Source organism: Seriola aureovittata, chromosome 7 (assembly GCF_021018895.1).
Source record: "Seriola aureovittata isolate HTS-2021-v1 ecotype China chromosome 7, ASM2101889v1, whole genome shotgun sequence".
Classification (NCBI taxonomy): domain Eukaryota; kingdom Metazoa; phylum Chordata; class Actinopteri; order Carangiformes; family Carangidae; genus Seriola; species Seriola aureovittata.
Genome location: NC_079370.1, coordinates 24,936,518 through 24,997,465, shown reverse-complemented (window position 1 = coordinate 24,997,465; position 60,948 = coordinate 24,936,518). Strand labels below are relative to the sequence as shown.

The window sequence follows — 60,948 nt, the reverse complement described above, 5'->3', positions numbered from 1 at the left end:
TTTGTTGGGTCCTTGTTCATAAGGGTGTTAAAAGTATGAAAATGTGCAAGCCGATAAAAGTATATGATAACAAAGTGATAAAAGTAGCGTAGGGGAGAGGCAAAACCATTCATTAGTACAGCCATAATTAACACCTGGCAGGAGGAACGTGTTACAGACAATAAAGGAAGACTTTATTAAAAAATACAGAAGGCAGTTCATGTTAAACACTTTAAAGGAAAATATCATAACCACAGACAGCAGGTGATCATAACATGATTAAGGCTCTGGCATGCAGGTTTTAAATCCACTTGGGGTAAATATGTAATGTAAATATAATTCGGAGGAGGAGACATTAATAAGACATATAGTACATGGGACAGAGGAGGAATTGGGTTTAAAATCACTACTGAGTGAGCACAGGATTTCAGGGAAACCATAGGGGGTGATATGTTATATAATACATGGGGTGTGATTTTTGAATAGACCAATCAGTATTCAGATGACCTAATGCCGTCTACACAGTCCGGCACACTGGGGGGCGGTGTTCGAAGTTGGTTTGTGATCCGCCAATAAACAAAAAGAGGAAGAAGAAGAAGGACGAGCCACTGGAGGCGACGGAAGGTTCAGAGGACTTAACGGCGTGTTTCTTGAGTTTTATATTGGTGGCTATCTCCAGTAATACATTTATTTTTCACTGGTAAGGCATTAACAATTAACAATATTATGACTCACAATAAACAATATCTGTCAAAATTATTTTCTGTATGTATTCCTCCATACTGTTCTACCTAGCTAACCTGGCGTCAGTGATAGCAACCGGCTAACAGAATGCTTGTCTCATAATTAGCAGACATTTAAATGCATGTTATATTTGTGATATAACGATAACTCTCCTAAAGGGTGCAACTTTTATGTCTCTAAGGTGATCCTGTCTTCCATAGTAACCACTTTCAATCGCTTTTAAACGAAACCCTCGTTGTTGTAACTAAAGTTGGCTGACGTTACTGGCTTACCAGCAGTCTCATATTGTTAGGGTATCCGTATGACAGCAATGCATGGCGAAGACTGACCTCACACCACCCACAGTGCTCATGGGTGTATGACTTTCTCAGTGTTAAAGGATGCCGAGTAAGTTAACAAAGTTACAAGAGGGTTGTGACCAAAGGGTTAATTTTGTGATTGCTGGTTGATCCCAGCGTCAGATGGTGTAACTGCTTTTGCATTTCCAAACAGTTCAGTCCCTTGGTGCTTTCCATTTTCTTGGAAGTCATTCTTTGCAAGCCAGGTTTATATTCTCTCTCAGTTCATGGCTCATCGCCTTCTTCATGGTGTTGTGCTTATCAAATTCCTGTATAATTTCTTCAGGTCTAGCATCAGATATGGCCCGTGGGCACCAGAAGTTCCAGTCCCAGCAGAAGAATGCCAAAAAGCAGGCAGACATCAAGAAGAGCAAAGGCCATGACCAGAAGGCAGCAGCAAAGGCTGCTTTAGTATACACGTGCACTGTGTGTCGGGTATGTGCCTAGGCATAAAACAGAACATAAAATAATTATTCTCTTAAGACTTTGGTATCATTTAACCATGACTTAAGGATGGAAATCAGTAAGGCAACCGACCCACATGCCTCCCTGTACAGAGCAGTATTAATTTGTTTGTAGATTAATTCAAATTTCAAAAATTGTTAAATTAAACTCAATGTGCATGATGGATAGATGAACCATAGCTGACCCACAGGTCCTGTCTGTGCATCTTTGGGGATCTGTAACCAAATCTTAAAGCATGTACATGCTCTTGTAGACACTAATGTGAAAAGCTGGTTGAGGGGCCTTTGCCCAAATCTTTGTCTTTCCAAGACTATCTGAAGGCCATGCCCTGTTCAGTGATTGTCCAGATGCGCATTGCAAGTATAAAAATTGGCAAAACTACAAGTGCTTAATGAATGATCTTCTATACATTCATATGTGTCATATAACATTCCTACTTACACCACTGTCTGTGTTTGCAGCTTAATTGCACTGATTGTCTCTGTTTTGGGAATGGTGAAGTTCTAAACAATGGCTGGAATGATATAAGCAAATTCTGGCATTACTGTCTTGCTACATTTTTTTCAACCACAAAAAATGGCTCCCTGTATGTTACCTCTAAATGCAATGTTTTTTTTCCCTTATCCTGTTAAGTAATATTTTGTCCCAGTGATTACTGACCACCAAAGTAGGTAGCTGCTCTCACAGATTATGAACAAGCTGCTGTTTTTAATCTCATGGACAGTGCATCTTTTGACCTGTCGAGTTATCTTGTTGTGAAAGATATCTACCATTATGGTGCTGTTGATGTACCAGGGCAAACTGATTTTGTGAGAGTATTACTGTAAATAGTCAATACCTTTTTTGGTTTGTTTGTTTGTTTTTTCAAGTAATGTGGTTTTCCTTTTCATGGACTGTGTGCTTAAATGTGTATTTTCTAAATTTTCACTTTTTTTTCTTTCCACATTTCCTCAGACACAAATGCCTGACCCGAAGACCTTTAAGCAGCACTTTGAAAGCAAACATCCAAAGTCCCCAATGCCCCCGGAGTTGGCCGATGTGGAGGTGTAACAGATTGACTCCTATTTCAGTAAGACAGTTGGGGGGCTGATTCAGGACAGGCTTTTACAGTTTGCAGTGTTTTAGATAGAATATCTCCAATACAACTTTAATTATTCCTCATGCTGCTTAATTCACTAATTAATGCAGGGACGGTACTTAGCTGCATGTCCACGGTCACTTTCAGGATTCAATGTTTTTTTGCCAGAATTTGATCCAGGATGACTACTGACGGGAGACACACCATAGCCAGTACCCTCTTTTGGCTTGTGCCAAACAATGTATATATTCGTCCTATATTGTATGCAATATTTGTATTTCATTTCAAAATGTTATGTTTACAATACCAACTTGTCCATGGGCTCTACCACCATTACAACATCTCAGGGCACTGTTCCAGGATGAGCTTTGAGTTCAGAAGGAAATATTGTTTGGAAAGAAACTCAATCAAAACCACTAATAATGTGAGTAGATTCAGATTTACTTCCAATGTGAACTGATTTTATTTTTTCCTTGCGTAGATCATTTCAAAAATTTCAAGACAAGTCTGTAGTTTTTGATGATAAAAAGAATATTTTAAACACATTGTGCGACACGGGTACTGAAATTGTTCGTTGCATTTCCCCTTAGAGTTTCATGTAATGTATGTAGTTCATGTCCATAGTGTAATTTTTTCATACGAGGAAGAGTTGTAAAAGTTGACCACAGAGGGCACTGCAAGTCTTCTAGCAAACCCTTCCATGACAGTTTCTTCCTCTTTTCACAGAGCAGTGTGTTGACTGCTTAAAACATTTGATGATCTTTGTTCCTGTTAGAAGTGGTCTCTTGAGTGAATTACAGTCAAAATAAAAGTTTGCGCTGGGTGTTGTAAATGATAACAATAATGAGCTACTCCTATACCCTCAGTTTGTCATTGTAATAAGTATGTGGCATATTTATGTGCAGCACTGAAGTGTTTGATAATGATTTTGTTCGTCACTGTTGTATTTTGCAGTATAACCTGTCTCACAGTTGGTAGCATATGTGAAAACAATCCCAAGTCCAGTCTCACACTCTTTAGTGTTATCCTGTCATTATGGTGCAAAAGTATTTAGACTCTGAACCTGCATTAAAAGTCTGAACTACACTACACTGTAAGTTAGCTTTGGTTCATATTTTTATATTGGTTTCTTTTCATAGCATGCTAACAGAGATTTAATTTATAGAAAGGAACTATTTTCAATACATTTGGACCTACTGGTCATTAACCACTGACATTGTATCACTGTGCTAAAGTCTGGAAAGAAAACCAGCCATGTTTTTACTTTTGTAATAATATCTTTGTCCACGCGATGCAATGTATAGCCTTTTAATAAAGGTGTTACTTTTATATTAACTGTCACTACAGTGTGTGTGTGTGTGTGTGTGTTTGTTTGTTTGTTTTTTAATATGTATATAATATGTTTTTGAACAGTGCTAAAATATGTGGAAATTTCCCTCCCTATTGTGTTTCCACCTACAGTACTAGCCCATTCAGTTGATGGGAGCTCAGTAAGACAGGAAATTAATAGCCCATCATTAGTTAGTCATTTTATACCTTGGTGATTGTCTGTTGCTCATCCACTCAGCTGATATTAAAACTAATTATGTAAGAGCTAGATATGTAGCATGAAGGTAATAATGAATCACTGTAACAAGAACAGACAAACACTAATAATGTTGGTTCTTCCTTAGTCACATCCTTGATCTATTAATGCCCACATCCCATTGGTTGTGTTAGAAAGTCTATGTTGCAAGAGGCATGTAATTCCATGCAACATAATTAGGGTAGATAATATGTATGAAATATTACATCTATTGAATCCAGAATGGTGGTTATTTATGTTTGCCAGTCTTTTCCCAGAGCTGGAGTAAGAGGTGAATAGACGAACATGTATCACCAGTAGAGTATAATGCACACTGATGTAGAAAACCTTGTTAAAGTGGTGTTTCAGGTCTTTCTTTCAGTCTAATACACTGAAATTAAAGTTATTTTTAGTAATAATACTCATTATATGTAGCTAAACTAAAACTGGCACTAGATCTCACAGCCTATGTGGAACAGGTACACATACTTGAATACAGTGCCCCTTCTACAGATATAAACATGGCTCCACTTCCAAATACAGGACATGTTCTTCCATCTACATACAGACTGTAGACAACTTCATTCTGTATGTTTTATACTGACTCCAATTGGGGTTGACTTCGCTTACCTATATGATAAATTGATTTCCTTTTTTTAATGACCAGCATCATTTTTTGTGGTTTGCGTGCTCTGGTGGTGAAGTTAAACAAGGACACCTTGAAAAAAAATGTAATCTGTGTACAGACACAAAGCAGCAATTAGGTGTAAAACTCAGCACGCAAACTATATTCACAAGTAAAAGTACGACTTTTGACCTTTATAGCTGAATCTGATGAGTCCAATCAGAGGGCAGGTGATAACGTTACCTTCACAACCAGCTGCATCCGTCAGACGAACGTGAGGGAAGTTGAACTTCCAAATATGGTTAGGGTTTGGGGTTTGGACTCTCCTTCGCCGCGAGCAATGACTGCAAATCAAAGTGGGTGTGGTCTGAGTGGGCGTGGTTTGTAGGCTCTGCAAGGCAGAAATTGGAGCATTCTCCTCATCTCAGCCGCAGGTGTAGTTCATTTTCAAAATGGACGACGACTTCTGTTACCCAAGTGGGTTTGCATACATACACACGTAAATGTTTACCATTATTTTCTACAGCATCATCAAATATAATTAAACTATAAACTGAAACTATAATTAAATCTGTAGCTATACAGGTGTCCACAAAAGCACCTCTTTCTATTCAGTGTCTTTACCTCACCACTGATGTCATCTCCCCCACAGCAATTATGTCCTTGGACAGGTGGCAGTGTGGTGACCCTACAAATTGTGCATGATAAGAGATAAAATACATAAAAAGCCTTAATCAACCTGGATCCAAAATGATTTAACATATAGTGCTTGCAATGCCACAAATGCACCCAGAAATCCCAGATACACAAAGCTGTACTACTATGAAACTACAAAAACATGGATTAAAACACCAATCTGGTATGTAACAGTAATAAGGTTTTAGTACTTCCTGTAGCACATTCCTATCAAGTTCGCGGGTAAGTTACTCAAGATTGAGACAAGTGATAAACTACAAAACAGAGCAGTGGGAAAAGGACAAACATGTTTTCAGTGTTATTTTATACTGATTGCTTTTTTGGCTTTTTTTTTTGTTGAAAAAAGTAGAAAAAAATATGTGTTTTGTGCCTAAGGGCCCTTCAAAAAGAAGATGGTGCATCTCTTATCCTTACTCCAATTTAGCACTTTAGTGTTGTAGTTATGTATTTTGCACAAAATAATAGTTGAAATTTAAGCAGCTGTGGCCAAAATATCCTGACTTTCAGTCCCTAATATGAGTCAAGCGCCAGAAGCACTAGGTCCTACATTTCCCATAATGCTCTAGCCATAATCCTTATATGTGACAAAATACAGAAGCTGAGTGACTCTTGCAGACCTATGTATGACAACTGTGAATATTGCTGATAACTTTGAAGAAAGCTTCTGTGAAAAACTTGAAATTTGGTTGTTATTTGGATGAGTGTGCGTGTGTGTTCAAGTTTTAAAAATGTGGACAAACCGGTCGCACATGTTTCTTTTTACTTTACTTGAAATCTTTTTGGTTTCATACTACAACCCTTGTGAACCACACCTTAACAAGGGAAAGGAGACTTTCATTCTTTTTTTAATGGCACCTCTGCATTTCTACAGCCAATACTCTCTCATTTGCCCTTAAATAGGTTACAAGCTTGAAATCTTGGCCCTGGGGAAAACATGACAAGGCAAAAATAGCCTCACTCTCTCCCCTTGGAAACCAACCAGAATGCAGAAATAGTCATTTCTATTAGGCAAGATATACTGTAGTTCTGTGTCCTGTGTTCTAGATTGTGATGCCCTCAGCATCCATAGCAAGTAGGGGAGACTGGGGACTGTTGCAACACTTTTTGCATTTCTCTCAGTTATTCAGAGAATATTTGGACTTGACCAACCAAACTTTTATAAAGGCCTATTAAACTGACTTTTGTCTACTAATTACCCATGCCATTTAAAGATGATTACATATGACATATCATTCAAAATATGTATTTGAATGGAAGAATTCAGATGTTGCAACTGACCCGACTTTTATGTAAGGTAATTGAGGGTATAGAAACACTTTTAAGTGGAGCGTAACGATCATCAATATTGAATATCATTGAGTTGGTTCTCATCGTTATCATTATGGTTATCTTTCTTGATGAGGAATGCCTATATAATGGTATGTGGGGTAACACTACAACTCCCATAATGTCTCTTGTTCGGTTGCCTGGGTAACGTTTGACGTCACCCCCAACCCCTGTTCCCTCCGGGCCGTGCCTTGGATTGGTGTGATTGGAGGGAAACCCCGTGGACTGCATTCACTCAGACGCGCTGAGAGAATCAGCTGTAGCTTAGTACGCCGACATCACTGCTATCTGCCAGTACTCAGGTATGATAGGACTTACAGTTTTTAAAATTGTACTTTTACGTTTGCATTAGTCATTGTTAAGTGTTCTAACTAATAGTAGAATATAGAGACAGTGGAAGTGCATTTTCTCCAAATGACTTTGGGCTATATGGAGCGGCGACAGCTATCAGACCAGCGAACAATGACTAGCTTAGCTACAATTTGGGATATGTCTAATGGCTGGTTTCAAATGGGACACAAGACGGGGAAGGCGTGTCGGGTCGAAGGTTGTCGATCAAATATTCTGTAACATTGGCTACAAACGTTAAACCTGTTAAGTGAAGTAATTTGTTAGGTTATTCTAATTTAAGAAGTGTGCATGTCACTCAGTGTAAATGAGCAAAGGTGACGGGAATGTATTGTCTTGGAGGAAGGATTGCTATGGCTCGCAGTTAAATATATTGTTTTTCGGTTAATGTTATAAGTTATGTTGATCTCAGTTTTAGTGTATTTGACGTCACAATTTTGCTGACAGTATATCAGTTTTATTTGCTAACGTGAGGTGGCAGATAGTGTATTAGCGAACTAACGAGAAGGCAAATTGTCTTTCAGCATCGGCTACCAGCCGGGCGGTTCAACTAAGATCCACACCTTTTAAAGGCTTGGCGTCACGCTAACCAACCAAGTTCATAATCTTTTGATTTGAGGGAAACACAAATGTTTAAAGGTGTGTGGCTTCACATGGCGAGCGTGTTAGAGTAGCTGTGACAATGGGTATAATGCCTAGCCCATTTATAAAGGCTGTCTGATTTGGAATGCTTCTGCTTCAGGAAATAGTCTGCGCCATACTGGAAATGGGTCACGAGGGCCTAACGAAAAGCCGCCATCGGTTGATTTTCATACACTAAATCGTGCTTCTCGTCAGAGCCGTGTCTGTAAATGTACTGGACGCGTCTCTGGGTCCATGTCGACTAAATGTACCGATATTTGTCACAGCAAGCCAAGTGTAGACACGCTTTTATTTCGCACTTTTCCGCTTGTTGGGCGAGTCACAGGTAGAGGAATGGGTGTGGTGTGTGCGTCTACGGGAGAGAGGGGGGGGACGCGTTTGCCCTGGAGGCAAGATCAGTTTATGTTGTACCGAGACTGTAGCTTACATGATTTCGGCGAATAGAATTCACACACCTAACTTAAGTTGTAACTACTTATTAACTTTTTTGGTGCATAGTTATTCACTGATGTACCCGTGGGTCGTGTTGCATCATGTTCATGCTTGTCGGTGTTGAAAATTTTATAATTTCTACAGATTGACAAATCCTTTTGCGTTCTGTTGGGGAGTTTGTATTAGTATTTTGGAGTGGTGGAAGTAATGCTGTAATATATAAAAAGTCATTAACACATTTGTGTGTTTGTCAGGGTAGTATTTGTTGCTTTTCAAGGAAACTTCTTAACTCTTTCTGTTTGAAACATGCAACTATTTGTGTGCTTCCGCAAATGGTGTTTGTAATGTGATCTGTGATGGGGCTTTTTTTGTGTGTGTGTTTTATTTATTTTATTCTCAGTTTATTTGCTCAGTCAACTTAATATATGGGGTCATCAGTGTTAGAATTAGCTTTCTTTAGATATTTCAGGTCAGATTTAGAGCATGTCACACTGCATGGAAAAAATGTGATTGATTCTGTGGAAGCCCGCTGGCTATTTTAGATGGGTCAAACGGATGTAGGCTATTGATGTAATTATAATTCCTGTGTATTTGTGTAAGTGTAAAAGAAGTAATGTACCAGCATACATATATTTCTTGATAAAGGTAAAATATGTCACAACAGTCCGTTATAAATGCACCATTATGGTATCATATTCTCCAAATGCGAGGTAACATGGTTGTTTGGTACAGACCCCAGCAAAAATCATGATTTTATTTTAATCCAACTACATATTTGCTTAGTGCATCTTTCCATTTAGCAAACGAAGATACAATTCAAACAATTAATATATTCTAGTGTCTTTAGCTTAAACTTAAGTCGGTATACTTTTGTTCTCACTTACTCTGTTGATAGCCCTTGCAATACTTCACTGTTCAATTTCTTTTGTTAGCTGCCATAGCCTTGAACTGCCATGGTGTGCATCAGCGTTTCCTTGTACAAGTATTTCGTAAGGAGAGCAGCAAGCCTCAGAAATTGTAGTTACATCATGTGCTACAACTTCAGTTAAATCAATTTAGTTAGCGTGGAGTGGTCGCTTCTCTGGACTGAGAAGAGACCCACATCTATTCATGTATACAGATTAGAGTCAGCAAAGATGATTTATCTTTTCTTGATCATTTAGACCATTAATTTGGTTCATTACATGCTCTTAAAATTCTATTTTCACATGTAAATGGGTACCATGGGGGGGGGGGGGGGGGGGGGGGGGGTAGTACCCTTGCTGTTCACTTAATTGACCTCGGCTGTCCTCTCCTCTGCTTGTCTTCTTCCAGTGAGCAGTCATGAGCGAGGCACCCCAGAAGGAACTGGTGCAGAAGGCCAAGCTGGCCGAGCAGGCTGAGCGTTACGATGACATGGCTGCTGCAATGAAGGCTGTTACTGAGGATAGTGAGCAGCTTTCAAATGAGGAACGTAACCTGCTGTCAGTTGCCTACAAGAATGTGGTGGGTGCCCGCCGCTCCTCGTGGCGTGTGGTGTCCAGCATTGAGCAAAAAGCTGAGGGCAGCGAAAGGAAGCAGACCATGGCCAAAGAGTACCGGGAAAAGATTGAGAAAGAGCTGAAAGATATCTGCCAAGATGTGCTGGTGAGATTGCTAACATTTTATTATACAACATTTCTTTACCTGTTATAGTATCCATATCTTAAATGTTCTTTACAGTTTTATTAAGACATGACTGGGCAAATGTTAACTATTCAGTCTAATCTGATATTGTGCAGTATCAGATGAGCATTTTATCTCAAACACAAACTGAATTTAATAATCCAAAGCAAATGTGATTACAAGATTTTGGCCATGTCAAACTGATAAGAGGCAAAAGCAAGGCTTTAAAGAGATTTTACCTCAGGCAAATTACTTAACAGTCATCTCCTTTTGACATTCACATTATGTGAAGAAATACTGGAGGACTAAGGAGTGAGTTGAACTCCATTCATACCTCACTTTAGCAGTTCATGTTGTTAGATGTGTCATTTCTATCAACAAGACACAATGGACCCTGTAGAGAAGTGCCACGCCTAGACGGCTTCCAGCTTAAATTATGTCATCAGTGATGATCTGTGATTTATCAAGGCATTCTTCTGCACATGTGCCACTGTAATGGGAAAAAATGTTGAAGTGGGGTGAGAGTATGCAAAAAGAAGTTTTTTAAACAGCTTATAGTTATCAATTTGGTTCATCATTCATAGTCTGAGTCAGTCATTTCCTTCAGCAGTGTGTGAGGCGTAAACTGTGTTAAGCCTGTCAAGTAGGCCTGACCCTTATTACACCTGCAACAGCAATAGAAACTCCTAAATATAATGCAGTCCACTACAACCCTATCAGTAACTATGATGCCAATGCTAAAACATAATTGAATTAACACCTCTTTGACAGTGTCAACAAAAACCGAACATTAAAGGTATAGGCTTTAAAATTCTCTGGCAATGTGCTTGAATTTTGGCATGGGGCCATTTTAGAAAAAAAAAAATTCCTACATATTCTTTATTTTTACTTTTGCATAGCCAGTCAAAAGTCCAGACTTTTGAGTGGTACTGTATGTATCCAGCCATAAGGAACCCTTTATTAACCGTTTTTTACACTTAGCAATCCACGTGATACCTCTACTTTAAAAAAGCACTGCAAATAATAAGCTATTCATTTAATTCTAATTTGGTGGTGGCTTGACAACAGTCGGCCTATTATATGCCACATACACTGTAGACCAACAGAGGAATGAACACTGAAAAGTTTGAAAGGTAGGCTTATTCGATATTCTTTATAGCTATGAAAGTTGTTCTTGGATTTGGATAAAAGTACTAGACTGCAGTTTCCGACTGAGGAAAGAATGAGTAGTGCATTTTTCTGCCATTTGGACCTTTCAAGTTATGTGAGGATTCACATTAAGAAACGCTTGGATTTGATCTTGTCTTTTTGAAACAAGTCGCAATATGCACCACAGCCGCCTTCCATCTAGCTTGTAGCCTACAGCTCACTAGCCGGTTTTTAGCGTTTTATACAACAGAGCACTTTTTTATGAGTAATTAAGATGAAACAGCCAATAATATTGTATTACTTTTAAAATTTTAATATTCTAAAGCCTTAATCAGACTTTCATGTTTTTATCAAACTGCCAGCACCTTTTTCCTGTTCAGAGGAGAGTGTTTTATGAGAGATTAAACATACAAGACACAATCCTCAATGAAGCCTTCTGTTTCCACTATATGTGTTTTAAGATGATGAATAGTGGTCCTTTTTTATTAAACCTGGGGCATCCCAGGTTTAATCCCCCAGAAGAAGCAGATCAGACTTCACACAGTTAGTAAATCTGACGTGTTAGATACCCCAGAATTCAAGGCTTTCTTGGCACAGCTCCACTTACTCTTAAGAATAGTACCAAATTTCCACAGATATTGAAGTTTTACTAGTTCATTGGTTTTTATATTGGAAGTACTATAGCCATCTGTAGGACCTTTACTACTCTATTCTTCTCTCAGCCTGTGTATTATCTGCCTGATGACTCACAAGGACCTAATCCTATAATGACAGCAGCTGAGCACCAGCATTCTGGCTCGCTGATCTCCACTTCGGCTGAATGGCCTTATGGGGACCAAAAGAGAGAGGGCATATAAAGAGGGGTGTAGGACAGGATTATGGCTGTGGTGTACTTGAACCAGATTAGATGCGGTGGGACAACAGCTTCTACAAACTAAAGACATTTTTATTCCTGTTCTGTATGACCACTCTGAACGGCAAGTGAAGAGCCAGCCATCAGAGATGGACAGACACAATGAATCAATGGGGAAAAAAGCACATACCCTTGGACAGTTACTTGTCCGTGTTATTACACTTGTTATGGAAATTATGGAAGTAGCTGTGCAAAGTCAAAGAGACCATGACTACCTGACAAATTTCTGTGTAAAGTGAGCATGCTTATTGGTTGTTCAAACCACTAGCAAACATGGGTTTTCCGGAGTTTCTCATTTTTGTGTGGAAGTGGTATAAGCGGACACATTATAAGGGAGAGACAAAAACCACTTAAAGAATGAATAGAAAAGCAAATGATGGCGATTATATGACGCGGCTGTTCTGCCCTTCTCCCCAATAAGCCAGCCATCTCCCCAATTTGCACAGCTACTTCCATAATTTTCAACACTTTGTAACAACCGAACCAGAAACATCAACCAAATGGTGTTGTTTCACTGACACAAACAAAACCTTGCACATGCTCAGTGAAAGTATAACCCGTTGGGTAAAAAAGCATTTGAAACCTTATTTTCGGGCAAAGTCGCCAAACCTATAAAGCGTTTATCAGATTTGACAGGTGATTTTATCGGTTTTCATTTCCTGGTGATGTTTGAAAGTGCACTTATGGCTCTCTCCCCATTCATTTAGATGGTCTTGTTGGCTTGAACAAACTGCCCAGAGGTGTTGCCAATGTGGCTGGTGAGTGGCAAGACTTGCCAATAAGGACTTGGGTATAAGTCTGGTTGGAACAGAGGTTGTATTTATTGACACATTACATGTTCTTTCCTAATGGATATTTTACAAAGTTGTAGCTGTCTTTGAAAGCCAGCTCTGCTTTTTTATCTATGACACACTGATCAAGTCAAAGTAAACTACCTAGGTGTACACTGTACCCACTCCTTTTAAGGTAAGCCTTTAAGAAATGTGTTTTGATTTTAACAGGGCTTATAATGTGATCTAATGCTAACAGTGGTGTAGTAGGCTTGCTGCCCCATGCTGCTTGAGCATGCATGGTGGCATGCGCAAGCAGCATTGAGCAAGCTTGTGCCCACATAAACCCATGATGGTCCCTTTGACTGATATAAATTACATTTGCAGGGTGTGCTTCAGAGACAATACATGGCTCTGTTGTCTGTTCCTCAGAACTGAGACTTTCACATCTTTGCTTGCCCACGTTGCCCTTTCTGTGAACCTCTGTTCAATCCTTGAATGCAAAAAGGATATTGAGGAAGATATAATCAAATTGGCAGGACAATTAATGAAAATATAAGTTTCATTTACTCAACATTCCTGCCACGGTGGTAGTTTGATTTTAGCTATGACCTTGTAAGTGGCCCAGTTCTGGACTGAGATCCCAAAGGGCTTCCCTGAACCCTCACATCAGTCTGAGAGCATTCTGCAAATGCAGGCTCTTACATCAGCCTCGTTTATTTCATTATACTTGGGATAATATATAAATTTGCTGTTTAATGAATGGGATCTTGTAGAACTTGCAAAAATGTTTTTATTCATTTGGAAAATTGGTCTATGTTTGAACTACTAATATCATATGGTGGTTGTGTGCTGATCCTACATTTTATTCTTTTTCAGACCAAATCTATGCATTTTCCATCGTGTGACCTAAATGACAATTTATGTCATCTACCCACGAACCCAGGAACAGCCCATTACATTACTATTCATATGTAGAGAGGCCCGTAACTTATCTAACAACTCAACCCATAGTTTTAGAAATCAACAGGCCTTTTAAATTTAAGGACAGGTCTGGGTTTGGTTTCTTAATAACATATCATCACTAATGCCATGGGAAATTGTGCTTTCCTGCTTTTCTTTTAAAGCTGTAGGGCACAGTTAGTTCTTCATGGCTGATGGGGAGACGCAACATGGAGATGTCCGCAATGAAACTACATGAAAGTCCACAGACATGAGAAGCTAAAATCTACACTTTATATTAAGCATTGATTCAGGTTTCTTTAAAGGCAGTGTTTAATCCTCTTGTTTAATCTGTCCTTCTTTACAGCTAGTGTGCTATGGTACACTCCCACCACTTAGCACTATAGGTTCCCTGCCAGCTAGTATTCAGATTAGCAACAGGGAGAGGCTATCAAGTGGTGCATGCTTGTGATGTAAAGAGCCAAGCTGGGCTCTGAGTGACCTACTTCCTCAGCAAAAGCTCATCAGGAGTTCAGCAGCCTGGCTCTCTGCTCTCTTTTCCACCCCCACCATCTTTCATCCATACTCCCATCCTCTCTCTCCACCCTATTTCACCCTCCACTTTTTACTCTCCTGTCCAGCCTGTCCCTTTCTCCTCCCCCATACTTTCATAGCATCCACCATCCACACATATCCACCCCCCTTCAGTGGTCTCTGAAGCATCTGTGATGGTGCTCAGGCAAAGTCTGACGCTCAAGCCCTTAGGCAATTGGACGTAGTCAGCTTGTCTCTACCCTCATTTAGGTCTGATGGGAAATGATGCTTTGAAATGTTGGCGATGATGTTTATTTGAATCAGTTGAAATAACTACCACTGCTCTTGTGGGGTCAGTGGATAAGTGATGCCTTTAAGTGGCAAATGAGCATTATAGTAATTAGTGTTAAAATTCTTCATAAATGAATTGTTTACACATTTTATACCCATAGTTGGCGAACACAGTTCAACTCTGCTGATTTCAATCTCTGCTAGCCCCAGTTGTAAAGCAAGTTATATACATTACAGATGACGCACTGGATTATATATCTTTAGAAAATTTGTTCTTTCCTAACAGTCTGTTTTGTGTTTTCTGCCACAGGGTCTCTTGGACACTTATCTCATTCCCAAAGCCACTGCAGCAGAGAGCAAAGTCTTCTATTTGAAAATGAAAGGCGATTACTACCGCTACTTGGCTGAGGTGGCTACAGGAGAAGAGAAGACATGTAAGCTCTATGCTAAATCCCATTTTATACTGTGTGCGTGTGTAGAAGGTGGTGGGGATTTATTTCATCTTCATCATTTATGTATATTTACGTTTTCCTGGCTGGAACGCTGGATTGTAAGAACTGATATCTGCAACTCCTAGCAGAGCCAAATAAGACGTATTAGACAAGATCCTATTAAATGAACACTTAAGTATCAGGATAAGCTTTATGACTGGCTCCTCGATGATTACAATAGTATCACAGTATACGCCTCTGGTAGTGAGAAAGGAAGGAGAGATGTACTTGAATGGTAACATTTTCTGTCATTGTTGTTGACTGTTAATTGTTAACAACTAGTGGGTCAGTTTAGGTAATAGATGCCTGTAGTAAGTTAGAAGGGGAACTTTAAGCAGAGATGTTCTTGTAAATTTAACCTGAAGTGAAACCGGCAGGCTGCTTACAGGCTTTAAAGAGGTCTGTCACTGAATCTATTGCTTCAAGAGGCCAGGTCTATCTTAGGCTGGTCTTTTTTTAGTTGACTTAAGCTCAAAGAAATATTCTGTTTGGGGTAGTTTAGTCCTTTTTAGATAACCATTCTTCTGTTTCAGTTCCATTCCTATTCTTTTAACCTTTTTGCCCTCTAGTAAGAATGACAAAAATGATATAAGCATTAATGAGTAAATAAAAAATTAATACACTTTTGTAATGAAAAGGCTATTTCTGTATTTTTTCTGTACTTTTATTTATTTATTTATTTATAAACTCATCTTTTTCTCACTCATGTTTTGGCCACACAGTTGTTTGAGTTTTCAGCTGCCTTGTTTTAATGGTTTATGAAGCAAACAGGTTTGGGAAACCACTTTGGTCATTTATAGCGAATTCGGAGAACACATTTATTCATAAAATGACAACTAGGATGTTTGAGTTGGTTTTTGGAAAGACCAACTTATACGTTTATTTTAAAGATTAAATGAGCAAGATATAATGTGTTAGTTAGTGAGCTGGTAGGTTATGGTTTTGTTACCAGACCAAAGCAGGCTAGCTGTTTCAATCTGTCTCCAGTCTTTATGCTAAACAAAGCTAATAGGCTGCTGACTGTAGTTTTAGTTTTCACAGGCAGATATGAGTGGTATTGATCTTATCGAAATGTGCAAGAAAGCTTAAAGAATATTTCCCAAAATCTTCAACTTACTTCTTAAAACCCGTCTTGAATTAGGCTGATCACTTCTGCTCTGAGATGGTTTTATGAAACGCTTTAATCCTGGTTCAGTTTTTTAAACTTGTTTGAATTTTACTAGAACTCTTCTTTTCTGACCCACCTTCATGACACACCCCTTTGGCTGCTGGTGTGTGTGTGTGCACACTATTGTCTTCTACTTACCTATGTATCAGTTTCACAGGTCATAACTTGTGTCTCCACTTTCACTAGGGCAGGAAGCAGTGAAAGATTTTATAAGACAGAGAAGATTAGATAGGACATAATAAAAATGGACTCATCAATCGTTTTTAGTGACATTTTTCCCAACCATGTCAGTCTGTTTTGCATTTTAGACCGAAATTAGATCTTAAAACCGCTGCCCCTAGAAACCTTCCTGAAACCTCTTACTTATTTTTCCGTTAAGCTTGTTGAGGTCATATTCAACTCACTACAGGAAATATTACCTGAAAGTGTAGTATTCTGTTTAAAAGCATCTGCTTTATAAATCCCATCACTATGACGACCAGCTTCTCGCCTCATCACCAAAGGTGTAGCCACTGTAAGAAGAGAGTTTATTTAGGCCTTCGGAAACAATTGTGTGGTTAATCTCACAACAAGCTACCTCCCTTGTGCTCTTCACCCAACAGTAATACAACAGAGAGGTGTGGCCCTTCTACAGTATTAGTCATCTGTTATTCCAATTGTATTGCTGTAGTGTGTTGGAAAAATCATTAGATGCTTTTGAAACGTGACTTAAACTTTTTAAAGACAGTTTTAGTAAAGTATTGATTCAACTTTATCTGACTTCAGTTGCTTATAAATAGGAGTATAAATGCAGTTCATGTCAGCAGCACCACAAACTATGCTCTCCAAAATGATCATAAAGTATAATCAACACCTCTCTGAAATGGTTTCAACACAACCTTTATGGAAGTTGGATTTATTACAGGACACATTCTTCATTGCGTTAGTTTTAGATAGGTGTATGTAGTAAACTAGAAACTGAATGTGTTGTATTGTTTCTGTTCTTTTTATACACTGTATGAAAGATTATAAACGGTGACTCTACTGTTATAATGTTATGTTCCATAATTTTCATGCTCTTTGTTTCCTCTTAGCCATCATTAAAGACTCACAGGCTGCCTACCAAAAAGCCTTTGATATCAGCAAAGACGAAATGCAGCCCACGCACCCAATCCGTCTTGGTCTCGCCCTCAATTTCTCCGTTTTCTACTATGAGATCCTCAACTCACCTGAACAGGCCTGCCAGCTGGCCAAACGCGTAAGTTCATAACACCACATAACTCTTTGTATTTGTGAGGTTACTAAATTGCTCAATATAATGCCAATGTATTAATATCTTGCATTATTGCGATTAAAATGCTTGTTTTGAATTCCTGTAGGCTTTTGATGATGCCATTGCAGAGCTCGACACACTGAGTGAAGATTCATACAAAGACAGTACACTAATCATGCAGCTACTGAGAGACAACTTGACAGTAAGTTTCATTTCAACTGCAAATACTTAGTTTTATGTGGTTCATCTGTCAATTATTTTTTTTAGTTGATTTAGTGTAAAATGCCTCCCAGAGCCCATGCTGATGTTTTAGTCCAAAACACAAAGATGTTAAGTTTGCAATCAAAGCCGTGTAAGAGAACCAGACAATATTCACTTTACAGGAGCTGATACCAGAGATTACTTTGCCATTTTTGCAAAAGAATTGTCTATATATTAATAAACAATCAAAATTGTTGCAGATTCATTCTCTGGTGATTGAGTAATCTATCTTTGCAGCTCTCATTGAAACAACATTCATGTGAGCTGTTTTTTTTCTCAGTAATCTATAACGTGTGTAATCAACAGTGTGGCCTTCAGACACCTTGATGACAGGGTGACCCGATAGCCATATGTTTAGGGCTCATACCACATGGGCGCAAATGCCTGGAGCAGTGAGTCCCCGGTTGGACTTTCTCTCTCCACCCACATTTCCTGTCTGTTAGTGTCCAATAAAAAGGACATAATAATTCCCCAAAAAACCACCTTGATGACACAAAAAATTAGAGAGAAGGTGTTTGTAACATTTTTGGAGCCATTCAAATGGCATACACTGTATATAGCAGCAGCAATACGAAACCCGTTTCATCCACTTAAATCGTCAGTTCACCCACATTTTCTCATTTGCATCAGGTGATATGTAGCATCTAGAATAAAAATAGGTGTACTCAATAAATATTAATTGTATTTGAAGACTTATGTATGGTGTCTGATGAGGGTCAATGTAAGGTTTTAAATGTTGTATGTTTTGTTGCTAGGGTTGTGGGTCTTTGTTTTGTGGATATGTGTATGTGATGTACAATGTACACCTAATTTGGAAAGTCTAAATAAAATCTTTTTAAAAAGAGATTACAGAGACAAATATTTAAACATGGGCAAATAAAAACATAATTGTTTGCTTAGCACTGCTAGATACACGCTTTTCAGCAGTTAAATGCAAGAAAGGCCTAGAAATTGTTCGAGGAACATCCAGGTAATGTTCTTGAAAAGATATTGGTTGAACACCTTTGCTACAGACTTTAGTATCTACACAAGGGTACACAACACATTTGTATCTGATAACTTACTAATAACTAGAATAAATAAATATGCAATACTCCTAAGTCTCCTTTCAAATTAAAATCCAAATATTTTAAAGATCAGCTATTAATGGATGTTTCCCTCTTCCTCACCCTCCCACCCCCACCACTACCAATTCCCCGGTTCCCCCTTTGACCCTCCTGTTCTCCTCCCTCTCACTATGCTTCTCTCCTCAGCTGTGGACCTCTGATAACCAGGTTGAGGGAGAGGATACAGAGGAGCCCAGAGAATGAGCCAGACCCCCATAGGCACCCCTGTCTGCCTGCCATCATCCCAGCTCATCTTCATCATCAACACTGAGACCACCTCACTATCATCATTGTCATCCAACTCTCTCCATCTTTTTCTATTTAGGTGTCTCAACACTCATCTCTCTCCTATCGGTTTACGGTTTCCTCTTTTGTAGTAACTGTAGGGAAAGGGGATGGGGATTGAGGGTATGTTTTAAATTGTTTAGTGGGAGGGTCCATGTGGAAGGGTAAAGTATATTTCGGGTTGGTTGCCTGTCTGCTGACCTTTTTTTTTTTTTTTTTTTTTTTTTTTTTGTGTGTGGGAGCAATAGGGGTGTTGTATTATTAAGGTGGTGGGTGAGAGGGCAAGTTCTCGACTCATGAAACATGCAGCAGGTTGAGTTTTTAGAGTCAGGCAACAGGTTATACTATATATGTATTCTATTCATATTAATGGTCTTATTCTTGATTAGCACCATTTTTTGATGACAAACCTGTGGTTTCACAAAATCAGGAGTTGGCTTCTCACACCTGAGCAGACAGCCGCAGTTATTCTGTACTAGACAAGAAGAATGACAGCAGAGGAAGATAGTAGAGGGAGCAAAGGGGAGTTGCTGGAGAGGGAAGGCAAGGTTTTGTTGGAACACAAAGGTTACATTCCGTTTACTGTCCGTCGCTCAACTTTCTTCTCTATTATTTTGTTCTGTTTTCGGGTGACCTGCTTTTGTATTTCTATGTATCACTTATGAGGTATAGAAAAATTTGAAGAACAAAAGAGCACACAAGCTTGTTATTGTTGCTGTTTTGTATGAGCACAGCAGTAAAAAAAAAAAAAAAAAAAAAAAATCCCACATGCTTATCTAGTTGCTGCTTTTGCAAATTAAGATTTTTATTTGTTTTGTCTTTTATTCTCCTTTTTTCTTTCAATACTTGCCTAAACTGCATGTTGGTAAGAAGTAGTTTGTGGAGATGTGAGGAAGGTTGTTGTCTGGCTGGCTAGCTTTGTTCATGTCTTTGTAATTTTCATACTGAACACCCAAGCCTAACTGTTATTTGGGGGGAAATGTGTAATTTCATGTAAGTGGAATTAAAAAAAAAAAAAAAAAAGTTTTGACTTGTATGTTTTGACATGTTGGTCCTAAGTTGTCTAACAATCCTGGAGGTTTTTTTTTTTTAAATTTACATTTACATTTGAACATTTACAGTCTATGATCCAATCTATTATGTACATTAATGAATTTCAACTCTGCAGTGGTTGTCTTTCCTGAAAAACCAGTAGGTGTTTCTAAATATTGTGGTGGTAAATCAAGCAAGCATTTTAACTTGAAGCTCTATTTTCTGTGAATTGCTGTACAAGAATAAATGAGTCACACTAAGGTGGAGGCCGGGAGCAGAGGAGACCCACAGAGAGTCCTCCCTCTTTTTTTTTGTACACCAGTTTGAGTCGGTGTCTCCAATGCAAATACTCCACTGTTGTCAATGAGGCTTTTTGTTCCTTTGTAACGCATCCTCCTTGACGTACATCATACAGACTTGTTCTTGAAGGAATAATCAAGGATTTCTTTGTCCACATGAAAATATAAAACCCTTGAATTCACTGGACTTTTGGAGACTAGACATGCAGTCTACTGCTCATTCACATCCAAAGCTAATCAAAGAACACTGAGCAGAGCAATAGGGTGATTAACTAAAGGCTCGATCATGAGCCTTATGTCTTGTTCCACAAGCAAGAAGCCAGTCGGTTTGCTTCACTGCCACTGTTTGAACAGCTAAAGGAAAGAACTTTAAAACTTTCCATCTACATAACTCTGGGTGTGTCCGCTCAAATGCCATGGACAGTACTTTGGAGGAGGGCACAGCAAAACTGTCGCTGAGGATTGTTGAGCTGCAGTGACATCTCATAATCAAACCCAGAAAATATAGTCATGACAGGGACAGTTCAGAAAGTTACAGATGTCATAGAGTTATGTTAAAGAGCATCTTTGATGAGGAGCTCATTCTATGCAGAGAACTCCCAGCAGACTTTGCTTCTTATTCAGACAGCATATATGTATCCAAGCTAACATTAAACTGTGTGCTATGGGTGATGCAAAATTATGTTAATTACATAATGACCCTGTAATAGATAGATTTTGGCTATGTTGTATTTTCCAGAGCGCTGTTAGAATCATCAGAAACAGGTATCGTGGTTGTTTAGTTTTCGTTCCTTGCTGCCCCCTGTTGGTAATAATGAGTTCCGCCTACCTGACGAGAAGTGCCGGACTCTCGCGGGAGTAAGCACTGGGAAACGGCATTTTAATGATTAGTACGGAAAACTATGGGTACTACTATAACCATAATAATACTCACTATCAGGTTAATCTATAACAGTAGATGATGGTCTTATGAAAATTAAGGTCATTGATAATTTTTTTATATTACACAGGAATAGCGTGTCCTTGATAAAAATCATCTAAACCTGCAGTATTTCTGTAGGCTGGCTCTTTCATAGTCTTTCAGTAGCTCTAAATAAAATATGAGCAGGCAACACCACTTGATTTTAAGTGTGCACAATCTGAGAGGAATGATGCAATATTTCGTAGAGCTGGCCCTTTTATTTCAGTCAAGGTGAGTGTAACGTATAAAATATAGCTGGGCCCATGTCAAGCCAAAGCAGCGCTAAATATGAAGTGGAAACAGTAGCCTATTTGATTCAAAACAAACTTAAACCTAATTCATCCGAGGTGAGCTTCAAAACAACTTGTCCTTTTCTTTTATGTAAACTGCAATCCTTGAAAAATGAATCACAACAATTCTTTCATTTGCAATGGTTATGAAGACAATATGGTTATCTAGTAGCTTTACTGTCACAGAAAAACATATTAATTATGGAGTCACAGGAGTACTATAAAAAAAAGAATTAATCAGCCTAAAGTAAATAAAATAATACATACATGTGGAAATATAAAAACAACCAAGAGCATTTTCATTTTAACATTTATTTGTTCAATTATTTCTGTATATATATTTTTTAAATATATATAAATATATGCTGTTTACAATATACAATATATCTGCCATAGCAAAAAAAAAGGTCTGGTGTCTGGCCAGGTGTGAACACGGCCTACTTCCTTTGCATTAAAAAGTTCCTGGCAGGATTCATGTATGCAGGAATTGACTACTCAACCCACATGAAGCCAGTTGATTAACATATTGGCCCTTCAAATACTAGCAAAAGCAACAGAGAAAAATAAAGTTTATGTATGGGAAACACTGTGAGAATTATAAAAAATATTTTCAGTTCATTATGACACTGTGACAAATCAGGCTGTGGTAGACGACGTCAGTTGAGTAGGCAGGTCTGCAATGTGGTCCAGGACACTTTCACATACACACACGCTAAAAGAATATGGCTATATGCAGCCCAGACAATAATAATATATAATATTATATAATAATTAAACTTTTATATTTGGTTATTTGTCTTCGTATTTACACATGTATTTATTTCTCTTTATATTTACACATATTAATTTACTATTCTTTTATACCTCTTTATGTTTCCGCATTTATTATTCACAGATAATTAGTGCATAATACAGTTAAGAACACAAGAGTGCACAGATATCTAAGGCTGTTTCCCTTGACGGTCATCGAAACATTCCTTACCTTCCGAAAAAGCAGAATATAGCCGAAATATACATCCAATTCATTTGTAATGATCATGGGTGTATTATAAGACCAATACATCCATGCTAATGACCGAAATTAAATTAAATATAAAATATCGCGAGATGTATGACGTCAACCTTAGTGGTGAACGCGCAGTAGTTTCGACTGGAATCGGGAAACAACCTCTACCGACCTTCCTTTCATTCCCGTAATCCGTCTGCGTAGGGTGTGCTCCGGAGCTAGTCTCGGCACACATTTTATTATTATGAAACAAACCAAAAGCTAGAGCGCACACGCAGACATATTTTTATAAGAAAAATAAAAATCGGTGAAGCAGGATTTCATTTGCCAACCCACGCAACGCGAAGAAGACGCTGCCTTCGAAAAAGAACGAAAGACGGAACGAGAGGAACGTTAGCACGTTGAGCAGTTAGCGTCATTGTTGAAAGCGTGTGTGATTAACGTTAGTCAGTTATATTGTTAACCACACATTTCTCCCTTTAAGCGCTTTGTCATTCCAGTTACCATTGTAAATGAGAGCATTTGCGTCGTTTACTACCGGCAACTCAGCTTACTAACTGAAAGAGTGTGCGAGCCACATCGGTTAGGCCACGCTCCGACATTTTGCTAATCAAGCTAACTAGCCCACGTTGCTAACGGTTAAGATAGCTACTATTAAGTGTCTGCGCTCTCAATTTTTGTGAAGCTATCGGAGAGACCAAGAAAAAGAACCATTCCATATAGAGGGCTGATATTGGGTGACGGTTGTCGACAAAACATCGAGTTATTATAACCTTTCAGTTGGATTGTCTGTGAACACGCGTCGTCTGACATGAATCCCAGCGCGCCTAGCTACCCTATGGCCTCCCTATATGTGGGAGACCTGCATCCAGACGTTACCGAGGCCATGCTTTACGAAAAATTCAGCCCGGCTGGGCCCATTCTCTCCATCAGAGTGTGCAGAGACATGATCACCCGCCGATCCCTCGGATATGCCTATGTCAACTTCCAGCAGCCAGCTGATGGTAGGTTTATCCTAAAGTAATTAAGTAAGGACAGCTAACATGAGGGATGTGGCACCATCCTACTCCATTTTGACCATGGAGCATGCATGCCATATTATAGCATCTGTGTTTTAGATAGCACTATCGGGGGTTTTTGTCAGTATGTTCCTGTGACCTTATTTAATTATTTCAGTCATTTCAAGTTCTGAACATGTATTACACCTGTGATGAAGCTATTAACACGCCATGAAACATGATTTTATTTTTAACTTCTACAGATGTTATTGCATTGTGCCATATACTAACCAGACATGAACCCATTCTCATAAGTTTTGTCATCTGCTCACAGCTGAGCGAGCCCTGGACACCATGAATTTCGATGTGATTAAAGGCAGACCTCTCCGCATCATGTGGTCTCAGCGTGACCCCTCACTGAGGAAGAGTGGAGTGGGCAACATCTTCATCAAGAATTTGGATAAATCCATTGATAACAAGGCTCTCTATGACACCTTCTCTGCATTTGGAAACATCCTTTCCTGCAAGGTAGGCAAAGCAGCATTAATTTTGTCTGCCTTTGCTTTTTGTTTGAGTGCTTTACAGACCACTACTTTGCATGACTAAAGATTGCAGCTGGTTGAATCTGATTGTGCGGGTCTGTTTTGCAATGCATGATGTTTAGGAATTGTTTTTGACATGCTCAAATCTCCTTTTTCCAAGGTGGTTTGTGATGAAAATGGTTCAAAGGGTTACGGCTTTGTACACTTTGAGACCCACGAGGCTGCTGAGCGGGCCATTGAGAAAATGAATGGCATGTTGCTCAATGACAGAAAAGTGTAAGTGCAGCTACAATTACACTCATTTAAATCAGTGTTTGGGGGTGTCTGATTAACATGAATTTTACATCTAATCAAAGTTTTGTGTTCATCTGCATCTTGTCTACAAACTCGCTTGACAATCATGTCAAATGTACCATTGGTGTTCTTACAACCTAGTTATGAATATCAAACCTTGCCAACTTTGTTCACCTGTAGAATATTCCAATATGCTCCATAAAGTTGCCAAAGCTCACATTACCACCGCAGGGTCTGCATTTAACTCAAAATGCATTCTTTAAATAATAAAATTTTTGCTGTTCAGGGTTAAGTGGTGCTATTAAAGTCTTAACACAGTGCAGGTGTAAAAAGCCAAGTGTGTCCTCCATTGCAGCTAGTGGTGGATAACACTTTTTTAAGTAAAATACATTTTCTCTATCGGAATAATAAGGTTTGAAGAGGAAAATAAAGAAATGCATTAGAGTGATATCCCTGAACAGCTTTGGGCAACATCTCAGGGCTGTCCATTGATAATTCAGCAAAAGCTACTTGAATAGTAGAATAGTATGGTAATTTAGGAGGCAAGGAAATAAGTTCAAAGTTTTGTCACAGCACGTGATTCTTTATTTTTTTTAATTTTTCACATCATTTAACCAACAGATTTGTTGGACGCTTTAAATCGCGTAAAGAGAGGGAGGCTGAGCTTGGAGCACGTGCCAGAGAGTTTACCAACGTTTACATCAAGAACTTTGGGGAGGACATGGATGATGAGAAGCTGAAGGAGTTGTTTGGCAAATATGGTAAGTTGATGAGATTTCAAAGACTACAGGTTCACAATTAAGCATGTTACCAGTGTAGTTTGGCCTGTTAAATGTGTTGATAAGCTATTTATATTTTGTAGGTCCTGCACTCAGTATCCGGGTTATGACTGATGATAGCGGCAAATCCAAGGGATTTGGCTTTGTGAGCTTTGAGAGACATGAAGATGCACAGAAGGTCAGGATCAACTCCTCGTTCTTTTCTTTGGGGACATTGCCTCCTTCATATGTTTCTAAATCTTTGGAAAACATCCACTTAATTCCCAATATACCTCTGCTGTTCTTGAATCAATAGAAACACAGCTTCTGTTTTAGCTTGTTTCAGTGGATTTCTGCTTGTTTCATTGCAGGCTGTAGATGACATGAATGGTAAAGAACTGAATGGCAGGCAAGTGTATGTGGGCCGCGCACAGAAGAAAGGGGAGCGCCAGAACGAGCTCAAGCGCAAATTTGAGCAGATGAAACAAGATCGTATGACCAGATACCAGGTATGTTGGTCCTCAATTCTTTCAGAGGAGTTTCATTCAGTACATGATAAAATAAGGCGTTTTTTTTAGGAGGCATATCTGTCTAATACAAACTAACCCTAACAAATGGTTCAAATACACACATTTTGCTGCCATCCAAAACCTCTTATGGGTTAGTCCGTCTCGAGATAGAGGTGTGGTTGTCTATACAAGACTAAGAGTTGATTTGACTTATTCATGAGATTACATTCTCACGATCTATTTTCACATACTAGGGTGTCAACCTGTACGTGAAAAACCTGGATGATGGCCTTGATGACGAGCGTCTGCGTAAAGAATTCTCTCCATTTGGAACCATAACAAGTGCTAAGGTAAAGATTTTAGCACTTGTTTTGTAAGGTTGAAATGTTTCAGCACTTGCTTAAAAATTGAGTGTCTTATCACCATAAAAATCACCTGAAAATAAAACCTAAAATGTCAATATACATGCTAATCAGTTTCTCCTCTGACAGGTGATGATGGAGGGTGGCCGGAGCAAAGGCTTTGGCTTTGTGTGCTTCTCTTCCCCAGAAGAGGCCACTAAAGCTGTAACAGAGATGAATGGGCGTATTGTTGCTACAAAGCCACTGTATGTGGCCCTGGCTCAGCGCAAGGAGGAGCGTCAGGCCCATCTAACAAACCAGTACATGCAGAGGATGGCCACTGTCCGCGCTGTGCCCAACCCTGTCCTCAACCCTTACCAGCCTGCACCACCCTCAGGCTATTTCATGGCGGCTATACCTCAGGTAAGTCAGCCAATTTGCTGAGTATACATGACAAAAAAACCTATCATATTTTATGATATGTTGGTTGTAGGGAAGTGGATAATAGGAAAATAATGCTTCAGTTCCTTTGCAGTAAGAATATGATAAATATTTTTGCCTCCGTCCTTCCCAGGCCCAGAACCGTGCTGCATATTACTCCACCAACCAGCTGGCGCAACTCCGCCCAGGTCCCCGTTGGGCCACTCAAGGAGTGCGTCCTCAGCGTAAGTAGCCACATTTGTATAGCTCTTGAAATCTTGATCCTGCCTGTTGGTATTAATTATTGTTTTGCATTTTCATTAAAATACTCTTGTCTCCAGATCATTTATTTCTGCTGCTGTCATAATACAACATAGATTCGAGTTGGAAGGGTTTTGTTTAACTGTAAAAGTGCGTACGTTGCATCAGCACATTTATCACATTAAGTAAAAAGACTTATTGATTTCATGATTTATCAGCTTTATGTAGCCTACAGCTTCATGTATCGGAGAGATAAAGAAGCATATTGTTTTACTTCCACTTAATACCCACATGTCATGTTGCTGTACTCTGCATGCTCATGTCCCAATGTAATACTTGAAAACTTGAAATACTCGATACATTTAAACATACGCACCCAGTGTATATCAAGGTTAAATAATACCTTAACTTCCTGGCACTAATTCCATGTGATTATGTAGCGTTTCATGCTATTATTATTGGGATGCTAAGTGATACTGTAAATGAATGGATAACTCGCTTCCTCTTGTAACATTGAAAGAACTTAATTGTAACAACTTTATTATGGATCTCCATTTTTTTCCCCCCTCTTCCCTTAGACTTCCAAAACATGCCCAGTGCTATGCGCCCATCAGCTCCCAGGCCCCAGACCTTCAACACCATCCGCCCCACCACCACCACAAATACCCAGGTCCCACGGATGATGGCTTCCCAGCGTATGCGTATGTGTTTCAGTTTTCACAGACAGAAGAATCTGCTATGTTTTGTTCCTGTGTTACTTTGTTTTTGTCTCTAGATGTGCTTTTGATAACGTGCCTTTTTGTCCCTCCTCACCTCAGCCACCCAGGCTCTCAGCCAGCGCCCTACCAGTGCTTCAGCCGCTGCTGCCCCAGTGCGTGCCATGCCCCAGTACAAATATGCTGCCGGTGTGCGCAACCCCCAGCAGCACATGGCCTCCCAGCCACAGGTCACCATGCAGCAGGTAAGAATCTCATTGACTTTTTAAGGCATTGAAAAATATAAGAACACGATTTCATTCCTAAACATGGTTGTTGTATATTATTTTCAAATTCTCTGGTCCTAATTTAATAAATGTGCTTTTGACTATACTCTGTGATTCCTGACAGCAACATTTGAACCAGCTATATTTCTGTTTATAGTGCATAGTATATGTGTATTTAGTGCTAACAGTGAGGCAGACTGAAGCTGGGCTAGACTTTATAATTATTGCATTAAAATGCTTGTGTGAAGTTAAAAGCTATATTGTATGACAAATCAGTGAGCACAGGATGGTATTGGATTGCATTAATTCTGATCTCTAAAGTAATGGCCATTGTTCTCTAGAACCTGCCAAAGTTATATCTAACTAAATTCAAAAACAACTGTGAACCTGAGAATATTTAGATTGTGAATGACAAAACTCATATCTTTTTCCCATCTTTAGCCTGCTGTCCATGTCCAAGGACAGGAGCCCCTGACTGCCTCCATGCTGGCTGCCGCCCCCCCTCAGGAACAGAAGCAGATGCTGGGTTAGTACTTCAACTGCTCTGACTTAGGAGGATCTAACATGTAATGAAGTCTTTTAGGAAACCAATAGAAAAATATTTGACATCTTAGGTGTGGTTTCTTGACATTGAACTCAGTGGTTTTTAAAATGGTTAACTGTTCTTCCTCAGGTGAGCGTCTGTTCCCCCTGATCCAGAACATGCACCCCAGCCTCGCAGGCAAGATCACGGGTATGCTACTGGAGATCGACAACTCAGAGCTTCTTCACATGCTTGAGTCACCTGAGTCACTGCGCTCAAAGGTCAGTTAATGGCTAATCTGTTAGATATATCTCTGTGTATGCCTGTTGGCTGACAGTATTTTCTCATTTGAATTTGCTCATCATTAAAAAAAAAAAAAAAAAAAGTGTTCCTTTTTAGATTAGTAGTTCTCTAACTGGGGGCAGAAAGGCATAACAGGGGGTTGTGGATGCCAAGGGAAAAAATTCAACATAGATCCTTTTTCATTAGTTGCTTCCCCTATCATTGTTGAGGATTTATTAAAAAATTGTGTGTGTTTGCTCCTTATGCAGTGAGAAATGAAGTATTTTGTTGTTTCAGGTGGATGAGGCTGTTGCTGTGCTTCAGGCCCACCAGGCCAAGGAGGCTGCTCAGAAGTCCACCACCCCTGCTGGTGTTCCCAGTGTCTAAGGTGAGGGTGTGGGAAGGGTTTTATTCTCATGATATAAGTTGTAGATAACATGGATGAAAGGATATCATAAGTTAATGAACAACAGTGTAATCTTTGATGTGCTTATTTTTTTGTTACAGATTGAGCATTTTGAAACCTGCTTCACCGATGGAAAAAGAGAAAAAAAAAAAAATTAAACATTGAAAAACCTAAAACTCTGAAAACATCGCAAAATGATAAATTATTTCTTAAAAAAAGAAAAACAATTGAATCTGCCAGGTCTAGGGATGGTTTGACTAGACCTTGATCATAAACAAAAATTTGTTGAAAAAAATAGAAAAATAGATAAAAATCGAAATTATACATTTGAATGCATTCCTCTGTTTTATGTCATTTTACTGTGTCAGTGCTCAGAGTATCAGCCATGTTCAGGAAGGTGGTAGCTGAGCGTTTTGAAAGGTGATTTGTATCGTAAACTACTGGCTGTAATAAATTCTCATTCAAAATATATGCTTCTGTTTCATGACTGAATGATAATTGTCTCCATGAAATTCTATTCTTAAATACAGTAATATTAGTTCACAGAATATTTATACCTGTTTGATTATTGTATGTGTCTTTACAGGACACTATCAAATTTATGTAATTCAGCTGTGCTAATTGGTCAGATGTTTTTGTCTCGATGTGTTGCAGTGTCAAGTCAGTATTCATGTATTGGTCATATCTTGAAGCATGATGGTCTGTGGTCTACACAGATGATAATCACAGAACAGTTGTCCTCCACCAGGTGTCAGTATCATTTGGTGAGGGTTAATCCTTAACAATCAGAGCACTGGGACCTTGTACAAAGTTTTGTTACTGACTGTTTGAAGTTGTAGAGCAAACGGCAGCACATCTTTCAGGAATACAGTAACTGATGTTTGTTACATTAGTGAGATGTTGACCTGAATGTGCAGTATTTTGTCCTAAAACCTAAAAATACTAGAGTAGAATCTTAAAAATATACTTTTTTACAGCACTAATTTTTAAAGGGGGGGGGGGTGTGCTACTTTATTCAAATAGAAAAACACAGGAAATAAGTTGTGGTAGACAGGACAGATGGCACGGGTTGAAAGTATGTTCAACTGAGGTTAGAGCATTAGAAATCAATTTTAGGTTGAAATGCATGGTTGTATCAGACTTCCAATGCTTACTTACTGACTAAATTATATCATTAGACAGAAAAGCCCATTTAATATATCACCACAATGTCCAACTCCATATGGTTCTTCCAGTGTCTGACACAAATAGGACTCAAGCTGAGCTCTTGTTTAAGCTGAACCACACTGAATATATTTCAAAATCTGAAACAGTACATGGCTGACCCAAAACAACTTTCCACAGGGATATCATGGGATTATCCAGATTTGATTCCAGTGTTGTTTGTTCATATCAGTTTATGCTTCAAAGAGAGTGGATTTCGAGTAAATAAAATTTCATCTCCACAATTTCATGGGTTCATATAAAACACCATTAATACTGTATGTGCTTTGTGTTCTGAAATGAGCCTTTATGCTGATTCTCATGCTTTTTCATTTGCTTTTGTGTAGCCTGGTTGTAAAGCCCTGCTAGTCAAGATGTAACAACCCAGCTCTACTAGGGGGGAAAGGGAAGCAATATAAAACTGGATAAAATTTGGTATGAACAATGTTACTTGTTGCGCTGAATATCTTTTGGAGGAATGGTGTTCATCTCTCCAGTAGAGTTCGGAGACTAGAACGCCTTTGGGATGTGGCAGGGAATGTGCAGCTGACAAATGCAGAAATCATGTGATACAATAATGTCAACATGGAGTAGAATCTCAAAGGAAAGTTTCCAACATCTTTGGATGTATGTATTTTGAGGAATCCATGCCACAAAGAACTGAGGTTTTGAGAGCAAAGGGAGGCCATATTAATATGATGTCATAAAAGGCTCAGGGAGTGTATATATTCATGTAATGTAAGGAACATCATTTCTGAGCATGGCTGATTATTTAGCCTGATAGATGATTTTTATGGTTGTTTATCCAGTCTCTATGGACAGAAACGATTGAAGCCCTTAGGCTTGAAGATGACATCAGACATCAAGATGCCCTTGATCTTTTTTTTTTTTTTTTTTTTTTTTTAATTTTTCTAAATAGAATTTAAAAAAAATATAATTAGAAACCACATAGAAAATAAATGACAAACACAGGAAAGATTGTGGAAGATAAGTTCCATTCCCTTGATATTAAATTATTATTAATAATATTATTATTATTATTATTAATAAGCTGTTTTACAGGTGGCATATCAGCTCTCTTGTAAAGACGTGACAGAAATAAAATAAAAAAAACTGGATCATTTGGCAGAGGCCTATGAATCTATAGTCAAAATCTCGCGATGCGATTTGAATTCCTGAGCTAGAACGAGAACAGTGAACAACAGAGCAAGCTCCATACAAGCTGTTGTCGTTCGAAACGGAACGGATAGGTGGGACCTAAGACAGAGGAAAATAAGTGCCAGTATCAGTGGGGACGTAATTCACGGCACTGCAGTGGGACAGCTGAGTACTCAACTTAAAATCGCATTTGGAAAGCAGAACCATTCCTTTCTTCTTTGTTACTGTCTCCGGAAGAAGTGTCACTAGCAACAGACGGTACGTTCTCATCGTTTCTAGCTAACCTTGCTAACCAGCTGCTAACGCTCGCTGTTTAGTAGTTAGCTGGCTGGCATTTTGGATACTTTTATAAGGCATGACAGACCTATGGAAAATTTCAACTGTTCCATAACTAGCTGTATTTTGCTACCGTCATGTGTCCTATTTTCTGTTTGGACGTGTACCAGATGGTGATCATTTGTGAGGTAACGTGAAGCGTATTAAACACAATTAACTACGTCGCTAACCTAGCTACATATTTTAACGTTATTGAGAAGTCGAAGTCAAGTAACCGTACAAAACGTAACGGTTGGCATTATCATAACGTTTAAAATCATAACAAATGCCTACAAATATATGATTTGCTAGACTGTAGTTTGCAGCCATTTAAAGACGTTGAGTTGTCTTTGACCAACGTCAAGTACTTCAGCAGTGCGTTCAACTTGGGCAGCAGGGCTGGTTTGCTAATGACTGCCATGACACGATAAAAACAGCAAGCAGAAAGAGAAAAAGTTGTGATTTCAGAGGGTTTTGTAACGTTACGTATGTTACACACAATGTGAAACAGGAACGTGTCAGTGATAGATTTGAGAAATGTTTGAGGTAGGTAGCTTGTTGCTTAATGTGTCTCCCTATTTTTGTGAAAAATATGAGAAATTGTTAAGAGTTTGTTGCATAATTAATTCTTCTATATTGTTAGGTTTGTTAGGAGTTATACAGACTACATTGTCACGACTTGTGATTCTTCTTTTACCTGCCAATCGAAAATAAGAATGTAGACTTGCAACTGCTCACTTTAAATAAAAATAACACATAATACAAATATGGATATGCAACTTGGACATATTACTTGCAATAAGCATATGAATTAGTAACCGATAACAGCAAATCTTAGGTAGCAGAAGGACTACCATGGGCCTTGGGTTAACCTGATCAGCCTTATGATACATCTTAAAAATAGGACTTGTATGTTTGTATGCCAGGCAATTACTTTACATATGAAGTTGACATGATTTTGCCATTAATCAGTCCTTACCTAAATCTGGAATCCATGTTAGAGCTCCTCTTATTCAGTATTCAGGTGAACTATTACTATAAATGTCTCCCTCAGCTACCTTTACTAAATAAGTTCATAATCCTGGCTAAGTCTTTCATTATACAATGGTGACTGAGTATGTTTACAAGTAAGGTATTGTTTGATAGACTTTAGTTGCAGTCTTTCTGGGCACATTTGTATAGTATTGTACACATCACATGCTTGAGTTTCCATTAGGCCATAATTGACTATACCAAGTTGGTTAAGTCACTGTGACCTGTGTTATTGTACTAAATGTATACACTGTACAGAAGAGAAGAAATTGTGTCTTACTTCCCCAGCTGCCTGCCTGTGTAGTTGTCCTGCTTGTCTTATCATCCTTGGCTGAAGAAAGACTGAACACTTGGCTCATATGTTTTGACACACACTGTAGTTGCCCTGGCATTGTCATTTGCTTGTGTTGGGAAGGCAGCATATCAAAAATCTGTATGGATTATGCAGCCAAAAGATGTCATTAGTCTGGGTTCTCTTTATTGTGAGGACCAAAGCTTAGTCTAGAATACTGTTGTTAAGAAATTAGCCATAGTTTATTTTATTTCCCTCTTATTCATTTAACCAAGGATGTAAAGTTTTGCTGTTGTTAGGAAAAGGGGCCTTTTGAACACACACACACACATCTCTACTGTTGGGCCTTAGAACTGACATTGTCATCACAATAATATTTATTTAATGAAAAGCTAAATTAATGGATATAGTTTATTAAAATGTCTGTTACAAGTACATAACCGAAATTCAGTAATAAGTACTTGGTTTTGTAATGCCAAACCAATGATGTGTACATATGTTTGCTCATCAAAAAAGTCACCATCTTGAATTGAATTTAAACTTGTTTGATTTATTTTCTCCATATTGTCTGAACTGGCTACCATCTTATTCACTGATTCACTTTGCAATCTCTGTGATGTTCCCTAATACATAGTGTGTAATGTCTAATGCTCTATTTACACTACAAAGTGGCAGACAAATTGCAAGTGGAAAGAGGTTGAGGCAACACAAACACACTAAAACGCAAAACTTCTGCTATGTTTACGCTTGGCGTCCACACTACTCTGGAGTATTTCAAGCTCATAAAAGGGAGACTTTGGAAAACGCTGCAGGCCATGTTTTAGTTCAAAAACTCCATGTTTGCGTTTTAGTGTGGATAGGCAGAAATTGAGACTTGGAAACAATGACACAGACACCTATGTTCGCTTCCTGATTTGGTCTTATCAGTCATTACAAATACTTCCCTGATTCGTTACATTCTTATCATGTGACCTTTTTGCTGACGAAAACAAATTACATCAGCCTTGATTACCAGTAGTAAATGCAACATGGATACTGAATTACAAGCGTTGCTGACGTTGTTGTCTTTGCTAGCAGCTGTTGTGCATTTAAAATCTACATTTTATAAAGCTAAGAAATATGTGGTCTTACTCTTTGCCATTGCTGTTCCTCGTCCCTCGTCAAAGTATTTTCTGGAACTGAGCAACTGACTGCAGAGTGGACAATCTGCTTCCTGTTTACGCTGGCACGTGCATGTCCAGTGTACGTAAATGTTCATGTGATATGTGTTTTCAGGTGTGTCGTTATGGATGGAGATTATTTCTGATACGAAGCTAAAACACTCAGACAGAGATCGTTTTCTTTTTAAAACACTGTTTTAAAATGAGAACATAGTGTGTATGAGGGCTAACATAATTTCCTTCTATATGCCATATACTTAACCAAGAAATGATATATTATTTCATAATTTAGGAAAAGAATTGTAGAAAATTATTGCCAGTGCTTAATGGCTCAATTGTACAGATTTTTAATGGGACTCCCAACATTCATTTATGTGGATGAGACCACATGTATTATCATTTATGATGGCTAGAGGCAGCCCTCTAGAGTCATCGGTGTTTGGATGTCAGTGGCCGCTTTAGGCTTAACAGCATGTTTTCCAGACCTGTGTGTTCTGAGAAAGAAAGGTCATTAGCCCAGCATGCCAACCTGGCAACCTGGCCTCTGTTCTCTGAGTGTGTTTTTGTCAGGACCTGTGTGACATCCCTGTCTTGCTCTATGGTAAACACAGATTCAAGGCTAGGTGGTGGTGTTCTGGCCAACACATCAGGGTGCTGTCCCTGATTATGACACATTTATGCATCGTGTATGAAAAGGCACATATGTTATTGTGCTTAACTTCATATACATTTTTGATGCATTCAAATAGGATGGCAATTTGATTGATCTGACCAACTCCTTAGGTAGTTGGTATTGTGTCAAGTGTTCATAGATCTTGTCTAGCAAAAAACAGAATATCATATCTGAACTCCTCACAAAAAGGAAGACATCTTGAAGGCAAGGCAGAAGTAATTAGTACATTGAGAGGGCTTCTTTCATGAACTTTCATTTGCTGCTCATTACCTTTGCTACACATAATGAGCATTGGCAATTAATAGTAATAGTATTTGTGAAATAACAGGCACATTTGAGCCAGAAGTTTCTTGCAGATTTTAATCAGCTGTAGCTTGCTAGCACAATATATGCTACCCCTGAGTGTGTGTGGTAGACATAATGATTGTATCTGATATGTTTGAAAGTGATATCTACAGGTCCCAGACAAAAAGTAAGCATCATCTCCAGTACATGATCCATGTAGAACACATGGAAACAAGCTAGTTCGCCTTAGTATATACAGTATTATCAGAGTGTTATTTTTCTCAAACATAACCCTACATACTAACGATAAAATTCGTGCTTATTTGTTAGTATGGCATTTTAAAACATGTTTCACTTTTACAAGGGAAAAGACTGAGGATACAGACTAAACTTCCCAAAATCCAATACAGAGCATGAGAAAGCTACTAATGTTACCCTGAGGTCTGATATAGGGGGCTGGTTACCACATAGTGGATGTGCCAGTTGTGAAGCAAGCTTTTTATAATGTAATCCATAACTCCATACAAGATTGCAGCTAACTAATGATATACTATCCCTGGCCAGCTTTTACTGCTGTGGGTAGAAATCTAGTCAGCCAGGGACAGAGAACTGTGAGAATACACACATTTGCATTTACAAACATTTCACAATGTACCATTATAAATCAAGCATTGTGGTGCTACAGAGATGCCCTGGCTAACAAATCATATTCTCTTGACATAAGGGAACATGCTTGTTTGGTACAGACCCAATCAAAAATAATGATCAATTTTATATTTAGTGAAAATGAAACACAAAAATGACCATTCCCACCAAAATCATGACTCATCGCAATAGCAGTACCTTTGAAAATTATTGCAGTATGATTTCTTTTTTTTGTTACTGTTGATTTCTAGCGATCACAATTGATGTGTACAGCCTGCTGCTTGCACTGCTTTAGTGACAGATGCTTATGTTTGAGCATATGGCAGCTAAAGAGATATTTAGAAAGGAGGCACTGATACATGAACTAGGATTTTTCTGGTACCTGTCTCTGGCTGGGATATTGAAGAAATGGCTGAATTGGTATAAATGGTATGGAAAAATCTCTACCAGTCAATAAATCTTATTACAGCTCATTACCAGCTGCGATAGCTGGGCTTGTATTGTTTTCACATCATTTGAGTTTATGTGTACGTGTGTGTGTCATCATGGCAAAATGTGGTCCGGGAGACACTGTAATGGGAACTAGAGGCGGTTTTGACTCTCTGTGTGTCTGTGGATAGATTTTGACACTGCCATAGCTTCACAAACTTGCAAGAAAAACTTTTAAAACTGCTAAAACCTGTAAAACATTTTAGAGGTGTGTAGTTGGGATCAAAATGAAAGCCAAGTTCAAAGATGGGTGTGGTCCGAACAAGGGTGCAGAAAGTAGTGAAAGGGACGATTGGCCCCCCACTTCACAACCCTGGTCCACATTCGTTTTTAGTCACGCATCACTATATCCCAATTTCAATCATTCCTTTCCACTATAAGACATTAGAAGCGACTAAGGACCTTCTTGCGATGGGATCACACCAACCGTGATGCCTGTCAAAAATGTAGTAACGACTACTGAGTACTCATGGGTTTGAAAATCAACATGTCATCGGGTGTCACAGCTAGTGTGATCCTTCTCTCTGTAGTTGCTTTATTGTCATATCACCCAAACTTATATATTCATATTTTTTTGTCTCTTCAGTATTACCAGGGGAAATATATCACATACTCCCAATATACCAGTTCATTCCATTCTATTTCACACCCTTTTCTTGAGCTCTTGGCTCTCAGCTGAGCAGAAATGCCAGGATGCTTACCTCATTTCCTCCCCTCTTGAGTGAAGTGAGGGAGGAAAGAGGGGAAGTCTGGGAGAAGGGGGGCAGCTGGAGACTGTACTGGCTTTGTTGGGGTTGGAAACTTTTCCTTTTCTTCCCCCTGTCGGCCTGTCTTGCCTCTCCTTTGTACATTAAACAGTGCCATCCCTGTTTACACTGCTGTTGTGGTTGTTGTTGTTTGCACTGTTTTTAATCCTTTGTATCTTGAAGGGTCAGATCCAAAACATAATACATGGCCAAGTTTTTGCTTATTTGTTACCTACAGGCTTTTTTATTTGTCTTCTATTTTAAACACGGAAGGATTCATTTAATCACACTAATATGATTTAAATGTCTTTGCTGACGACACTAGCACAACGTTAAACCTATCATTTAAATAGAGAAACTAACCACACTCCCCAGTTTTCAGCCTTCCCCACACTTTGGTGAAAAGGAAAGGACACTGTTTGACTTCATCCATCATAGGTCAATAGCTGTTCAGCTCGCCTGCCAGGAGGTTGCTCTGTCTGTTCATGATGCAGTGGAAGCCTCACTAATGCAGTGACTGTCCCCAGCCCCATAGAAGCCCTGGAATGTGCATAGAGGCAACATTACACAGGAGACAGGCAGGTCAGGAATGCAGCTGGAGTGACACTGACTAGCCGACTACACTGGCTCAGCTGCTGCATGTTTCACTGTTCACATTTGTCTACATCCTGTCTCATTCCTACCCTGTTAACGCTGTTGTCTCCCTGTCTGTGTACCTATACATCTGGCAGTCCATCTGTGAATATATTTGGTCTGTCTTTGTAACTAGTTGTATCTCTATCTCCTTGTGTGTCTATGTCATAGTGTTTTATTTATACTTTTACACGTTGCAACTATGTGAAATGGGATAAGTAATTTCAAATTGGGCTGTGACATGACTACCATGCCTGACAGTAGCTTTGCATGTATTTGTGTTTTATTTTTGTGTCATGCACTCAAAGAGCCTAACCCTGATGGGTTTACAATACACGAAAAGTACAGTTACTGTGGTCAAATATTTCATTACAAAATTGCAGGATATTTTTCAACAGAATATTATGCCTTCTCTCTCAAGCTTGGCATATAAAATCTGCTACAAAAATAGTTCCCCTCCTTATAGCATAACTCAAGTCTTTTCCAAAGATGAAGCATTTGACGTTTATGTCTGATGTTTGGAGGTTTCGATCCCATATCTCCACTACTGGCCAGAATTGAAGTAAATTTATAGACTCAAAACAATCAAATAGCTCCTTAATGACACACAATTATAAAGTTGTGTATAAATACGGAATCCTAGATTACCACTTTATTGAACTTTGTTCAGTACGGATCCCAGTGCTCTACCTGCCGACTGAGTTAGAATCTTAACAGCTTCTTTCAATGTAATATTCTCATCTGCCATTTAGCCAAGATATTTGTACTGATCAGTATATGACAGCACTATTGAACTAGAATTTAAAACAACTGAATTTCTCTTTAATGATTTTGGTCTAAAATGTGAAATTTGTTTTGTCTTCGGTTACCACTAATCTCCATTCCAGCACCATTCTGCAAAAATGTTCAGCATCATCTGCAGATCTTTTTTATGTTAAGCAAATAAAACTATGTCTTGAATATGATAATATGCCCACAATCTGATCATCAACCTAATCTCCCAAGCTAGAAGCTTTAATTTGATGTCATGAATCATTAATATAAAAGGAAAACAATGTTGGAGACAAAAGATCTCCTAAACACAGGTTACAGGTGCTTGATAAAGAGTCTTAATGGCATTATAAAACATCCACAAACAGACTGCTGATAGAGACCTTGCAGTCAGTTTGTGGGTGATTTCCTTTGCCCCACTCATATGTAACCCTGCACACACATTGCCTACCACTTATAGAAACGCAGTTCACCAGTGAGTCTCTGCTGGCTAACTTTAGACCTAGTAGAATCCCAGATCTAATTGTCAACTGTGTGGAATGATAGGCATTCTTCTGCACCGCTGAGTCACCCAGGGTGGTCCTCTCCTTTCCTACTCCTACTAATGAAAGGTGCTGTTTACCCTCGCCTAGGAAAAGACAAGGCTTGGACATGGAGGGTTGTACCCTATTTATAATTTCCCCTCACTTTCATACAAATGACACTGATTAAACTCATGGGCCTGTTATGGTAGTGTTTACAGAGGAATTTCTGTCAGCAGCCTCCTCACCCCACAAATAAAAGGGTTTTGTTGAACCTGTGTGGTACACGTGCAAAGTACCCCAGTGGTTGAATTCAATATCATATAATTTAACATTAGCTACTTAAATCTCCCTTTCCAGGGCTCTACGCTCACTTTTTCCCGGGGGAACACTTGGCTTATATACAGTCAGTAGAAGAAACTGATGGGTCACAGAATATGACGGTAGGTTGAGGCCTTCCCAAGTTATCAAAAAAAGCCACAAGTTCTTACATTAGCAGGTAGGACAGCAGATATTTAAACAAAGGATTTGTCATCCCCCCCTTCAAGTACCCTCATGCAAATATTGCAGTTGTTATGTTACCTCCACCAAGGGGGTTATGTTTTCACCCGTGTCTTTGTTTGTTTACTTGTCAGTAGGATTATATAAAAAGTACATAACTGATTTACACCAAACTGGGGATAGGGCATGGGCCAGTGAAGAACCCATTAAATAAAGTTGAAGGGGAACAAAGCCTATCACTCTAACTCAAAGGCACAACTCACAAATCTCTGCATCCTGTTTCCTCTTTGATTTTATTCTGAAAGTCCTGACCAGAAGTTGTGATTCTTATCTTTCTGGTACTTTCACGCTTCTTTGGGATGTTTGTCCGCTCGCCGCCGCCTCTTCATTCACAATGCTTTCTTATGTTTTCAAATTGTGTCACAACCAATCACTTTTTGCTTAGTTGGCTTCGACGTTGTTGTTATGTATATATGATGTGCAATATGTAAGTACTTCAATTTGAAAGTTCAGTTGCTGCTAACCAGATAGCCCTGGCTCGTCCCACCATGTGTTTTCCTGCCTGCAGGCAGGTCTCATCCTGTGGATGGACTTCAACTTCACCATCTTGGACTGCGGCTGTTGACCGTAGTTCTGCTCAGGTGGAGAACTGGTACATGTGGCGCTATGCCAAGTTCGCCAAGGCTGCAGAGCAGCACAAGGACTGTAATCACCAGTTGCAGTTAGCAGACTGTTTAACCATTAGCAATAGGCTGGTTAGCAGCAGTTGAAGACCAATTTATACATAATGTTGATCATTCAAAAGGGTTCACTTACTTTTTCTTGGCCTGAATATTTTTTCATATTCATGTAGGTGAAGAGAGAGATGAGTTTTTAGGGGAAAACCGCGAATCCCTGCTACAGGAAATCTGTGTTGCGTTTAAATGTCTAGTGTATCATAGTTCTCACCGTGTGTTGAATGAGAGTTGTACTCTCCCAGGCTGCAGTAGGTCAGCCGAGGTCGGTACTGAATGTGTTCTTTCTCTGGAATGCCTAATGAACTCTGTCCCCAAGGAAAGCTCTGGTACATTTACCAGCTCTCATCTTTCTATCTGCTTTCTCTGTTTGTTGTTCTTATGCATGAACATGCTTATGCAGACGGAAATTGTCACTGCACTCTTAAATGCATTTTCATTTATTAATCATTAATATCATACCCAGATCCTGCTCATTTCAGTTAGAAGTTGTCTTTGTATTGAGGATTACCCAAGATTACAGTCTTTTAATTTAATCTCTGTGGCCGTTGAAGTGGTGTGTCCAGCAGTGCTGCACCTTTCTCTGTCTTACAACACATGCTGTATTAGATGCAAGTTTAGATGCTATAAAGTATGTAGCATGTATATATGCACTATTTGAGCAATTAGAAATATTTACTTTTGCATTTAAGTTGCTTCTTGTGTCTCCTCCTTTGACATATTTTGCTTTTTTGGGAGTGGCATTATCACTTTGTGTTATGGTGACAGTAATTTGAAGTGCTCTATATTCCTGTTGTTTGTCCATTTATCTTGTTTTTTTTTAACATTTTTACTTTACTTTAGAAATAACACTACATCTCTTGAGGGGAAATGTACTGTAGTTGTATGAAAAGATGCCAAATCATAGGGAAAGATTTTGTACCAGGAAAGCTAACGGTTCTTCACCCCCCTCCATGTCTTACTCTCTCTGTTGTTACCTTGTCCTTGATTTCTCGTTACCCCACCCCCCACTCTTTCTGTTCTCCCTCAGTTCCACTCACATTGGGTAGATTTAGATTGTGTTGATGTACTGAAATCAGCCAGCTGAAAGAGAAAAGCCTTTACTGCTGACCACAGCTCCACAGACAATGAGCTGATATAGGTGTTTCATTTTGTGAGTGAGACATATCCAGGGCCTTCAGATGAGGCAGCTGGCCTAGTCTGTCAGCATCATCAGGCCTCTCATCACACACCCGCACACACAGCTATCCCTTCGGTAGCGATAAACCTGGACAGTCACTGCTTGGTTGATTTCGATGTGGTGGAATCTCAGCAGCTATGACAAAACTGTGACTTTTCTATTAAACATTTTACAACACTTTAAAGCCTGCTGTATCTAACTCCTCAAAAGTCTTTAAATGGTAGAGAGGGTTAACAATAAGGCAACATGTTAAGGAACATACTTAAGCATAAAATGTATAATTGTAAAATAAGTATTGTGTTAATAGATGAGAGGGCAGGAAAAATACATGTGTGAATCATCCAGTCGTGTGTGTAAGTTGAAGAGATGTCATTTCAGAGACCCATGCGTCCTTCCATATGTGCAGGATATACTAAGGCCAACCCTGCCCACCACATCAGTTTTCTGTTTCAGTCCTGGCACAAAGCAAGGAGCGTCAGAGCTGTGGAACAGGGAGGCTATCGCTGTCTCTTTCTCTCTCTCTCTTTCTCTCTCTCTCTCTTTCTCTCTCTCTCTATCGCTGTCTCTCTCTCTCTCTCGCTGTCTCTCTCTCTCTCTCTCTCTCTCTCTCTCTCTCTCTCTCTCTCTCTCTCGCTGTCTCTCTCTCTCTCTCTGTCTGTGTGTGTGTGAAGGGGTCTAGATTGTGGGGAGAGAGAGCAGCATGTGTTTCAGAAAAGCAGAGATGTGTGGTGCTGATCTTGCCAGTGTTTGGTTGCAGCTGTGGAGCTGCTATGTGGTGCTTGTGATCTTTCGGTATAGTGGTGTAGATTGACAGATTTGTGGAGGTACTGTTTTACTATAGTTGTAGTAAGTTCTTACAAGGTATGCACATATACAATATGTATAATAGAGCATGCTGTGCAGGTCTCTGTAGCTTGTGTGTGTAGGTTATGGGTATGTGTATGGGTAGGTCTCTGTCCCTTGGCACTGCTGTATGTGTTTCCAGAGCATGGTTGATTGCCAAGGTGTAACCAAAGACTCGGATAACCACGCACATGCACACTGAGGGATGGACATCCAACAAGCAAGCTGGACCTCAGTAGCAACACTCTCCTAAAATAAAATAACAGACATTCTTTCTCCACCAACCTCATCACCACTCCCAGAAACACAAAGCACAACACAGATGTCGAATCATGGAGAGTACAGTGCTTTTGTAAAATAGTGGTTACTGGATGTAGCTTGGGTTCTATGAGTATGTGCATGGCCCTCTAATGGGCTTTGCTGTTGGTTAACACCTTTGAGGCTCTGACTTGGCACCCTGAAATAGATCTTTGCACTTACTGCCCAATCAGGGGGTAGCAACTACCCACCGTGGTCTCACACGCTGCTCATCTACCTTTGGAACTCAGCAGCCTATACCTAAAAAGCGGGCCAGCGGGGCCTCTAGTTAGAGGACTATGCATGTACTCATTACATCCAGTAACTACTATTTGTATTTTGTACATGCTTCGCTGTTTGTTAACACCAAAGGCGAAGGCTATTATGTGATAAGTTCAGGTATTGGAATAGGTACAGTGTTTCCCACAGGTCTGAAATATACTTGTGGTGGTAGCTGGCAAAAAGGACTGGTATTACCTGTGGGCACAAAAATGGTCTGCTACATTTGACAAACAACAAATATGTGTGATCTTTAACACAATATTTTGATTTATGAAATATTTTATTGACTTCACATAATATACTTAACAGACCCCCCCCCCCCCCAAAAAAAAAAAAAAAAAAAAATCTACCAACATGGGAAATCAATTTCCCCTTATATTTAGCCAGGACAACTTTGCTGCATGTGTAGCTACCAACGCAGCATAGTTGCCGCTTTCTTTCATAGAATTCGGAGCTAACTACCATGTCAGAAAACAATACACAATAAGGAGAAAAGGGCCCAATTCCAATTCGGCCCCTACACACTCTCACTCTATTTGCCCGTTTGTGTGAAGGGTCCGCCGCATCGAGTGTTGTTCCAAACTAACGACCCTTAAATGGGAATGGATTATAAAGCCCTCCAACACCGAGTCTGCATCAATGCAGATTTACAAACCACACTCCCAGATGAGTGCAGCATTGCTTTGAGTCCAGAATGGATTAAATGCCATATACCTACTAATGTGAGTTCTGTGTGTTTATTTCTAAAGGATAAATCATAAATTACCTCCAACAGACACGCACACATGACAAAATTACAGGTGAAATTGTATTTTGGAATTAACATGGCGATGTGTACCCGAAAAAATGGGGTGTTTTTTTATTTGACTTGATATTTGAAAATTAAATTGATAAAATAAGGATATAATTAGATTAAAACAGCAAACGAAAACATGTTCAGCAAAATAAAAATGCGGCCAAAGAAGCATGTGAGTGAATTTTTTATTTATTTAATCAATAATTTTCCTTTTACAAGCTAACTATGCCATGGATATGATGAGGGCCATGTCATTGCACACACATCTACATCTTTGTCAATGCTGTGTATAAGATTATCTTTTAGATAAGATTTAATCACAATATTTAGGTAACAATGAATTTCCTGTTTCCATTGAGTAAGGTGAGGGCGTCCCAAAGCTTGCCGTTGTATTTATACCCTCCCCTTTAATGAAGAGACCCTCCACAGCCACTAGTGTGACTCCACACAGAGTTAAAGTCTGTCTCTTGAGTGGGAGTGTGTAGGGACCAGATTAGAATTGTGCCAAGGAGTTGCTTTACCTTGTCTGTGCTTGTAAAATATCCTCATCTTTTAACGTACGTCTTTCCTTTAACGTCTCTCTCTCTTCCTCTTCCTCCCTCTCTCTTTCTGTGTGTGTGGTTCTCTGCAGAGGATGGGCGATTGTCAGTAGACCCTTCTCGTGATAGCAGAACGAACAGGACCGGTAGAGTGATGGGAGAGTAATTGATCGCAGATGGTGTTGTTCTTCTCTCGGACGGATAAAAAAAAAAATGCTAAAATGTGACGCCAAATATAATTTGGCGGCTGTTAATATACTTGGGTGGTGTGCCCAAGTAAAATCTATGTGTGGGAACCACTGAGGTATTTTGAAGGAAAATATGGGATCAGAGTATCTCTATATAAAATGTGTCTGTCATCCTACTGTCATCACTCAGGGTATCAGAGAGAGAGAGAATGACGAGCAAAACAAAAAGACTGAATGAGTGAGTGATCGATTTACACTATTGGTCACCTGAATACCATGTGACTTAGTCATGATGTTACACACGCCTTTGCTCTTTTTAAATGAATTGGCACAGTTTCAATTAGGGGATTGTTTACAGCCTGCAATTTCTGCTAACTTCATCGTTTGCATTTGTTGCTAAATTAAGAGACTTTTTTCAAAAAATACTGGACTGGGCACTATTTCAAACTTCCATTGTCATTGCCTGACAACAGAAAAACATGTAAATGAGAACAGTTTTATTGGGAATTCAGCTTTATTAAAATATTATATATGTGAGCACAGACGGGAGGAGAGGAGCAAACAGATACAGGGCAGAAACCAGCTGACACTGGGCAGAATGCGAATACGATGCAGTGATGTCAGTTGAAGTATACAGTGGTTCCACTATAGTTTTAATCTATGTCCTCGGTTTTGCATATTGTCCATACGTGGTCCAGCCATATACTAGGTTTTGACCCGGCCTTGTTTTTGCTGTAGAGCTTTATTTACAATGACTGCAGTTTTTAAAGCAACATTAAACATAATGTTGCTGTTTTTTGACTGTGACTATCTAGTGTTATGTACCTTCTGTTTGTCACTTGGCAGATTCACTTTAGAAAAATGGTCACCCTGGTATTAAAGTTCACACATGCTGTCTATTGCTTTTCAACTTAAAATGATTCACTTCATCTGTCTTTGCAATTTTGCTTGTGAATGAGAAACCAGTTTACCAAGGCAAACCCTTGCTCCACTCTGCCATGCTTTATCTTTTGCCATTATCAGCAGAGGACAGTCTGGGCCCAGGCCTTGCCACTGTTGATCTTACAGTCAGATCTGAGCGCTGTGTCTCTGCGTCAATACTGTCCAAGGTTGTTGACTCTTTGTCCTCTCCTCTCATCTGTTACTGATGCTCCGATCAGCTCTGCAAACCTGCACTCTGCCAGCTGTGATACTAACTGAGCCAAATGTCAAAAACTAGCAACTACATTGGAAAACTGCAGTATTTACTGTAACTGAGGATTGGAAGGCCATGCTCAGGGATTTAGATATATACAATTATCATTGCACTGACATGAATATGCCAAAGTATTTATTTTTTATTAAGGCTGAATGATAAGCATAAAATCATATTGCGATTGTTTCATTGGTCATTTTTGGATTTCATTATCACAGACAAAAATATAAAAATGATGATGATGTGATTTGTTGCTTGTTCCAAAAAAGTATGTTCCTTTATGTCTGAAGAATATGGTTTGTAGGCTGTGGCATCTCTGTACATCACAATGCTTCATTTATGGTATGTTGTGACACATTTTACATGTTTATTGCACTTGGCCATATTGAGATTTCAATAATATTTTGATTATTTGTGCAGCCCTATTTTATATCTTACATTATAAACCTCTTACAATATGTTCACTATTCCTGAAAAAAGTTGTTTATCACCAATCTGAAATTAAGATGAAAAATTTTTTTTTATTGTTTCAACAAAATGTTCATAATTTTTCCACCAAAATGAATTTACAATACTACTGCCATTGATTAAACACAAAATATGTTGTCATTCACACCGTCTCCTCTCCTGTTTAGAGATGGCAATACCAAACTGTCAAACGCAATGAACAATGTTCCCTCTCTTTCAGATCTGCAGAATGGTCTTTGGTTTATTATCTTAGGTTGACTTTGATGAAAAGGAAAATAAATTTCCCGGTGTCCACCAATGAAATTTTTATTCAAAATTTTAGTTTTTACATTTTGAATTCTTGCCTTTAAGGTTTTAGGAATGCTCATGCGCCTGACGACTGAAAAATTACTTTCTTTCATTGCATTTTCAGTGTGACTGAATTATTGAAATTTATAATGTATATTAACATTTCTTTCCTTTATTCTCTCTCTCTCCCTCCTACTCTTTCTTTCCTTCTCTTCTCTCCTCTCTCCTCTCTTTTCTTACCTTTTTCCACACTTTCCTTCCATTGCTCTCTCCAGGTTCTGTTGCTTCAGTTTCACAGCAGGTGACCCCCACCCCTCCGCCAAAATCCGGCTATTAGATGTGACCACGAGGTTGATCAGGAGAAGCCACCATGTCTTAAACGCAGACGGGCCCTCTGGAGCCCTATCCCCCCACCCTGGCCCATCCTCCCCCTCCCTCATCCACCACCTTACTCCCTCTCCAAGTCCCATCCCTCTCCCAGACCTCCCTGCACATGTGAGGGACAGGCTACCTAACCCTGGCTCCCCACTGGCACACCCCTCCCCCCCCTCCGGAGAGATGAGCTTGCAGAAGCACCAGCAGCTGGGTGGTGGTAGTGGTGGGGTGATGGGCTCTGACCGGGACCTGCAGTCCACTGCTTCCTCAATTTCACTGCCCTCTGTGAAAAAAGCCCCCAAGAAGAGGCGCCTCTCCCTGACCTCTCTTTTCAGAAGGCGAGGACGGGAGCCCAAATTAGGGCGCCAAAGGTCCCGAGAGCTCCAGCACCCTGGACCTGGAGGCCTTGGAGGGGTGGATGGCATTGCCAGCATTGAGAGCATCCACTCTGAGATGTGTAATGACAAGAACTCTGCCTTCTCTGTGGCTGGGGCCGGAGCTGCCTCCGCTGCTGCTGCGGCTGCTGCCGCTGCCGCTGCCGCTGCCGCTGCCGCCGCCGCCGCCGCTGCTGCTGCTGCTGCTGCTGCCGCCACCTCATCTGCCTCAGGGCCTTCTTCCTCTACCTCGTCCTCCTCCTCCAAGGTGGGGGGTGGGGTGGGGGCAGAGCTACTGGAGTGCCCGCTGTGCCTTCTGCGCCACTCCAGGGAGAACTTCCCTGACATCATGACCTGTCACCACCGCTCCTGCATCGATTGCCTGCGCCAGTACCTGCGCATTGAGATCTCAGAGTCGCGCGTCAACATCAGCTGCCCCGAGTGCTCGGAGCGCTACAACCCGCACGACATCCGCATGATCTTGAGTGACCGGGTGCTCATGGAGAAGTATGAGGAGTTCATGCTGAGGAGGTGGCTGGTGGCTGATCCTGACTGCCGCTGGTGCCCCGCGCCAGACTGTGGGTAAGCAGTGAATTTAAATTTACAAAACAATTACACAGTGAACCTGTCACATAAGCTGTGAAAATTACACATAGTGGTTTCTCAAGAATGCTTTTCAGTGTGTTCAGGGTGTCTCAGGTTTACCTGTTGTCTGGTGTGTGAGATAGAGTGTTGCAAGTTTCCTCAGATTACTGTCTTGCACCTATAGGTAGTGTTGCATAAGACTCGGGCAACTCTGTTCTTCCCAACCCTCCCTCTCCCTTTTCTGTTATGCTCTGCCCAGCCCTTTGCCTACATCCTCGTTGTGTACACTGTGTCACACTGCTCGGTTCAAAAGGAGCATTAGATTAGTAGTACACCATTCACGTATTGATTGACAGCTGTGACTTCCCACTCTTAGAAGGGAATATCTCTGCACCTGTCACCATTTTTCCAAGGCAGGCTCCATTTCATCAAGTTAATGTATTTGTCTACCTGAGATAATTTAATATATAATAATAATAAATATAAGACAGCATTGTTTGTAAATTGCTGTTGCTAGGTCAAGACTAAATACATCAACTCAGAGAATATGGACCATTCATCAGCTCAAGATATCGCTGAGAAAATGAAGGACTTGTTTTCAGAGATCAGAATCACAAAATGCTATTTTTCATACTCTCATACTTAAGCAATATCACACATGAAGGAGTGATGTTGTACTGAATATCAGCACAGCTGTGGTATGGTCATAGGTATGAGACCGCAGGCCAACAGATTATAATTTGTTTGTTTATTTTACCATTTATTCGGCTACACCAACACATATAGTTCTGCAACTGGACTGGTAGTGGACTGTTGCTAAGTAACACATAAACATTCCTGACCTGCACAGTGCACACTAGCTAGCTACGTTGTCAACACGTTACCTCAGGTGTGCACTCAAGTATCCAGATTTCTTCCCTTCATCCTCTTCTGATGACCACATGCAATTTAATTCAAATGTTATTTCTGGAAATAGGTTCATCTTTGCAAAGTTTGTTAAAATCTAAGAGAGGTAATGACCGTTAATGTGACGTTGATTAACGGTTAATAGAACGACTGTAAAGCAGAGCGATACATATAGTTAAAAGTCCCAATGCTGTTGTACTCTATGTCGGCACTCATTGAATGACTCTTGTCCAATCAAATTACTTGATCAGAACTAACTGTTGTGTAAACAGATGTAACATGATAGTTATGGAGGAATAGAAGTACAAAAAAGGGTGAGAAGCAGAAACAAATATTTGTTTTCAACTTGATCTGTAACTGTTAAATAATATTGTGTAATATGTATGCACAGTGTATTATGTCACAGGAAAACCCATACCTCTGTCTGTCTTTTCCAGTCTGTTGGTCTCTTTTCCAGCTATCTTTTCTGTACCAGCTGTCTGTTTGTCTCCTTCCCTGTTTGTTTTCGTTTCAGCTCTCTGTATTATTTGCTGCATGCCCCTGTAACAGTTTTGCTGTTTAATCCCATTCCTGAGTGATGACTCGTTGGTTTGCTTCCACCCAGTCCCCCACACTGCCACTGCAGTCCATCTTTACAGAGGCCATGCAGGGTCAAATGGTGACTGACTCACTGACAAATCAAATCTGCTGCTCATTTGTATATAGCCAGGTGGACATTGGTCTAAAGTCCCTTAACTGCTGGATCTTCATAACTCACAAAATTGAGGAAGCATCTGGAATAAGAATAGAATAAGAATTTACATTAATTTAAAATGTATTGAACCATTTTTCTCTGTGAGGCTGACTCTGAAGTGGTCATGAAAAACATGGTGGACTGTATATCTTTATCATGAAAAATTAGACCCTGTTTTTGTATGACATGCCATAGTGACAACAAGCACAGCACACATTTTTGCGTGAAAAGGCTTATTTATTTGGGAGAATCCTAATTCTCTCTCTCTCTCTCTCTCTCTCTCTCTCTCTCTCTCTCTCTCTCGCCCACTTGCTCAACTACTTGTATAGCCATTTCCTTTTCTTTGAGCTGAGCATTGGGGCGGACCATTGTCCATAGTTTTTGCAGTGTGTCTACCACTGCTGGCACTGGTTCTGGTTCTGGTTCTGGTTCTGAGGAAATTACAGTGTCCTTCTGTTAGGCCTGCACAATATGAGGAAAATTTGCGATGTTTGATGACACTGTTGAATGAAGTGAGTTCACTCCTCACTGATCTATACTGCTCCTCTACATGCACAGCAGACAGCACAGAGGCTGCAGCCCTGTGGAGTTTTGTCCGGTTCATTTGGCTCAGGCGCTGCACCTTGAAGACCCTGCATGCATGGCGATGTGTTTATTGCACATGTTCATATCGCAATGACGAGTTTTTCGATTTCTCCAGCTTTTCTCTGCTCTGTCATTTCCTCTTACTTGTTCCTCTTTCCTGCAGCTCACAGGCTTTCGTTATCATGCTAATATTCATCCAGTCTATTACTCAATTTAAGAGTTGCATGGATCAGTTAGGTTTGGGAAAAGGCACACCCTGGGCCAGGGCAAAAGACATAATATTTGTGTTCAACATTTATTAAGATATCCCTGTCGAACTCCCTCTGTATTAATATGACATTATTGATTAGAAAACAGTATTGTCATTGGTTATACAGTTGATAACTACCATCAGCAACACACTTTCCTTGGTTTTTCATGAGTCCAAATGAGGAGAGAGAGAGAGAGAGTGATAATGGAGTAGTACAGTTTAGACGCCAAGAGAATTAAAGTACATGTATTTAATTCATTAAAGTGCTTATTTTCTAATGGCTGTGGATGCACTGCTGCATTCGGAAATGTAACCTATTTGAGTACTTAATCCCTCTGTCCCTGACTCCCTGGTCAGAGGAAATGTAATGTGTAAATGGACTTGCACTTATATAGCACTTTTCTACCACTCAAAGCGCTTTACAATACTTGCCACATTCACCCATTCACTCAAATTCATACATATCACTCATATGCACAGTCATACACTGATGGAACAGCCATCAGGGGCAATGTGGGGTTCAGTATCTTTCCCAAGGATACTTCGACGTGCAGCCTGGGGATCGAACCACCAACCTTCTAATTAGTGGACGTGTCCTGAGCCACAGCCGCCCTGTGTAAATTAGTTACACACAACGGGTACCGATGTTACAGTTATTGGGCAAAATTTTGTGTGACCACCATTATTATCTAGCACTGCCTTAACCCTCTTGGGCATGGAATTCACCAGAGCTGCACAGGTTGCTACTGGAATCCTCTTCCACTCCTCCATGATGACATCACGGACCTGGTGGATGTTAGACACCTTGCGCTCCTCCACCTTCCGCTTGAGGATGCCCCGCAGGTGCTCAATTGGGTTTAGGTCTGAGAGAGACCTAAACCCAGACATACTTGAGACATACTTGGCCAGTCCATCACCTTTACCTTCAGCTTCCTCAGCAAGGCAGTTGTCATCTTGGAGGTGTGTTTGGGGTCGTTATTATTTTGGAAAACTGCCCTGCGGCCCAGTTTCCGAAGGGAAGGAATCATGCTCTGCTTCAGAATGTCACAGTACATGTTGGAATTCATGTTTCCCTCAATGAACTGCAGCTCCCCAGTGCCGGCAGCACTCATGGAGCCCCAGACCATGACGCTACCACCACCATGCTTGACTGTAGGCTAGACTTAGTTGTCTTTGTACTCCTCACCAGGGTGCCGCCACACATGCTTGACACCATCTGAGCCAAACAAGTTTATCTTGGTCTCGTCAGACCACAGGACATGGTTCCAGTAATCCATGTTCTTGTACTGCTTGTCTTCAGCAAACTCTTTGCGGGCTTTCTTGTGCATCAGCTTCAGAAGAGGCTTCCTTCTGGGACGACGGACATGCAGACCGATTTGATGTAGTGTGCGGTGTATGGTCTGAGCACTGACAGGCTGACCCCCCACTTCTTCAACCTCTGCAGCAATGGAGGCAGCACTCATTCGTCTATTTTTTGAAGCCAACCTCTGGATATGACGCTGAACATAAGGACTCAACTTCTTTGGTCGACCCTGGTGAGGCCTGTTCCGAGTGGAACCTGTCCTGGAAAACCGCTGTATGATCTTGGCCACTGTGCTGTAGCTCTGTTTCAGGGTGTTAGCAATCTTCTTGTAGCCTAGGCCATCTTTATGAAGAGCAACAATTCCATTTTTCAGATCCTCAGAGAGTTCTTTGCCATGAGGCGCCATGTTGAATATCCAGTGACCAGTATGAGAGAGAAAACACCAAATTTAACAGCCCTGCTCCCCATTCACAACTGAAACTTTGTAACACTAACGAGTCACATGACACCAGGGAGGGACAACGACGCAATTGGGCACAATTTGGACATGTTCACTGTGAGGTGTACTCACTTGTGTTGCCAGCTGTTTAGACATTAATGGCTGTGTGTTGAGTTATTTTCAGAGTACAGTAAATCTATACTGCTATACAAGCTGTACACTCACTACTTTAAGTTATATCAAAGTTTCATTTCTATAGTGTTGTCCCATGAATAGATATAATAAAATATTTGCAAAAATGTGAGGGGGTATACTCACTTTTGTGAGATACTGTATGTTTTCTTAGCATGGTTAAATGGGTTTGATAGTGTTGTATTAAAAGATCAATGGGTCGCATTCACGAATATGGGCATAGAAAAGTGTGCACGCAAAATTAATGTCGGATTCATGACACATGCTCACTGGCCAATTTTGATAGTACCACTGTGCGCATGTTAGTGAATCAGAATTATCCTAAATTGACAGGCACGTGTCTGCTATTTGCAATCAGCATACTGCCACACTCTGATTTCTCTGTAAGAAAATACAGTTGCCTAGAGGTGTATCATGGAGAAAGTGGTGTTGGTTAGAGAGAGGCATGGCTCCTGAACCAAAAAAAAAAGACAAGTATTAGGATTTGTAACAGTGGCTTGTCCATAGCTGGCCAACAATATCCAACACAAAGGCACATGATGTGTTGGACAAGCAGAAATAATGCATTTATCAGTGTACATGCAAGCCAAACTGACCACTTTTGAAGTGTGGCTGTTCACAAATCTAAAAAACGAACTTCTATTTGTTTTACATACATGCAATCTAAAATATGTTATAATAGCATTGGCTTAAAGTAGTCATAGAAGACATGTGGGGATGTTCATAATCTTGAATGCCTTTTTGAGGCAGTTTGTTAGGGATCTTTCTTTTGCTTATAATTTTAGAGCTGAGGTTAACTACACCTTGTAATTGAATGTTGTCCTTTTGACAGAGGGAAGCTAACCTAGCAAACCACCATGTGTTTTGTTTGTGTAGGTATGCAGTGATAGCCTTTGGGTGTGCCAGCTGTCCTAAGATCACTTGCGGCAGGGAGGGCTGCGGTACCGAGTTCTGTTACCACTGTAAGCAGCTGTGGCATCCCAACCAAACCTGTGATGCAGCACGGCAGCAGAGAGCCCAGAGCCTTCGTCTGAGGACCATCCGCTCGTCCTCCCTCAGCTACAGCCAAGAGAGCGGAGCTGCAGGTTAAATGAGTGAACCAACACACGCACACACATACACACACACACGCACAGAAGATAGTTGCATGAATGCCCAATTACTTTTTCTAACACCATGGTGAAAATTGAAGTGATGTTATCTGACTGAACAGACCTCACCTGCTGATAGCAGTGGCATTATACAGAGTCTAGTGGGTGAAACTTAATTATGAACAGTTAAATCACATTCTCTTTCTCTCAGCTGATGACATCAAGCCATGTCCACGATGTGCTGCTTACATCATCAAGATGAACGACGGCAGCTGTAACCACATGACCTGTGCCGTCTGCGGATGTGAGTTCTGTTGGCTCTGTATGAAGGAAATCTCAGACCTGCACTACCTGAGGTCAGTACGTCTGCACACGTACACACAGACACGCTTTACAGGCCTTGGTTAGTTTAACATGTTTACATTTAAGTACACTCAGAGTAACAATGTCAAACATTGTTGTGTAAGCAAATCACAACTGTTCATCCTCATCAATCGTCATTACTGCCTTCATCCTTGTGATCGTGATTCTAAGAAAAACATTCATATTGATATACAGTAAGTTTTGCTGTCTGAAGAGTGCCCAAGATAAAGAACCTATCCACCAAGCTTGATCGTTTTACTTCATGACATTTTTGATCTGCCTGACTAAATTAAAATATTTTGAATGATCGTGAAGCTGATTTTCATCAACACTAGGAGAAATTTTTCCCTCAGTTGTGTGACATGGGGGAAAAAAACTGAAGACCTATTATAATATGCACACAAATGTATAAGTGGCGGACTACTTCTTTTTCAGTCCATCGGGCTGTACATTCTGGGGTAAGAAGCCATGGAGCAGAAAGAAGAAGATTTTGTGGCAACTGGGAACACTTGTGGGTGCCCCTGTCGGCATCGCGCTCATCGCTGGTATAGCTATTCCCGCCATGATTATCGGCATCCCTGTATATGTGGGAAGGAAGGTGAGGACACATTGTTTGTATGTATATATTCAGGTTCCTCTGCTAATAGTTACAACTACATGGATGAGGCAGAACATCTACTCATTCGTTCACTGTTTAGATTTACTGTTCAAACACTCAACTGTATAGAGCTGTGTGGTTTATTATAAAGCACAGGGTTTCAGTCTGCAGTGAGTCAGTCAGACTGCTGCATTTTAATCATTTGAATAGTTCCCTTGCTTTGGAGCTCTGCTCTCTCACACAGCGTTCCTCTGAGGCACTATATTTTCAGTTGTAAACATACTCTGTTACATAACTTTATACATATTACATTATCAGTAATGGAAATAAACATGGCCAGATACAAGCACATATATCAAACAGTAAGTCACTAGTTAAATTGGAAAAAAAATAGTGTTAATAATGTTATTTATTTTTCCCAGGCTGAAGTTATCGCAAGCCAGCTGAGGTCATTTGTGATTAACTTGTACATCTGTGTATACACACTTATGTTGCAACTCTCAGTCTGGGTCTGTTTAATGACAGTTTGACGTTGCAATAAAATGAAAGTGTTCAGACTCTCCAGAATTCCCCTCCTAATCCTGCCAAGAAGAAGCCAGAGCCAACAAACTTTTCCCCCTGACCAAACCAGACCACATTCAGCAGTGATCACATGACACTTGTGAAACATCTCAACATGAATCACCTGCATTTCACAGGCACTGGTTGAAAGCTGCTGTTCAGTCATGACATTGACTCATAGACATTTTATTGCTCTATGGTCACATGTCATAGTCTTTATACTCATACTATGTTTCATAGCAGCTGTACTTTGTTGACTGATTTATACTTGCAACAAACAGTCTTTGTGGAAGGTAAGAGGGAACACACACACACATGCACACACACACACACACACACACACACACACACACACACACACACACACACACACACACACACACACATTATTAGGTACACCTTGCCAGTACCGGGTTGAACCCCCTTCTGCCTTCAAAACTGCCTTAAGTCTTCATGGCATAGATTCAACAAGGTGCTGGAAACATTCCTCAGAACACTGAACTTTTTCTCTCTCAGATCCACAACCGCTACGAAGGCAAAGATATTTCCAACCACAAGAGGAACCTGGTGATCGCTGGTGGGGTGACGCTCTCTGTCATCGTGTCTCCTGTAGTAGCTGCAGTCACTGTCGGTCAGTCTGTTCTCCGATCTCTCCTCGCTCCTTCCTTTTTCTCTTTCTCTTTCTCTGTTCTTACTCTCTGTTTGTTTTCAAAGTCAATTGGATTTCTCCTGAGTTGTACAAAAAGATTTGAAAGTTCAAGGAGATTTAGACTGTTGTGATTTCTGCGTGTCAGCAACACTGGCCTCCAGTTTTTTTCCTCTGTGCTTTGGTCTAACTTGTCTCTGTTTCTGTGTCTTTGTCTCTTTCACCCTGCAGGCATTGGCGTTCCCATCATGCTTGCGTACGTCTATGGCGTAGTTCCCATCTCTCTGTGCCGCAGTGGAGGTTGTGGTGTCTCAGCTGGGAATGGCAAAGGAGTCCGCATCGAGTTTGATGATGAAAATGACATGAATGTTGGCAGCGGGGCAGCTGCCACTGGTAAGCTTTAGTGCCCCCACCACCACTACCCTCACTGACATCCAAAAGCCACCTTTTGTGTTTATGCCAAAGTCAGCAAACAACACGATTTGGTTTTTTCCTGAATGATGCACCACTGAGTCCCAATTTAAATGAAATCTGCTGCAATGTCAAGTGTTCCCTAACACCTCTTATTTCACAGAAAAACCCATGAATGCTTGGAATAACATTTCTGTTTCGTCAAAAATGTCTCATGTTTTAGACACACTGCCTTATTTTTCCTGCAAAAGATTATTATGTTTTTGGTAAATGGTAAATGGGGCAGCTGTGGTTCAGGAGGTAGAGTAGTCTGATTAGAGGGTCGGTGGTTTGATCCCTGGCTCCTCCTGGCTGCATGTCAATGTGTCCTTGGGCAAGATACTTAACCCTACGTTGCCCCTGATAGCTGTTCAATCAGTGTATGTGTGTGATGTATGAATGTGTGTGGATGAATGTGGCAAGTAGTATAAAGCACTTTGAGTAGTCAGTAAGACTAGAAAAGTGCTATAAAAGTGCAAGTCCATTTACAGTGCCATGATGTTATTTCATGATTGTATCTTCTTTGTAGATACTACATCAGTGGCAGACACAAGGAACAACCCCAGTATAGGTGAAGGCAGTGTTGGGGGGTTGACGGGCAGCCTGAGTGCCAGTGGTAGCCACATGGACCGTCTGGGGGCCATCAGAGACAACCTGAGTGAGACAGCCTCCACCATGGCCCTGGCTGGAGCCAGCATCACCGGCAGCCTCTCTGGCAGTGCCATGGTCAATTACCTAAACAGGTACTGAGATGGAAACACATGTCGTGGGATTTAAATGTTAATGCAACCTTGGACTTCATGGTGCTTTCTTGCATTATCTAATCTCCCGCCTCACATGTTGTCAGGCTGGAGGTGCAGGCTGATGTGCAGAAGGAGCGTTGCAGTCTCAGTGGTGAATCTGGCACAGTCAGCCTGGGTACAATCAGTGACAATGCTAGCACCAAAGCAATGGCTGGATCCATTCTTAACGCCTACATGCCTCTAGACAGGTGAGCATCATTTACTTTTTATCTAGATAAAGCATTTAGAGACGAGTCTGTTCACTGGCAGCGCTGGTGTAGTTCTGTGTAGCTGGTGTCCTTCCAGAAATCCTCATTATTAAACAGTGTAGGGAGAATTTAGCTCCATTTGGGAAATATGGCGTTAATCAGAATTATCATGTGGAACACTTTTCATGGCCAGATGGTGCTGACTCAAATTATATCGCTGTAATTATAAATAATCAAATTATATAGATATAATTTGAGTCAGCACCATAAAACTAAGGGAATTATTAACAAACGGTGAAGGATCGGATACATTAAGTGACTGAAAGTTACAGAAAACACAGACAACAACTTCATACTTCCACATGTTACCACGCACTACTAGCAACGACTGACCCAAAAAAACCCAACAAACACTAACTACACACACAGTATAAGGATAGATGAATGTAACTGACAGGAGAAATATGCAGCAGGTGAATAAACCAAGGTGATGTGGCCTCTACATGAAGCAGCTGGTAAAAGTGGTAAAACTTAAGGATCACGTTTGAGAAGCCAGTTGTAATTTCTGAATTCATCTTGTTAGCAGAAAAGAAGGTATGTGACTTGTGTTTCTATGGAACAACTGATTCAGCACAGTGGTTTGTGATGTGAGCGAGAAGACGATGATGCAGCAGCAGAGGTGAAGTGATGAAGATTCTGATGAGGTTGTGATTAGCAGAGGAATGTAGAGACTGAATAAAATGACAAAACTATTAAAAGGAGTAAGAAGACAAATACACACATCCACACAATACCATCAGTAATAAATTCCTGACATGAGTAGACAAGACAGGCTGTAAGAGGGAGGGGGGTGCTTTAAGGTATTTCTAGAAAGTGTCTTAGGCTGGCTGTGAGTGAACACATGACATTTTCATCCTTGATTATGTTTATCCAACAGTGATATGGAACTGATTTGCTGATTCAATCCCATCTTGGAAAATATTCCATTCTTCTGTATGTAGTTCGATATGAGAAGGTCCCAGAGCTTAAACAGTCTGCCATTAGCTGTTGTTTCTTAATTTGATCTTATCTTCTGTCTTCTCTGAGAAGCTTTGATCTGTCTTTAAATGTAAACACAAGTCCAGGTTTGGTGTTCTGGTCGGAGCAGCAAATGTCCTCACAAGTGATTTACTGCCATGAAAATGGACCAAAAAGCCTAAGTGCTAAAGCTGGGGTTGCCTGAATTTAGGGATGTTACATACTGTACATATAGTTTTTTTTCTTAAATGCCCTTTTCTTGTCTCAGAGATGGGAACAGTATGGAGGTCCAGGTTGACATTGAATCCAAACCCAGCAAACTACGGCACCACAGTGGCAGCAGCAGTGTAGATGACAGCCATGTCGGTCGCTGTGGCTGGACGTGCCCCTCTAATGGCTGCACCTCGTCAGAGGGCAAAGGAACCTCCACCAAGTGGGCCAAAGAGGCATCCTGCTGCTCCTCCTCCAGCTCCGGGGGCAAAAAGAGCAAAGGCAAGCTGCGCAAGAAAGGCTGCGGTGGCACCAAAATCAACGAGACACGGGAAGACATGGACGCTCAGCTGCTGGAGCAGCGCAGCACCAACTCCTCTGAGTTCGACTCTCCTTCACTGAGCGGCAGCCTGCCTTCCGTGGCTGACTCCCACTCCAGCCACTTCTCTGAGTTCAGCTGCTCTGATCTGGAAAGCATGAAGACGTCCTGTAGCCACGGCTCCGGTGGAGGCGACTACCACACGCGCTTTGCCACCGTCAGCCCTTTACCTGAGGTAGAGAATGACCGTCTGGAGACCTGCCCCACTTCTTCATTGTCCTCCTCCCATGGACAAGGAGCTGTGATCACTCCCCACTCCCCCACCTCCACCACTTCCTCCCTGGGCCACGGGCCAGAGCTCTCACCTCTCTGCTTCATCACAGAGGAGAATGTCAACCTGGTGTGTCCCGCTGAGCTAGACTCTCACAGCAACACTGGAGAGCAGCTTAAAGAAACCAACAACAACCACCACCGACCGCAACATCTAACCCAAACCCAGCAGCAGCCCAAGAACTCCTGTATACAGACTGACATCTAAAATCTCAATACCTTAAGTGCTGCACAAACGCTGTTTTTATTTAACATCCTTTCCTCCATTAAACTAACAATCATAGCCTACAGTTTAGCCTGGATTTTCTGTTAGTCCTTTGTAAAGGGGACATGTTATTTTGGGATTTTTGTCCTTCATAAAAAAACAACCTTTGAGTGAATCAGCTCTGTGTCCGCTGACTGTCAAAAGGCTGGAAGTATAAAAAGGTTCCCAAAGTGCAGCCATGTGAGTAGTGTTAAGGTTGTGAATGCTGGTGTTTCTCCCTGTGCGACCCACAGACTGCTGACTCATTTTTGACAGTTCACTCTCTTGCCACTTGTAACAGAAGACAGCCCACTGATTTGGTTGCTGTCATTTTGATCTGTGTAGGTTATAATAAAACCACTGTGCCAGTTTTGCAAGTATTTGATTCTGGCCCTACAATGTGGATGCAAAACCATGCAGGAATCTTAATGTTACAGCTTTCTAGAAGTTGACTCAAACAGGGACCAGGCAATATGATTCACTATTTCCTCTATTTCTTTTCCCCAAAATATATTAGTCACAGAGGAGCCTTTGTGTTCTTGTCTGTATTTATTATTAGACTTCTTTTGTTTGTTTTTTTCCCTGGATGTTAAATGAAACATCTAATATATAAATATGAGGCCTGGGCTCCACATTGTGAAGCATTTTAGCACTAAAATTGACTCGTAACACAACCAATATTATCCATACATGGATGTACAGAGTCCCATTGTGGGAGAAGGTGCTTGGCAGCTTGGTAACCACTGAGTTTAGACCTGTAGCCTAAAACTCTGTGTGCGCTTTTAGTGCTAAGATGACTTTGGAAGCTCGGGCTTTGTTTAGTTCTGTGGAAATCTTGTGATGATATGTTGGGGGGTGGGTGGGTGAGGGTTGATGAGATTTGAAAAAGGTCTCTGGAAGGCCACAGTTGTCAAGATAATGCTTAAAGTCATTATAATAACAATAACCAATGGGTTGGTCAATTCTGTGAAATTGTATAAAGAAAATGTTTTTGTCCTTTTCAAAGGTGATTTATTCAGGCTGATGGTCTCGCCTCACTGAGTAAGAGAGAGCTTTGATATCTTTCTTTGTTAACTCATGGTGCCTTTAAGAAGCTGTGTTGTTTGTCTCTCTCCACTGTGTCTTCAAGACTCCAAACAGCAACTTATTATAGGTTACAGAATGTGTGTCTGTGTAGGAGGGATGCTCATTTCCATACAGAACACACTGTGGTAGACATGGTAAATGAAGACTTTGCAATTGCCTACCAAAGACAGCACTCAGGCTATTGTTAAATCTTATACCTTTGAATTGTCACCTGTACACACAGTGTGGTGAAACCTTTTAGCCCATGGGGATGAATGACGACAAGACCCAGGATTATACAGACATACAGACTGCTGTTTCATACATGCTTCACAAATGCTACGCAAATAACTGAGGCCGCAAAATGGCCCAAGGCACCTGCACTGTTACCCGTATTTCTTATTACATTGATGTTCTGCAATGCACAAGATTAATAGGGGTACATAGGTTTGTTATGGGTTACCTTCCCTATTGATTTTCCTGCAACTCCAGTTGTCAATCAGTGCTGCTGAGCAGACTTGAAGTCAGATTCTGTTTTCAGCACTTTTCTTTCAGAGCGTTTGCTAAAGCCTGTCTTTACTGCTCAGCGGTCAGCTTTATTGAGGCCACTGAGTCGGCTCAGGTGAACCTCTACCACGTAGGTAAAAGCATCTTGAATGGTATTTTGACCCGGGCCTGTTACTGAATGAACACAGTTTAGTTCGGTGGATAAGGCTACATGCTGCAGTCCTCCCCGCATTAAAGCAAAATGTTTTGTTCTTCCCCACCTTGGTTCTTTTTCCTCATTCTTCAGCAAAATTCCCCTTTCTCAATCCTAATTTGAACACTAGTGCCAGATATAATTTGTAATTTGTGCAGAATGGCATAAGGTATTTGTATATTTGTTTGGTAATTTGCTTTACTATATGCGTGTAAATGCATATCAGAAAAATAAAAAAATATATATATGAAATGTTTCCATCCTCATTTTTTAAGTTGATACATGTGCTTCAGATAGTTGTTATTCCATCTTTAATAGTCTGTGTTTATAACACTGAACTCACCATAGCATAAAGAAGAAACCCTCTATACTTATTTCCAGTTTATTGAATAGCCCTATTAGTATTGTACACAGTTTACATATCTACTGAAATATAATTT

General features: G+C 40.2%; 5 protein-coding genes across 5 annotated transcripts in view; 4 read left to right on the top strand and 1 right to left on the bottom strand.

Moving 5' to 3' along the window:
* Positions 1 to 506: 506 nt before the first annotated feature.
* Positions 507 to 3,945, top strand: LOC130172960 (zinc finger protein 706). The gene is made up of 3 exons (XM_056381959.1): positions 507 to 679; positions 1,348 to 1,496; positions 2,481 to 3,945. The coding sequence occupies exons 2-3, from the start codon at positions 1,362 to 1,364 to the stop codon at positions 2,574 to 2,576; spliced, it is 231 nt and encodes a 76-aa protein (XP_056237934.1). The 5' UTR covers positions 507 to 679; positions 1,348 to 1,361; the 3' UTR covers positions 2,577 to 3,945.
* A 3,050-nt stretch (positions 3,946 to 6,995) lies between these two features.
* On the top strand, positions 6,996 to 19,805 carry LOC130172031 (14-3-3 protein zeta-like). Its single transcript, XM_056380433.1, has 6 exons — positions 6,996 to 7,117; positions 9,552 to 9,863; positions 14,791 to 14,914; positions 17,213 to 17,376; positions 17,498 to 17,593; positions 18,906 to 19,805. Exons 2-6 carry the CDS (start codon positions 9,561 to 9,563, stop codon positions 18,960 to 18,962), a joined length of 744 nt encoding a protein of 247 aa, XP_056236408.1. The 5' UTR covers positions 6,996 to 7,117; positions 9,552 to 9,560; the 3' UTR covers positions 18,963 to 19,805.
* Positions 19,806 to 22,797: 2,992 nt separating this feature from the next.
* On the top strand, positions 22,798 to 29,416 carry LOC130172030 (polyadenylate-binding protein 1A). Its single transcript, XM_056380432.1, has 15 exons — positions 22,798 to 23,635; positions 23,964 to 24,157; positions 24,332 to 24,447; positions 25,087 to 25,226; positions 25,328 to 25,422; positions 25,595 to 25,732; positions 25,987 to 26,082; positions 26,224 to 26,496; positions 26,648 to 26,738; positions 27,333 to 27,455; positions 27,573 to 27,715; positions 28,178 to 28,262; positions 28,410 to 28,540; positions 28,839 to 28,929; positions 29,049 to 29,416. The coding sequence occupies exons 1-14, from the start codon at positions 23,443 to 23,445 to the stop codon at positions 28,926 to 28,928; spliced, it is 1,908 nt and encodes a 635-aa protein (XP_056236407.1). The 5' UTR covers positions 22,798 to 23,442; the 3' UTR covers position 28,929; positions 29,049 to 29,416.
* A 16,337-nt stretch (positions 29,417 to 45,753) lies between these two features.
* LOC130172125 (E3 ubiquitin-protein ligase RNF19A-like) lies at positions 45,754 to 60,760 on the top strand. The gene is made up of 10 exons (XM_056380559.1): positions 45,754 to 45,767; positions 46,457 to 47,512; positions 52,800 to 53,008; positions 53,226 to 53,370; positions 53,813 to 53,975; positions 55,053 to 55,167; positions 55,414 to 55,575; positions 56,162 to 56,375; positions 56,480 to 56,623; positions 57,909 to 60,760. Exons 1-10 carry the CDS (start codon positions 45,754 to 45,756, stop codon positions 58,705 to 58,707), a joined length of 3,021 nt encoding a protein of 1,006 aa, XP_056236534.1. The 3' UTR covers positions 58,708 to 60,760.
* A 116-nt stretch (positions 60,761 to 60,876) lies between these two features.
* The window catches only part of LOC130172029 (sperm-associated antigen 1-like), a 13,056-nt gene continuing 12,984 nt past the window's right edge, over positions 60,877 to 60,948 (bottom strand). Inside the window, exon 19 of the mRNA XM_056380431.1 lies at positions 60,877 to 60,948. This exon is cut by the window's right edge and continues 1,498 nt beyond it. The gene's annotated coding sequence lies outside the window, so the exon portion shown is untranslated.

Coding starts and splice junctions, on each gene's coding strand:
- LOC130172960 (XM_056381959.1), top strand. CDS start 1,362: ATGGCCCGTGGGCACCAGAAGTTCCAGTCCCAGCAGAAGAATGCCAAA. Junction 1,497..2,480: donor ACACGTGCACTGTGTGTCGG/GTATGTGCCTAG, acceptor ACATTTCCTCAG/ACACAAATGCCTGACCCGAA.
- LOC130172031 (XM_056380433.1), top strand. CDS start 9,561: ATGAGCGAGGCACCCCAGAAGGAACTGGTGCAGAAGGCCAAGCTGGCC. Junction 17,377..17,497: donor CCTGCCAGCTGGCCAAACGC/GTAAGTTCATAA, acceptor GAATTCCTGTAG/GCTTTTGATGATGCCATTGC. Junction 17,594..18,905: donor TACTGAGAGACAACTTGACA/GTAAGTTTCATT, acceptor TTCTCTCCTCAG/CTGTGGACCTCTGATAACCA.
- LOC130172030 (XM_056380432.1), top strand. CDS start 23,443: ATGAATCCCAGCGCGCCTAGCTACCCTATGGCCTCCCTATATGTGGGA. Junction 25,733..25,986: donor ATCGTATGACCAGATACCAG/GTATGTTGGTCC, acceptor TTCACATACTAG/GGTGTCAACCTGTACGTGAA. Junction 28,263..28,409: donor GGAACAGAAGCAGATGCTGG/GTTAGTACTTCA, acceptor GTTCTTCCTCAG/GTGAGCGTCTGTTCCCCCTG.
- LOC130172125 (XM_056380559.1), top strand. Junction 53,976..55,052: donor CTGTATATGTGGGAAGGAAG/GTGAGGACACAT, acceptor TTTCTCTCTCAG/ATCCACAACCGCTACGAAGG. Junction 56,376..56,479: donor ATGGTCAATTACCTAAACAG/GTACTGAGATGG, acceptor ACATGTTGTCAG/GCTGGAGGTGCAGGCTGATG.